The 72,089-nt window shown below is 34.7% G+C and overlaps 1 protein-coding gene across 1 annotated transcript; it reads left to right on the forward strand.

Moving 5' to 3' along the window:
- The first annotated feature begins 32,169 nt into the window (after positions 1–32,169).
- LOC110096627 (subtilisin-like protease SBT3.17) lies at positions 32,170–59,591 on the forward strand. The gene is made up of 3 exons (XM_020822662.2): positions 32,170–32,457; positions 32,625–32,722; positions 59,351–59,591. The coding sequence occupies exons 1-3, from the start codon at positions 32,255–32,257 to the stop codon at positions 59,440–59,442; spliced, it is 393 nt and encodes a 130-aa protein (XP_020678321.1). The 5' UTR covers positions 32,170–32,254; the 3' UTR covers positions 59,443–59,591.
- Positions 59,592–72,089: the final 12,498 nt, after the last annotated feature.

Below are 72,089 nucleotides of genomic sequence, written 5' to 3' on the forward strand. Positions count from 1 at the left end.
GGACCATGTAAGGGATGCTTTAGCCCATTCCTAAGGGGCCATATCTATTCCAAATAGTAGACCCCTACCCTTAGGAATATGATTCAGTCCCATATCCAAAGGGTTTTATGCCACCATCTTTCAAAATTTTCACTGGAATAGAGAATCCGAGCAGCATCTGTCCTACTTTTGAGTATGCTATTAGAATGTCGGGGTGTCAGATGCTCTACTTTCTTTCCAATTCATTAGTAGTATTTTTAGAATAGCTTTTAAATGGTGCACTGATATGTCCAACGACTCTATTAAAATCTTCAATGAACTTTAAAATCTATTCTTAAATAGATTTTTAGGAGCACAATAATGCACAATCATGGGTGATCTCATCATCGAGAAGCAAAAACTGGTAGTGTCTCTAGTTGAGTACATCTTGAGGTGGAAAAACCTCTCCGTGAAGTGTGAACCCCGGCTGCAAGAGCAACATCTAGTGGAGATTCTTCTGAAGAATATCCACAGGCTTATTACTTTTCTTCAAAATGGTTTCATTATTAAAACATTTAAGAAGCTTTTAAATAAGGCTAGTAACCTGTGGAAAGAGGCTCATAGGATACCATTCTTAAATAATCTATTTGGTAAAAAGAAGGTTGATAAGCCCATCAAGCCCTTTGAAAAGAGAGCTACAATGTTAGTAGTTGATAAGAGGAATCAGCCAGTTACTAGCCAGCCCAATATTACCCCACCATAATAAGTTCAGAGATAGCCATTCCAGGTGGCCCCTCGGCCAACTAAAGACTCTTATTTGATTCCTTTCAAGGACATTTTAGCAAAGCCTTATCCTTTCAAAAGGGAATCAGTAAGAAAGATTTTTAAAAGTCTTTTGTAAAAAACAAATTTCATATTGCTAGAGGCCAGACAGTTGGAGGATGCAAATAGGAAAGATGATCATAATTTTTCCCCTTCCACCACATGTTGGGCCACACAATTGAAGATAATATTATTTTAAAAAATAAGTTATAAGGGAACTTTAAAAAAGGTAATATTGTGATTCCAAAAGAATATTTGGTCAATCCAAAATAAGGGTCGGTCAAAGTAATTTAACGAAATCATTCTAACATTTCTCCTTCAATAAAAGATGGTTGGGATATTAATTTATCCTTGGCACTTAAAAGTTGATTAATAAATTTTTTCATCTTTCTCAACATCTACTGATGAGAGCCCAGGGTCCAATTTGGGAGGTTGACTTGGACATTGAAAGTACGAGATGCACTAAGAAGGGGGGTGAATTGATATTTTTTGAAATAAAGAACAAAGCCTAAACAAGTGTTCTAACTTTTTTTTTTTTTGTAATTTTCAAAAAATAACTTAACTAATTTAAAGAAGAAGCTAGTGATTAAAATAAGATTGAAACAACATTGATGAAATTTTAAATCACATAACAAAGTTCTAAAATAACATTCTCACAAAACAGTTATAGAAACTATAAGATATAAAAAGAAAATAAAAAAGTGGTAAATAGAAAAAGCACACTAGATGATTTATAGTGGTTTGGTCACTTGACCTACATCCACTCCTCAGAGTCCTCCACTCCGAGAATTTCACTACTCAAAAGTAATTCTCCTTCTACACCCACAGTAAGGCAGAGAAGCCTTTACACAAACTCATTTTCACCTTCCCCAGTGTGGCGGAGTACTAAATGCTATGTTACCCTCCCGATGATGTTGGTGGACCTCATTTTTCTCCATCTTGGAGAACATAGAGGACCTTTGAGGATGTTGACCTTCAAGGCTCTCCCCCAAGAAGCTCCCACAAGATTTACCCGAGTCATATAAGGAATAAGCGTACAACAAGCTTGGAGTAACATTGTGATCCCTTCACGCTCCTCCCTCACAAACTCACCTTCTACTTTCTCTCACAAGCCTTAAATGTCTTCAAGAAGCTCCCTCTCAAGAGTTCCCTTCCTTTGTCATGTTCCTCTCTCTTATTTTAAAAGCCAAAAGCATTACTTAAATATCAGGCTCCAAGAAATCCTAAGATTTTTAATTTAGTTATTTATGTTCATATAGTACGATCGTATATGATATAGTACGATTAATACAAAATAGCTTTCATCCTAGTATGTTGGAGTACGAATAGGCAACTATTCTAAACTACATCGTATAGTATGATAAAAATATCATCCAGTATGATGTGGTAAACTTCTTCTATTTGTATAGTACAAATGCTGTGACAACCAAAATTCATTTATGTTCATCGTCTAGTACAATACAACTCATATAATATAATCAGTTAAAATAGTCAGGTCGTCCGATACAATGTATACATTATTCAGTATGATTAGTTCAAAAATTAAGGGATAGTCCGATACGATCTTCGGGATGACAAAAAATAGTCTCGGTTCATCATAAAAATATAAACCTGTTCATACAAAATGATCACCAATCATTAATTAATCTTTAATTTAATTGACTAATCATGGGGGTTAATTTTAGCAAGTATTCAAATATTCATATGGTATGATGTGATTTTATAATATGATTAGTTCACAATTCAATGATTTAAAAACTTGCTTAAATTAATCTGGTTGCTAGAATTTTGGATTGCAAATGAATCATACAGTATGATTAGTTGTTAGCAAACAGCTGTTGTGCCACCGTGTTTTGTACAACACGATTTAAAATCGTATAGTATAACCTATAGGAAAATAATAATTTTATTTTATTTTAAAAGGAAACTCTTATCCTATGTGTGTGCATGGTTGCTCAATTCGCATACACTTTTTATGGCCAGACTCAAGAAATAAAGAAGAAATAAAAATAAAAAATATAAAGTTATCCTTCACATCCTATTTTACCCAATCTCAAGTCTTCTATTGAGAAGTATGTGATCTCTCTAAAAATTTAGTACTCACAGATAAGAATAACATTCAAAATATTTAATGAATTAATAAGATAATTCAATCAATACTATTTGTCATTATCAAAATCTCAGACTAGGGGTCATAGACTGCAATAATCTTCTACTTTTTTATGATGGAAAATAATATTATTGATAGGCAAGATAGTAAATAATTTTTTTTAATAGACATGAATAAACACATGAACAGGGAAAAAAATATGCATTTCATTTTAAGTTAGAAACTAAGACAAAAAAAATGATATATACTAAGACTAAGGTAGACAAACTTCTCCCCCTTTTGACATCACCAAAAAAGAGGAGTACCAAAAAAAAGCTTAAAATATATCAGACGATGACTAAGTAAAAAATGAGGATCCTGATCAGTTGGTGGTGGAGGTGACTGAAAGAAGTGATAGATGGACGTGAATTATTGATCAATTGAAGCAAACCTTTCCCCAAACCATCGCATGTCCTCCTTGTATTGTTAGTGTTGCTCTTGGATATGAGAGTCAAGTCAGGTTTCTTGTTGGTCAAGTCATTGAATGATATCTGCAGGTGCAGGTCCTCTTTGTGGAGTAGGTCTTCTTGGTAGAGTAGGCTCTCCTGTTAGAGCAGCCTCCCATTCTTCATGAAAATCTGGCTCATCATATGCCTGACTCTAATGAAATAAGATACAAAAGGAGGCATCCATATTGAAAATAGGTATATTGATGGGTTCTCCACGATAGGTTAATTGGTATTTGTGGTAAAGAATGTATCCTACGAGAAGGCCGGGGGCTAAATTGCATTTTTTGTGAGTGTTATAAAGGTGAATTTGGGTCATATTCTTGATATAGTCATTAATTAAATTTGCTTCATCAAATCTAGTATTAGAAATAACTAGATAAGTGACAACAAACAAGATTGGGTTCATGCGTATCCTATCTCCAGCTTTGGATATTATGGATACCCTAAGAACATATTGGATGAAGGAGGCATTTTGGGTTAAGGACTGGACAAGAGGTTGGTGTTGGATCAAAGAAACATTTCTAAGAACTAAATTGATGAAAGTCTAATCAAATTCATTTATTTCAAAGGAGTGGGCTCGAGTTCCTTCAATAAAAAGCTTGATATATTGAGCGAGGTCTGCTTTGGTGATTTCTTTATTTTGATGCCAAACAAAATAAGTGAGGGTTAAGTTGTTTATAATTATTCTTAGGTTGGCAAGAAACTTATAGATGAGCTCAGAATTGAATGGAAAATCTAGGATGAGAAGTAACTAGAAGGTAGTGGAAGCAAAGAGGCTCATCACCTCAAAGTTAAGGGAAGCTTGATTTAGCATGTGAGAGGGAGTGATCTTGCATGCTTTGAATTTATGGTATGCATCCTCATCCTTAGCAGACAAAAAATGATCATCATGGCGATGAAAGGAAGAGGATCTTCCCAGGATGATTTGCCCTCATTTCCTTGAGCTTGCCATTGAGTAGAAAATAGTGAAGATAAGTGGAGTGAGGAGAGGTTGTGTGAAATGAGCTTGTTTTCCCCTCATTTATAGAATTTTTGAGAGTTTGTACAGTATGATCAAGCAATTATTTCATCTGGATGATTGGTTGTTGGAAAAAGGTGGTCAAATCATACAGTATGATCGGCATATCATACATTATTATGATATGAAGAAATTATGTTCATCCCGAGGAGTCATCAGTACGTCCTTTGACGAAAAGGTTTGTACAGTACAAATGGGTGTTCGTACAGTACGAAGGGAAATAATATTATACCAATCGAGTTTAATTTGTCTCAATTCATTTGTACATGTGGATCATATAGTATGAAAGAGATATATCATACAGTACTAAGTGCAATTATATAGTACCAAATGATTTGAATGCACGGCCACATGTATCGTACAATACGAAGAGTATCGTATAGTACGATAGGCAAATTAGAAATCGAATATGGAATGTTTGTTGAACAGAGGGCTATGATCTATGTATTTTGTATATAACGTACAATATGAAGATGAATCATTCAGTATGATGGGGATAGAAAATTAGTCATTTTGGGAGTTTAGTGAGGTGAGTGTGTGACGATCAGGAAACACCTTAGATATATATATTTTTTATTTTTTTATCTTGGACAACTCATGAATGTCTATGATACCTGATTTTGTCCTTAAGGTGCTAAAGGTGTCATAGGCTAGTGGTTTTGTGAATATGTCTGCCAATTGATCTCCTGTAGCTATATGGTTCAACTCTATATATCCTTTGGCTACATGGTCTCTTATAAAGTGATATATAATGTCTATATGTTTTGTTTGGGAATGTTGAATTGGATTTTTAGATATGCAAATTACACTAGTGTTATCACATATGATTGGGATGATTCTTATGGGTAATCCAAGATCTTGAAGTTATTATCTCAACCATAGTACTTGTGCAACACAACTTCATACTGCTATATATTCTGCCTTGGCCGTGGAAAGGGATATTGAATTTTGCTTCATACTAGACCATGAAACTAAGGATTGTCCTTGAATTGATAGGCGCCAGAGGTGCTTTTCCTATCTACCTTACATCCTATAAAATTAAAATCTGAGTACCCTAAGATTTCAAAGGAGGTGTTGTGCCTAAGATACTAAATTCTTAAGTTTGGGGTGCCTATAAGATATTTAAGGATTCACTTAATCACGATCAAATGAGACTCTTTAGGGTTAGCTTGGAATATGGCACAAAGGCACAAACTAAATATTATGTTCGGTCTACTAGAAGTTAAATAGATAAGAGATCCAATTATTCCTCCATATTTTTTCTGGTCTACTAATTTTTCATTCAGGTTTTTATCTTGTTGAATCATAGAACATATGGGAGTGATCATAGCCTTAACACTGTCAATTTCATACTTTTTAAGAATATCCCTTGATTTATTTAGTTTGACTAAGGATTGTTCCATCTTCCATTTATTTTACACCAAACCCAAGAAAATAATTTAGCTCTCCCATCATACACATTTCAAATTCATTACTCATTATTTTTGAGAATTAATCACATAAGGTTTTATATGAAGATCCAAACAAATGTCATCTACATAAATCTAAATAAAGAGAATTTTATCTTTAACCCTTTGCAAAAAGTGGGTGGTATCTACACTACCCTTAACAAATCCTCTAACTAGTAAGAATGAGCTAAGTCTTTCATACCAGACTCTAGGTGCTTATTTTAACCCATATAGACCTTTTTTAACTTGAATACATGATTTAAAAATTATGAGTTTTAAAATCTGGGGGGTTGTTCAACATAAATATCCTCTTTGAATACCCCATTTAAAAAAGCAGTCTTAACATTCATTTGATATAATTTAAAACCCTTGAAGCAAGCAAAGGCTAAGATCACCCTTATGACTTCTTGTCAGGCTACTGGGGTAAAGGTTTCTTCAAAGTTTATGTCCTCAATCTGGTTATACCCCTTAACTACTAGTTTGGCCTTATTTCTTACTATGGTTCCTGAGTCATTCACTTTATTTTTAAAGACCCACTTTATTCCCACTACACTCTACTCTTTAGGTCTCTTGACTAATTCTTATACATCATTCCTAGTAAATTGGTTCAATTCTTCTTGCATTACTAGAATCCAATATTCATCTCTTAAAGCTTGATCTATACTCGTGGGTTCTATCATAGAGATAAACATAGAATGACTAACCTCCTTCCTAGTATGTGCCTAGTTCTCACACCTTTCGATGGATCTCCTAAGATTAATTCTTTAGGATGACTAGAAGAATATTTCCAATCTCTAGGCAATTCTTCTTGAGGTTCTCCCCTTTCTCCTATGGTCATAGTTTCTACTCCCTGAATAGCCTCTACATCATCTTCTTCAAATTTAGGTTTGGAGGACTAATCCAATTCATCAAAAACTACATTTGTGGACTCTTCTACTACTAGGGTTCTCTTATTGAAGATTATATAGGCCTTACCTATAGATGAATAACCTAAGAAGACACCCTCGTCAGCCTTTGGATCAAATTTTCCTAAGGGAGATTTTCTATTAATTAAGATAAAATATTTACAACCAAAGACATACAAGTGCAAAAGATTTGGTGTCTAACCCTTACGGAGTTCATAGAGTTTTTTATTCAACTTCAACCTAATGTTCACCCTATTTAAGACATAACACGTAGTGTTCACCTCTTCTGCCCAAAAATATCTATGAAGAGTGTACTAAGCTAATATTGCCCTAGCAGCTTCTACCAAGGATCTATTGTTTTTCTCGGTTGTCCCATTTTGTTAAGGGGTTATAGGGACAAAGAAGTTATGCTCTATTCCTATCTCTTGACAAAAAGAAGTCAAATATTTTATTTTGAAACTGTCCACCATGATCACTATAGATTGTTCAGATTTTGCATCCTAATTTTTAATGAATCCAAGTGGAGAAAGTTTTAAAATTCTCAAATGACTCATTCTTATGTGCTAGGAATCTTACCTAAGTGAATCTAGAGAAGTCATCTACAATTATAAATCTATATATTTTCCCACCTAGGCTAGTTATGCTAACGAGATCGAATAGGTCCATGTGAAGGATTTTTAGTGGCATAGATATATTCACATCCTTGATTGAATGAATTATTTTCCTGGTTGGCAAGCATCACGTAGATGGTCTTTGGTGAAGTCTAACTTAGGTACGTCTCTAACTAGGTTTTTTTGAGTTATATTCCTAAGTATTTTCATGCTAGCATGATATAGTCTCTTATGCTATAGCCAAGAGTCATCTATTATTATTATTATTTTTAAATATAGTGAATTTAAATTTTTAATACAGTTAAGATCTAACATGTAAATATTATTTATCCATAATTCTTCTAATATAAGTTTATCCTTTAAACTAATTAAGCATTTGTTAGAGATAAATTTTATGTCAAATTCTTTGTCACATAATTGACTAATACTTAATAAATTATGCTTTAAGCCATCAACTAATAAAATATTTTAATTAAAAAATTCTTAGAATTTATAACAATACTTGAGCCTACCAGTTTTCTAATGGTGTTGTCTCCTAAAGTCACCATGCTTCCAATCCTAGTCTCTAGTGTAATGAACTTCTTAATATCTCTAGTCATATGTCTCAAGCAGCCACTGTCCAAGTACCACATATTCTCACTAGGTCTTTCATGAGAGCAATACATACAATGTCATTCAAATGTTAGGATTTGGAAACCCAAGTGAGTTTTGGTTCCTCCTTATGCTTGCATGAATGAGATGTATGTATACTATGCTGTGATGAATGCAATTTAGGTCTCCACACTAGGTGTGTCATATGGTGAATCATGCAAACGCATGCCATAAGAGAAGCACATAACACCAGGAAATGGGTTCACTAACCTATATGGGTGGTGATGCCTCTTCTTAAAGTTGTGTGATGCATGAAATGCTGGGGGTTTGCTTATTTGGGCTAATGGGGATGATGGTTTATCATTTTCAAATATTATGAGTTTTGCTTTTAATGCTTTATTTTCATATTCATAAGCTTCCACTCCCACTTTTAGCCGATGTTCATTATTATATATTTCCCATACATGTTCATCTAATTTCTTAAACTCTTTTTCTACTTCAATATGCAATGTCTTCAAAGAATAGTGCATTAGATAATTCAATGTGCTTCTTATTTAATGCATCAAACTCATTAAGAAGGGACATGTGATCTCTATCTAAATCAGAATGTTCTTTAACTAAATTAGCATGCTCAATTTGTAAAATACTAAATTCAGCGTTAAGACTAGCATGCATTTTCTTTAACTTTTTAAACGAATCATGAATTTTTTTAAAATAACCAACAAATCTTCATATGAAAGTTGGCATACATCGTCTTGATCCGATTGATCAAAATTATTATTAGCTATTAGACACAAATTTGTTACCACCTCCTCTGCTTCTTCTTCTAATGATTCTGAGGTAGAGTCGGCCCAAAATGCCTGTTGTGTCTTCAGCTTCCCTTTCTTATATTTTGGCTCCTCCTCGCCCTTTTCCTTAGTTGGATGGATCTTTATATTGGGTCAATCAACTCAAAGGTGACATAGTTTTTTGCACTCAAAGCAAATTATGTCAAATGAAACTTTAGTATTCTTTAAGCTTTTACATATGTTCTAGTTGTTTTGATGACATCTTTATTTTCTTTTCATAAAACTCTTAAATTATCGGGTCAGCAAGGCTATATCATTATCTTCCTCTACTGCAGAACTTTCACATTATTAGTCATTTGCTTTTAGCCACCATTCAGTCCTTCTTTTCTTCTGCATCATTTTGCCTTTAACTCACTCCTTGCTCATAAGCATTGAGTGACCCAAGCAAATTGTCAATTGAATAAATGTTTAAATCTTTGAACTCAGTAATTGTAGTGATTTTAGCATCATAAGAACTAGGTAAGCATCCCTTAAATTTTATTGACTTTTTTAGAATTAGAAATCTCTCTACCAAGTGCATGCAAGGATGTCACAATCTGAATGAACCTAGTGTACATGTCATATATAGTTTTGCTAGGTTTCATGTGGACGAGTTCGTAATCATGCAATAAAATATTTAACCTAGACTGTTCAACCTCACTATTTCCTTCATACGTGATACACAATCTATCCCATATCTTTTTACTTGTAGTACAGGTGGACACTCTCATACAGTCTTCTGATTTTAATACACAAAAGAAATAATTCAAGCACCTTGCATTTAATTGCGCTATATCCCTATCATCATTGCTCCATTCACTAAATGCTATTTGAGTTTTAACGTCATTTAAAAGTTTAAATCACTACAAAAAATAATGGCTATTAGGGCACCTTAAAGTGTCATAACATGTATCTATAAGGGCACATGATATATTGGGGCATCAAATAATAGTGTCACATAGGTGACCGTTGGCATAGGGATCAGGGCTGAAAGTTCATTAGGGATGTTAGGCCCTATGAACTGGCCCAAACTAACCAAGAGGGGAGGTGAATTGGTAAAAAAGATTCTTTAAACAAAGAAATAAAATCACAAATCAAATCACCACAAAGAAAGTGCGGAAGAAAAATAAATGCGGAAGCGATAATAAGAAAATAACACACCGGATTTATAGTGGTTCGGTCAAACCTTGACCTATGTCCACTCCTTGGAGGCACCCTCCAAGTATTGCACTAAAATAAGTGTCTCTCCTTTAGCCCCCACAGCTAGGCGGAGACACCCTTACAAAATCACTTCCACTTTCCCCGGTGCGGCGGAGTCGCCGGGTCCTTTGACACCAAAGAGATCTTCTTCTTTGGTGAACTTACCTCGAGACAAGCCTTGAATCCGATGGTACTAAGGTGCGAGTTCGCCGGAGCAATCGTGTGGATCCCCCACCACACTCCCTTGAGTTCCTCCCCCTCACAGGATCTTCTCCCTCTCAAACTCCACCCTTTTCTCTCTCCCTTTCAAGCTCTCTCTTCAAGTTTCCCCCATAAGAATGAAGCTACAATGGCTGCCAAAGATACTTACAAAGTGCCTTATCATAGCTTAAATAGAAGAGCTAAAAATGAGCTCATTAATGCAAGTTGCTGACATTATCGTCCAGGACGATAGGCATATCATCATGGCCGATTAGTTCAAATATGAGAAAAATCGTCCTGAATATCGCCCTGAAATGAAGCTGAACGATGTCTAATCGTCCCGGACGATCTTTCGATCGGCCTGGACGAAATCCCCATTAATTGCTTTCCAAAATTGCCTGAGAAATTTTGGAAAAATTGACCTGGATCGGCCAGGATGATATTTTATAATCCAGGCCGATATACCAGGACGATATCCAAAAATAAGATTTTCCTAAGTAGATATGGCGGAAGATTCTTGCTGAATTGAGCCGATCGTCCTGGCCGATAAAAATCATCCAGGATGATGTGTTTTGCATAAAGACGTCTGCTTTAATGAGGATGCCCTAATTAGGGTTTCTACTTTTGTCAGATCGTCCAGGATGCTATAAATATCGTCTCGGACGATGTTACCAAAAATAAAAATCTTTTAGGGCACAACAAAAAATCTTCCAAGTTATAAATCATCAGATGCCACACCAAATACAACAGACTCAAGAAAGGAAAAAGATTACAAACTAACACAGACCTAGTCTACCCAATCTTGAGCTGGTTCCAAATTGTAGTTTGATCGTGTGGACCTGAAACATTAGCACATAAGACAATCATTGAGAAATAAAGAATGTTTGCTATCATCAAAATCATAAACCATAGATCCGCAACAAGGGCATCTTTGTGTGCCCTAAAAACATAACTTTCTTGACAAATAATTTTTGATGGCATAGTCTCTTTAACGATACCTATACGGTGTCCTAATAAACAACCTTTCCTAACACCTTCATATGATGGAATTTGTGAATAAATATAACAAATATTAAGTGTCATAATAGGTTAGCTTTCCTAACACATTTATTTGATGGAACATGTTTAATAATAAGGCACATTTAAGTTGCCCTAAGATATATGATTTCCTAACACTTAAATTCAATGAAAATTTTTTAATAAAATGACATTATTATGTGCCTCAATATACGCAATATGCAATATATATTACATTCAATTATCAATTACATATGCTAACTCATAATATTTCAATTGCAAATAATTAATCTCCAATCAAATTTCTAAAAATCTGAAGTACATATGCGAGCTTACATAAGATATTTTTCTTCAAATAAAAAATTTATTTCATAAATTTAAAATTACAAGAATTTTCCACCTTAAATATAACAGAATTTCTATTACAATCTTAATATCTATACATAATCAATCTATTACAATAAATGCCTTCACAAAATAATACACAAAATCCAAAAATAAAGCTCTTATCATGAGGGCAATTTCTTCACACAATATCAGCCAAGTATTGGGATCTCTGTTTCCAGACTTCAATGACATCCACTTCAGCCTACATGTGAAAAAACAATTTGGAATATGAAATCATGATGTCATGAATATGAGTAAGTTGATTGCTTATATCTTATTAATGCTGGACATTTGCAAGAGGAATGTCAATTAAGGCACCAGTACATATACTTAAAAATTTCAAAGATCAAAATCATCTTTTAATATAATTAAGGACCATTTTAACTTTTCATAAAGAATCAATAAATCATTTTGTTCTTTTCTTCTACCCTTTTGACTGTGGTTCACATTACAAGACTTAAATACTTATCCTTTTTTTTTTCAGGAACTATCTATTCACCAAACTTGTAAAAATATCATATTGATCAGTAGTTAATAGAACCTCTTTTTAAAATTTCATTTTACCTTCATATTTACTCAATCAAACTTATCCAATCACATCAGTTCATTTCACCTTTTGAAAATGCAAATAGAAAGCCATCTTACAGGATCTACTGAGAGTCGTAAGCCATCACCGAGCCAGGCTCGCAACACCAATTTGCATAGTTTACAAAATATACGTCAACACCACCCTCGACAACATCCCTTATGCAGAAACCATCCTCACTCGCACTGCTGCAACCGACCGTCCATCCCTTATACTAGAGCCTGCTTCAAGAATCAACGGGGACAAAAAGACTAATAAGCCTCATCTAATAGGGCAACCAAGTGAAGATCATACAATGAAGGCCTCCATGAAGCCTTCATTTGAAGATAACATTGTACTTGGTGTAGCACTTGAAGACTCGAGGAGAATGCTGGCTATTGAGGAAGTGAAGGAGCAGTTATCTAGTACTGTGGATGGACGGGAAGTTTTAATAATAAGTTTTAATAATAAGCCATAAATCTAAAGGAACAACATAACTAGCTATTGATCACAACCATAGATTTAAACGAACTAACTATATTAAAATTATTGCCAGTTCACAGAAAGGAGAATAAAAGAAAGCTAAAATTAATCCAAAAGCCATCATTTTGCGACCAAACAATCGAAAGATTTGGTTGGATATTAAATCCTACTCAAATAAAGATTTATCAAATTCCGCTTTCAGGAATCCTAAATTCAACCAAACCAACATTTACTATAAAATTCAAGTAGACCATCAAAATTTCTACCTCATCAGACGTCTGCTAAGAGGTAAGGATAGCTTAATTTAACGATATTCAAAGCCAAGGTTCTATCAATTTCATTCAAATAAAAGCTCATAAACATACAAAAGGAAATAATAAAACATAAGTAAAGCAAATAATAAAATATAAGTAAATTGACTCTAATAGAATTCGCCTTTAAAACCTTGATGAGTATTTCCATGAATCACCCTGAGACTATAGTATATCAATGTACCAATAGTTATAAAGACAGGTGAGGGAGGATCTATGGACATTGCTTCTGTAACAGTTAAAGTAATCTTGTCCCCACATGTTATAGTTATGGCTCAGGTAACTTGGTTGTAACAATCTCAAACATGATCCAAAATAGTTCCTCTGTTAGATTATTTTGGATCAGATTTGAGCACTCAAGGAAGTAAATTTTAGACATTAGATTGCCTAGGACGAAAATGCCCAACCCCTTGTGTTAGTTGTTAAAGTAGAGAAAATTTGGTGTTGCAGAGACCATCATGCAACAGTTGTACAATTAGAGAAAAATCTTGATCTCCAAACATCAAGAAATTGAGATACACAGACATTAGAAATAGCTACACTATTTCTCAAATTATATAATCACTTTCCTTGTGTTGATTCAATTAACTAATAAAGGGCTTAATAATATCTTGTAGCACAATAGAAGTAAGAAAAGAGAAAGGGTGTTGATAGAAGAGATCCAAAGAGGTAAAGAGAGGATGAATAAAAAAAATAAGAGAAAGAAAAGATGATGAGATATAGTAGGAAATCTCAATATTTTAAGTTCATTCATTCTACTTCATACAACTATAAGAGCAATTTTGAACAAATTTAAAACTACCAAATGGTTAACCTACAATTTATTTATGTTTGCTCATTGTAATTAAAAATAGTTATTTCATTAAACAAACCAGCCCACTTGGCTTTATTTGGTGTTGGTGAGGCCATTCAGAACAGAGCTGATGTATTAGACAACATTGCCTTGAATGTTGTACTTAACGCCCAGTTCTTGTTCCAAATTGGTATTTTTTTCTATAGTTCTAGAACTATCAAGTCTCACATAAAATCATTTTTATTTATAGATGTTTTTATACAAATTTCATTGAAAGAGTATTTTTCGTTCATCATTCCCAAACAAATAGCCACGACACAACAATAATGACAAAAACATCAATATCAACACTGAGCATAGAAAATATTGCAGAAATTCACATTTTGTCATGAATGTATTTTAAATATATAGACTTGCTGATATCAAAACAGAAAAAAAAAATTTATGCAATGTTGAACTAAAATCAGCAAGGAAGAAATTCACATTTTGCCATGAATGAATTTCTCAAGTAGCATGAAGCAACAAATTGAACAAGAAAATGAAGAGAACTAAAATCAAACTAGCCTCCAGGATAAACTTCAAGATCAGCGAAAAATGTACCTCTTTCAGAGTCGGCTTTCCGTCAAAATCGTTCAGAAATTGCAAGAATGTAAAGAACCCTAAAAATCAAAAGAGGAAAGAAGAAAGTTTTTTTGAATGGTAGATAGTGGCCATTCGACATTGAATGATTAATGTTAGTACTTAAAAGATCTTACTTGATGTAGTTGTGGCGATTGTCGATATAGTGCAAGGATGAACGAGAATTAGCAATTGAATACAAAGAACCTAAAGAACCCTAGAAATCAAAAGAGGAAAGAAGAATTTTTTTTTTATTCGTAAAAATTGTCCATTTAACATTCGAAGGATTGACACCGGTGTTAAAGCATATTACCTGATGCGGTGGACACGCTTGTGATGTCGCGGTAGCGATCAACAAAGAGATCGAACACGTATAGGGCATAGGGTTTAGGAAAGAAGCGAAAAGTTGAATAAGAGAAAGATCAATGAAGAAGAAGAAGCGGAGTCGCGGAAACCATAACTTATCGCACGATGTTTTCCCAGCGCGCAAAATCCTCTGTTAATTAGCGCGAAAAAAGATCATGCCCTAATAATTACTTGTTATGTCACTTTTATTTAAGTGCCTTAATATATATACCTTTAAAAGTAACTTTTTTTGTTGTGCTAGATCTGTTATCTTTCTATGTTTTTTAGACTAGCTAAATTTTAAACTATCTTAGTTATGATTATAAAAAATTTTCACACCCTCACTAGTCTTATGAATCTAGGAGAAAACAAAAGCGGCACACAAATGCCAAAAAACTAGGAAAAGCATGTAATTCTATACGCAATCATATCAACACATCAAATATAAATTAATTAATTACTAAATGTCCATAGGTAAATTGTCTTTCTTATTACAAACTAGGGTCTTGTAGCAAGTAAAGTGTTAGTGCACCACTGACAACAACTCATATTCTAAACCTAATAGAGATGCAAGTGGTTTTGAGTGGGATACTCTTTTTCTTCAAGTCTTTAGTATTGTTCTTCTTTAGGCTCCTTGGATTCTTCATAGTAAGTTACGCAAATGGATAAGAGGGCTCTTCCTTTAAGGGGAAGGCCACTCTTTCCTCTTTAGGTAAGGAAGAAGTGATCCAAATTTGGATCTCTAAATAGAAATGGGCTACTCCCCTAAGGGGTGGCCTTTTCTCTTTGGACTCCAACCTTTGGATCTGTGTATCCCAACTCAAAACTCCACTTTCACAACACTTAACTTTTGCACAAATTATATTTTTATAAAAATTAAAATTCTAGACTCTCTTACAGGGATATCCTAAGCAGTTAATAAATTAAAAATATATTCCCAAGCAATTATATATAAGCAAATAAATAAATAAACACACTGGCCATACTCTTTTTTATTACTTGGGGGCTTAGCAGCTGAAGCACCTGTGCAATCATATTTATAATTGATTTTGTTTAGCCCCCTTTTTATTGTACTGCATGAGCGTGGCCGCCTGTAAAAAACTATGTGAATATCCAGATCGTTCCTATCCTAAGAGTAATCTAGTCGCCAAACACATCAATCATCTACAGAGTCTAGTAAAAGTAAGCAAACACATTAAGTATATTCATCCACGCCATACAGTAAAATCATGAAAAATCCAGCAAACAGTAGAAAAGTAAACATTAGCCTAACCTAGATCTAGAGCTGGTTGTCTTAACAAACCATCTAAAGTGTGTGTAGAAGGTCATGTGGCTGGGATAGATCCTAAGCTGGGTAGTTAATTAAAGTTATCTAATGTTCTGAGTTTATTAAGGCTTAAGGGGAGGTTTAAATTGGAGTTTAAATATTAATATATTAAGAATTTTATTTTAATACATTTTAAAGATTAAATAATTACTACCTTTGTTTCACACTAAGGCCGTGAAGTTTATTTCACCTTCCTTGAGGTTAAGCTAATAGCCTCGTAGGCCTGGGTTACCCAGTAGTAATTGGGGTTGATTAAGTTAATAAAGTTGGTTGTAATTAAGAGATAAATTATTATTAAAAAGAATTGGTTACTAATTTTAAAAGATTGGTTGAGCATTTTAATAATCAAGTTAGAAAATTCTAGAGTTTTAATGAAAAAAAAACATTACTAGGAATTATCTAAGTGTATTAACTAAGGGGTTAAAAGTTGATTTTTAAAATTAAAGTGAATTCTATAAGTTTCTGATTTTTAATAAATACTAGATCTTACTATGAGTTGTTAGATAGTTAGCACACTCAATTTATAGTTTTCTACAAAAGTTATGATTTTTAGAAGTTTGAGCCTAAATTTGAACTAAGGTTGACCTAATTGTTGACTTTTTTACTTTGAGCAAATTTTGGAGGTTTAAAATTTTTAAAAAATACTAGATTTTAATTAGAGTCATTAGCCTTTAAATTTTATTGATTTGAATTTTCTATAATTAGTTATGAATTTTAGAAATTTGGGTAATTATTGGAATTATTTAATAGTTGTAATTAAGGGCCATTTTAATGATTTGAACCCAAATAAGTCCTAAACTCCTTTAAATCTACTCCAAAAATTAAAAATGATATAAGGAGAGATCAGCAAGTGTTTAAAGTTTTTTTTGGGATTTTTAATGATTTTAAATTAATTAATATTAATTAAATTTTGATTTTGGTTAAAATTAAATTAAGGTGGATTTTAATATTAAATTAAAAGGGTTTTAATTATCATTGATTAAGGGTTGAATTATGGTTGATTAGAAATATTTTGGGTAAATTTTAGAATTAACAAGAATTTTTGGTGAATTAATTAGGCTCTAGGTCATTTCTAAGAGGGAGATTTTTTTGGCTCCTAATTGGTAGACCAAATGGGCACCAAATCTAGTGAAATTTAGACCATGAGATAACCTGATCTCAGGGCCTAAACACACCAGATTTGAGCCCAAATAGATTTCTCTAAGGTGGCTAACCAAGCCACATAAGGTTGATCAACCTAATCAACCATTGAAATTAACATTAGTGTGGGTTAAGGGTTGATTTGATCAACCATGGTTGACTTGATCAACCTAATCAAATCATAGTTCGAGTTTAGGTCAAATAAATTCAATTAAGTGTTTTGAGAAAAATAGAGGTGGTCCCATGCATTGGCAAGGTCTTTTGTAGTAAAATTAACATTTGAACCCTTAAGGGGAATTTTGGTCAACCTTGGTTGACTTGGTTAATCAGGTCAAACCAAGACTTGACTTTGGGTCCAATGAATCTCAAATAGTATTTAGGATCCATTGGGATAGTTTTTGGAGATTAGTATGGGAAGACCATGTTGAATTTTGGGGAAAAGACCAAAGACCCCTTAAAGGGTTGGTCATTTGATACCCTGGTCAACCCTGACTCAAGCTGGGTCCAATAAAGTGTAGGTTATTGGTCAAAAAGTCATAACAAAGGTCATGGATGTGGTTGCAAGGTTTGGAAGGGATCCCAAGGTCAAATTCTAATGAATGGCATGTCTAGTGCACATGCTATAAATATTTGAAGGTTTTGTAGCCTTTAAAAAAATATTTAGTTTCTATGGCTAGGGACCTTAGAATGGGTTCAAATTTGGACGGTTGACCATAGAGACATTCCAAATCAACATGCAATTAATAGATCATGAATTAAATGGCATTTTACTAAGTCTTTAGGTGATAAAAAGTCACCCATAATAAGGTTCAAGACTTAGACTTTTGGCTTTGGATTTGGGCTCAGGAATCTTGGAATTGAGATGGATCTTAAACTTGATTGATTAGACTGGATCTTTTGTATCAAACTCAATCATATGAATGATTGAGAGTGATTGAATAGGATTAAAACTTAATTGAAAATTGATCTAGAACTTGGAACCAGGAATTGAACTTGATTTTGGGCTAGATTTGATCAGTGATCTGGCATGGGGATTGAATTGAGGAGTGGAAATACATTCGATTAGAATTGGATCTTAACTTTGACCTGCATGGTTGAGAGGTAGATATTTTCCAATCATTAGGTCACCAAAAAGAAACCCAACTAGGTCCTAGTGACCTCACACAAAAAAGAGATCAACAACCTTATCTTGGACAATCTATAAGCTCAACCCTTCTTCTCGTGTTCAAAACCACTAGGAAGATCAAGGTATATTATTAACCCTAGATATTCATTTAAGTATCAAAATGAAGCTTTTATTCTTGCATTAAAGAGCTTGAAAAATAATTCCCCATCATTTTGTTAGCCACACTCTACTCTGTCTAAGTTTTTCATGATATTTAATGTATAGGTTTGAATGCTTAATGCTAAGAGTGAGCCAAGGGTTTTTGGCTGCCTCATGTAGAAGGGAAAAATATTAGGTCCGGTCACTGCGTAGAGATACATTTGGACACCAATAAAATATTGATATGTAGAATGCACACGTATTTGCAAAATTTTAAGTCAAGTGCGTAAAAAGCGCTGGTAAAGCGCAAGTAAAGCATAGGTAAAGTACATGTAAAGCATAATCAAACCGCAGTTAAGAAGTGAAATTAAAGTGCATGTAAAGTGTAGTCAAAGCATAGTTAAATCATAGTAAAAAATCGTAGTCCACGTGGCAAGTTTTAATTGAATGTCTAGATTTAATTTTAGGTTCAATTACCGGACCTAATAATTTTCCCATGTGGAAGACAAACTCTCCATCGTTCAACCATTTTATTTGATATGGATGTCGAGATTAAGTCATGTTCTTGCTATATTTGAACGCCCCGAACACTCATTACAGCAGATCAAATCGAGATCGTTCATCCCGCATGATCAATGGCTTCAATTTTATGCTAATGTAGATAAGTAAAATAATGCATAAAATAAAGATCATTCATTCCAAATCCTGCGGAATCAATGGCTTCAATTTGATATTGACTTGGTTATGTGAAAGGCGAGTTAGATCTCAACTGTCGGGTTCAAACCGTGTGAGATCAATAGTCGGATTTGAAACTAACGTGGACAAGTAAATACTAGATTGAATTCAGACTATTAAGCCTAGATCACGTGGAATTAATGGCCTAGATTTGAATCTAATGTGTTTAAGTAGATGAAAGAGCTTGTGCATATTTGCTGCATGGCCTAATCCTTATCGCCGTGTGGAAAGTGTTTGTATAGTCAGCGCCTCCACAAAGTGCTCAAAAATTTAAAAAAATTATAGAAATTTCATTTGTTAATCGATTTTGGAGTTTTAGGGCTCTATGGATTCATAAAAATGTTTATTTTATTTTAAAAATAAAATCAAACTATTTCAATGCATGTTTGAATAGTTATTTAAGTTTTATAGAAAAAAATATTTTTATTTTATTTAAATATTTATATATTATTTTGACTTGAACTTTGATAGAGGTATTCTAGGGCCTGCCTCTTACCTTCTCTAAATTTTTGAAGGTCTTTTGATGCAAGCTCAAGCTATCCATGAATTTTTAAGGATATTGATCATAGTCTAGCCTCAATCTTTGGAAATCCATGACCAACCCAATTTAAATCCAATAACTACATACTAGGGCTCTATGGAATCACTGAGTGATCTTCTTTCATTTCCAAATAGGCTTGAGTTTTAACCATGCATTCTTTAGTAGATTTTGATCCCCAATGTTATTACAATATCTGTGTTATACTCTTTAATTATGCATGTTTATGACCCTAGATTGGGTGGAGTGTTTCTTGAGGATATTCCCTACATCATCCAGCACTCTCAACCTAAGTAGATATATATCCTTTAATTGGTTGAATTTAGAAACTTGTAGATCATCCTATGGCCTACTAGCTTTGATAATTCATTATGCTCACTCCATAGAGTATTAGACATTCATATTGCATGGTATGGCTGGATGTATATATATTGAGGGTTAGAAAGATAACGATTTTGATACTACACAACCTAGAGACACCTAAGGATAAAAAACTAAGGACTAGACTTAGGATTTTAAAGAAATTATAAAAAATTAATCATGCATTTAATATGAACAAAACTTGGGGATCTTATACATAGTAACTAGAGTAGAAGTCCATTGGTTTTAAATAGCCACTCAATCAAAATTTAATTTACCCTTAATTATGTCTATAACATTAAAAATTTATATTAATTAAAATTAAATAGAAAAATTCTAATAATATGTCATAATTTTCATGATTAAGTTTCTAACCAAAAAATATTAAATACCCCATTAGATGACCATTAATTTAATTTTAATTTAATTTCTAAGGAAAATTTATAGTTAATTAAATTAATTAATTAAAAATATTTGAAAATTTCAAATATTTCTAAAAGCTTGGAGACATCCCCTTAGGTCATTTCTGACCTTTTGGGGTGATTCCAAGAAGTTCGGGATTGATTTGGATTAAAATCTAAAAAAAAATCCTCTTAATTACGCAATTTAAAAAAAATGTAAAAATACCTGAACTTTAAAAAATCACTAGTAATTATAGAAAAATCCAATTTAAGGAGGCCTAGTTCCTTGAGCTTGGTGGCACAACGCCACAAACCGGTTGATGAAAAATTTAAATTAATCTAATCATTGAAATTTGTAACTAATCTAATTAATTAAAAAATTATGGGTCTTTTAATCTCTAACTAATTAAATTCATTTAACCAATTAACTTTAAAAATGCATTCTAAAAAAGCCTTAATACATTAATATTTGAACTCTAACCAAAATTTTCCTTTTAACCTTTAACAAACTTGAACATTATACAACCTTAATAAATCACACATTCTAGGATATATCCCAGCCACACGACCTTCAACATAAAATTTAGATGGTTTGCTAGGACAACTAACTCTAGTTTAGGCTAGATTGGTGTTTATTTTTGCTACCGTGTGCTGAGTTTTTTTAGTTTTTCTTTCATGATTTAATTGAAAATTTATTAATGTGTTTTGTTTATTTTTTACTACACTGTGAATTGATGTGAGGGATGATAGTTTACCCTTAGGTTAGGATCGTTCTAGTTGCTCACTAAGTTTTTATTAGGTAGCCACACTCGTGTAGGGCAATAAAAAGGGGGCTAAATTAAAAATTATTATAATTTGTACAGGTGCTTCAGCTGCTTAGCCCCCCAATAAACAAGAGTGTAGTCAAGTGTGTTTACTTATATATATAATTTGATTATTAAATGCTTAAGATAATCCTGCAGAAGAGTCTAGATTTTTGCTTTTATATTAATATAATTTCCTTAAAGTTAAGCATTATGAAAGTTGGTCTTTGAGTTGGGATATAGGTATCCAAGATTGGATTACAAAGAGGAAAGGATACCACTCAGGGGGATAGTTATTTTCCATTTGGAAGCCCAATTCCGTATTAATTCAATACCCAAAGGTGTCAAGAATAACCTCTCCATCATGGGGAAGAGTTTTCTTTCTTATTTGGGTATTCAGGCATGACGAATGTAAGGGGCTGAAGAGGAGAAGATCAAGAAATTGAAGATAGAGAGTATCCCACTCAAAGTCACTTGCATATATCCTAGGATTAGAATCTGGGTTTGTTGTTAGTGGTGCCTGACCACTTTTAATTTTTATAAATATGGGTTGTAATCAATGTGGCATTTACCAACAAAAATTACTTTAAATAATTAATTTAATTAATTGATGTATTTGATTTGACTTGATTGTGTATAGGATTTTGACTATTTTTCCTAGTTTTTTTGGCAATTTTTATGTCTACTTTTATTTTAGTCTGGATACTTAGAGGATCATGAGGGTATGCTAAAACCCTTTTTCACTAAAATCAAATAAAAACATATAGTTCACATAGAAACTCTAATGATCTAAGAAGTAAGTTCGAGACCACCGAGAGTCTACATAATCATATTAATTACTTCTCTTTCTAATTAGGCACCTCCCCCATCTGCGAGTCCTGGCAGATCACCTAGCCTTTAAGGGTGTAGATCTGTCAAGGGTATGTTATGTAATCTCTTGAGAAAATATTTTCAAGCCTTTTTAAAACTACTATATATTCATTTTATGCATTCAATTGAGTCGTTCAATGTGCATTGCATTAGAAATTAATTAAAAATGAGTCTAAAATTTTAATTGCATTCGTGTCAAGTATTCTCACTCTACATAAAGTCAAGGGACCAATTATGATCCGCTCTAGACATCGATCGTAATTCTCAAAAACTTTAATAATAATGTCCCTACTACTCTATTTGAAAGACCAGACTCATGAATTTTAAATCAACTAGGTGGTTAGCTGGCTCTCCAATCCAAGCTAGGGCAAGTCCAAGTTTTTTTGTACTACATTAGCTAGGTTCAGATAACTATATTGTAATGTCCAAATTTAGATTAAAGATCTGGGGTAAATTCTGAATCATATAACCCCAAACCTCTGATAATATAATTCAAAATTTCTAAAAAATTACTCAACTCAAATTAAAGATTTCCTCAATCCAAAATTTAAAGCTCAACACTTAACTTAGGTTGGGACACTTCTAAATTATTTCAGAATTCTAAAGTGTCTCCTACCACTTTTTTGTTGACTTCAAAAGTAAGTGTTTAAAATTTAATTCAATCCCTTTTAAAACTTCAAATTCACCTCCTTTGACATCACTCATAGAAAATCTCCAAATAAAATTTATGTCGTTATTTATAATGATCGTTATCATCACAATTGAATGATTGCTAATAGATAATATCTTCTTTCTTTGGGGAGGTATATCAAGTATTAGTATAAATTTGAATATGAAAGTAACTATCATTTCTCTTGATTATATTAGTTGGATATTTGACTGAACTTCATTTAGATACTCCGGAGTCATATGTGGTTCAACCTTGAATTAGGTTACGACATTCAACAGAAAATCCACAATTTGGGGTCTAAACCCATTAGGAGATTTTATTTTTGCCTTTCGATGTGGCATATTATCACTAATGGTCTATTTGATTTTAGAATTAAAATTTAAATTCGATTCTCAAATTTCCCAATAAAATTTTATTTTTATTTTGGACTTGCAAGGCAAATCCTCTTTCCAAACACCAACAAATAGAGTGTCTTAATAATGTTCGAATTTGGTGATATTGAGCTCATTTGATTCTTCTCGTCAAGCCGCTCGATTAGAATATAAGTATGCCACATTTGGAAATCATTTGACTGTCCAATTTATAGTTTGAATCTTCTAAATGTGCTTCAGGTCCTTGATTTGGACCCATATAGGGTTAAATTAGATTGAATTTGGTGTCATAGAGTTTGTATTTTTGAGACATTCAGTTTGATTTTAAGTTTACTAAAATTAAAATTTGAATGGTCCCAAATTTACTTTTGGAACTTTCTAATTCAGCTTTTCTTTGAGATCCATGCTCGATCAAGATAATTTTTTGATGATATATTTATATATAATCATTATTTATTACATCATATGATTTGACCCTGGTTGAACCATCGAATCACTAATATCTCCTTCTTCTGGTTCATTGTCCGGCCTAGTTTTGAAAGCCTTGGAAAAAATTGATTAAAACTATCTTGAACTGGCAGTCGGGTTACTGTACCAAAAAATTGGTGCCGATCTTAAAAAAATTGGGCAATTAAAATATGATACAATTTGAGTTGTTAATTTTAGATCAAATGATCTATAAGAGAAATTAATAATATAAAAAAACTAAAATTTCCTCTTCCCTTCATGTTATTTTGTTCACCTGGCTAGTTATTATCTTCATCTCCATCTCCGTTTGTAAATTCGATGCACCTATGAGGGCTACCACCATGATGAAGGCACCTCCCCAATGCAAGTAGTCTTCTTCACTAGCATCACACTCCCTTCTCTTGTGTCCTTCGATCAACATCGATCTCATCATGGGATTTAAGTTGGAACCCACAATTTTTAGGTATTATTTTTTCTATAATGAATGTTATTTATTTTATATATAATTATTTTTATATGAGCAATAAAGTCTTATTAACTTATCTTAATTTATTTGATCCTCTTGAAAAGTTATTTGCAAAAAAATGAAGAAATCCTAATTTTTTACATGATTTTTTTTTTGAAAAAATGAAATGGTTTTTTTTTAAAATGTAAATGAAGTGTTTTTGCCTTCTAACTACTCTGATAGAAGTTAATGAACATAGCTTTAAATGGTAGATACAGTAGTCCATATAACACCACCAAATTTAGTAGCTAGACAATGTTTGTTACTTCATTTAACTGGAGCCATTAACCCGCCTCCTCCTTTGACCTGCTGCAAATATGTTCAGGAGAACATGTAGCGAGTGTAATAGCCTCCCTGGACCAATATCAGCTAGCTTGCAGATGCATACAACAATCTCCATGAATATTGAGGGACATGAAATGAATGCAAATACCAGCAAACAACAATAACAAGTTTATTATGCATACAATGACTCACCTATGGACAATGTAAGTAGAATAATAGAGGATGCAATGTCTCGCTTACAAGAAATTGTAGGAAGCTCATCTTACACACAACATACTATCTAGAAGAAAGGACTAATAGCACGTATTGAATACAAGCTCTAATAAGCTATTATAGAAGTCATATCATGAACACATTCAATGTAGCTTCCTCGTAGATGGCAGTAGGAGGTTGGTACACACCTACAAGTAGTGATAGTAGAACAATAAAGAATATAGTAGCTTATTCACAAGAAATTGTAGGAAACTTGCCTTACACACTACATACTATCCAAAAAAAAACATAAGAGATATGATAAATGCAAGAACCTACAAGCAATGGTAGAAGATTCACACTAAACATGATGCAATAACTAATGAATCTGAAATTCTTAGTAATTAATGATAAGCAACATTAAACAAAGCTTATAATGCATAATAGCTCGCTCACGCGGAACAATAAAGGACCTATTGCACAATGCTACGATCCACCTATAAGTAAAGCAGGGAATTAGTAATAAAAAAATTGTGGGCCACTGATAGGCTGAGGTAGTAAATTTGTGGTGCCACACTGTCACACAAAATAAATTAGCTTATTTGCAAGCGATAGGTAGGAGGTCCCTGGTGCACCACACAACTCATTTGTAGGCTGAAGTATATTCCCATAAGCTTAATTTTGAGGAAAGTATATGATCGCATGGAACCCGGAAAGCACATTGTATGCATACACTTAACATCTAAGGATGCTTCATTGGTCAAGAAATAAACTTTAGTTTAAGCCCGATCCTTCTATGTGAATAGATAGGAGTCTAAAAGCCTTGAACTATCGAACAAATATATAGCCGTAATGTTTACTGAGATATTTATTTTATATGTTAATATTAGGCCTCCATGGTATATAATGAATAAAACTCACTAATAAAGAAGTAAAGTCGACGATGAACCTGATCCTTTATCGACAAGTTAATAAAGTTGATAAGATTCGACCAACAAAATAGAATTACCCATAAAAATCCTGATAATGGTAATATTGATAGAAAATCTCAATCGGAGGGGACTAAATCATTTAAAATGCCTCCAAATTATAATAAAATACACTTAATGATGTCAATAATTAAAATAAAAAAAAATCATCAAAATGCCTAAAAGCAAAAAAATGCCCTGCCACCCTTTACAATAATTTATCGAGGTGGATAAATCTAAAAATCACTTTAGCTCACAAAGAGCAAATATATGATCAAAATTATTACTAAAATTCATTCCCAATCCGTCTCCTACTAGTTAAGACATGGCATGTGTCCTCTAACTGGTGGTTTTGCCGTCAAATGATGTCATAAGTAAACGATTATGATCGGGACCATCTGATCGGGTGGTTGATAAGCGTAAATAGTGTATTATTTTTTGTGTTATACATTTAGTGAAAATATATTATTTTAGTTATGTTGTGTAGGAAAAATATCAAAAAGGGCACATAATTCTAAGTATGACCTAGTGCCGTGAAGTAGGAAAAATTAACGCCATAGTGCCATAATATTAACATTGTGGCACCAACTTCTCTATTGGATAGTGCTACGGTGTCAAAATGATCAGCTTTGAAATGTCATGCTCTTTATCCTCCAATGCCACAATGTCATAATCTATAACCTACGCCAAAATTGCCCTTCCAACACCATAATGTTTGAAAGTCAGCAGCGCTATGGCATAGCAGTTGTAACTTCCCAATGATTAGGGGTGTAAACGAGTCGAGTCGAGTCGAGTATTTGCCTTATCAAGCCTGGCTCGTTTAGTCCTTAATGAGCTCGAGCTCGAGCTCGAGCTCGAGATCGAGCTCGATTAGTAGGCTTGAGCTCGACTCGTTTAGAAAATATCAAGCTCGAGCTCGACTCGAAAGCTCGAGCTCGTTTGAAAAGCTCGAGCTCGAGATCGAGCTCGTTTGAGAATTACCAACGCATGTGATGGGTATTATTATATATATAATTAATATTATAAATATAATAAATATAATTATATATATAATTATATCGAGTAGCTTGATAAGCTTTCGAGTCGAGTCAGGCAGAGCTTGAACTTGAGCTCGTTAAGCATTCGAGCTCGATTGTAGGCTCGAGCTCGAGCTCGAAGCTCGATAAGCTCGGCTCGCGAGCTCGTTAACGAGTCGAGTTAGAGCCGGCTCACGAGCCGGCTCGGCTCACTTACATCCCTGCCAATGATACAACCTGTTAGTGAAATGATGCAATTGCTCACTAAGTAACTGATCCACATCAGCAAGCACGACGATGGATCCAAAATAGTAGTGCAATAGTGTTAGTTCATTTGTTAGGCATAATGGTGTCTACTTTTTAAGCGTCGTAGTGCTAGTTTCCTATTTTATATTTTCTTAAAAATAATCATTGTGTTATGTTTTTAGGAGAGTTTAACCACTTGAATAATTTCGATACAATTCAGAGCGCTTCTATGAATTTCCCAAAGGGTGATAATTAAGAGAATTTAGGGAAGTACTTGATACCATCATTAGAGTATTTGGCTTGTGTTTATGGAAGTAATTCGGTAAGTAAAAATGAGTGTAGAGGAGATCCTTTGAACCATTTTGGTGATAATAATCTCTTGTATTTTTTTTTCTATCATGCTATGAATGAAAATGAGTTTGCTTAAAGTTGGTCCATGTCTAGCTAATTCTTTAGTTTTAAATTGATGATATAAATATTATATGTAATATTGATGTGTTCTCTTATTATTTAAATGATTAAAATGATATTTTTAATATCACCATATCTTAATTTCATGCACATAATGATCATATATGTAGTTAAAATTAGGTGTAATATGAAGCCTCGATAGAGAAAAGCAGGCTTAGTAGGAATATTGAATTAGTGTGCAACATACCTAGGCATAGGGTATGAAATGTGTTAAATTCTTAAGGAGATGATACAACTATAGAAACTCAATGGACATCCTTTATCCCTAAAGCTTGATAGAGATTTAAGGATGTATATGCTTTAAATAACATCACAACTAATGAGATTTATTAGAAAAAATATGTTATATAATGTTATTTATATTTATTAATATAAACCATTTTATCTATATATCATATTCATTATCTTTATTTAATTTTATTAAAGTGATTGAATCTACACAATAAACATTTTTATTTAAGTATGATAACTTTACAATTAGTGTAAATAATAGTAGTTAATTGCTGAAAAGCATACTTTCTCATAGGTTTAACAAGAGTCTATTACTTTATTATTGGATTTGGCACATATACTTGCATATATTAAGTGAGGTTGTTAAAATTTTTATATCAAAGAAAAATCAAAGCATTATTATATATTAATATATACTTAAATCATTTTAAAATTTAAAAGGTTACTCCACAAATCCCATTAGTGATTTTTTTATCAAATGGCATCATTAAATTATGGTCATGGTCACAGCTCGTATGTTCCCTAATGGAGTTAAATCATCGAGCAATGAATCAATATGATATGACCAATATGGCACAAAACCCTTTATTAATTATGGTGGATTCATATTTATCCCCTTAGATAAATATTTATCCCAAGTCTGTAAGGTACACTTAGATGAAGCAAACCATGGCTCCTAACAAGGATTCTTCTATCAGGTTGGCTCAATCATCTTCTCTAACTAAGTAAACTAAGGATCATGATGGTTAAATTTCCAAATACCAAATCATGCTGCTACTATACACTGGCTACTATGTACATATTTGATGAATATTCTGAATCTAAAGTTCTTTCTCACTATCGGGAGGGGTAATTAATTATAGGGGATCACGCCTATTGGAAACCTCAACTTATATCATAAAGTTCTCACAAAATTATGGGAAAATTCTATACGTAATGTCTTATTCAAAATCCAATCTGTCTTTTTAAAAATTTGCCTCCAAACTTAAATTTTAAAACTCACATCTAAGACCCAAAAAAAGAGAAAATAGGCCACAGAGAGGCCAGGGCAAAAATTTTTTGAGCCCACAATACTGTATCTTAGGTTGCAGCTTTATATATAGGCCCATAAGTGTTCTATTTAAGTGCACTAATTTATATTCACTTACACTCCTTCCCTAATTGAACTAATGCCTCATGATCTTTACTATCCATTTCCACTACAAGACTTTTTAGCTTCTTGAATAGATCTTTTAATTCAATATCTTTTTTTTTAAGGATTCATATGATTTTGAGAATTCATTGTGATTTTTATTTAATGCATCAAATTCATGTAATAAAAATATATGCTCCTTGTCTATTGTGATATATTCAACTTTGAAAGTTGAATGCTCATTAATTAAACTATCATCCTCTTGTTTCAAAGTTAGAAATTGCTTTTTCAATATATTATGCTGCTTTTTAGCTTCCTATATGAATCATGAATTTACTCAAAAAAAAAAAAAAATTATAGGTAAGATCACATACCTCATCTTATTCGGAGTTCATAAGTAAATCATTTTTAATTAAAAATAAATTTATTGTGTCCTCTTCCAGTTTTTATTCTGATGAATCTAAGGCTAAGTTCGCCTAGAGAATGTTTTGAATTTTTTATTTTCTTCTTTTTATAATAGACTCATCATCACCCTTTTCCATTATAGGGTGGCTCTTAATATTCGCGCATTCAGACCTCATATGTCTAGGCTTACTACACTCATAATAAATTGTGTTAGAAGAAAGCTTATTACTTTTACCATTCTTACCTTTGCTCCTATCAAGGTGATGCTTGGGCTTATACTTTTGCTCTATGAATATCCTGAATTTACTTATTATTAAAGTTATTTTCTTGCTCCCATAAGCTCCTGAGTCGAAGTGATCTATACCATTAGCTTTCAGAGCCACGATCTTTCATTTATATCATTGCCTATATCGAGTAATCTTTTGCTCATAAGCAATAAGAAAGCCCAATAAATTGTTAAAAAAGTATATATTTAGATCTTTGGATTTAGAAATAGTAGTGAATTTAGCATCAAAATTATCAATAAACAATGCAATATCTTATTAACCTTTTTAGAATTTGATAGTTCCCTTCCTAAAGCATACAGAGTTGTCACTATTTGTAAATCTAGTTTACATGTCAGATATATTTTGCTAGGTTTCATGTAAAAGAGTTTATATGCATGCAAACTTACATTCAAACATAATTATTTCACTTCATTTATACCTTCATATATAATACACAACTTATTCCAAATATCCTTTCTAGTGGTACATGTTGATACATATATATAGTCATCATATTTAAAGGCATAAAAAAATAATTCAAATATTTTGCACTGAGATGAGCCAAATCCCTATCTTCCATACTCCATTCAATAAATGAGATTTCTACATTAATACCATTAATAATGAAAAAAGAAGTATCATGACCAGTTTGTATCATATGCTACATTCTAAAGTCAATCTATCATAAAAATATATACATACAAAATTTCTAAAGTAAAATGAAGTGTTTGAATCCCTTTCACCTTCCCTAATATGGTGGAGTATTCAAATCCCTTTCACCTTTCCCATTGCAATAGAGTAGTCAAATCCCTTTCACCAACACAGTGAGACCGAGTAGCTGTCACTAACCTAGTGCAACAAAGTAGCCAAATCTCTTTCACCATCCTGCTGCGACAAAGTAGCCAAATCCCTTTCACTAACCTTGTATGGTGGTGTAGATTAATCCCTTTCACCAACCTGGTATAGTGGAGTTGAAGAATCCCTTTTACCAACTTGGTGTGGTTGAGTAGCAAAATCTCTTTCCCCAACCCAGTGCAATAGATTAGCTGGATCCTTTGTCACTAAAAGGGTCTTTTTCCCAAAGCTTTCCCCAAGATAAATCTTAATGCATGGAGGAATGCAAGTATATGTTCGTCGGAGAAACCATGTTAAAACACCTTTCTCACACTCCCTTGCACTCACAAGGCTCCTCTCTCACAAACTTCACCCTTTTCTCTCACTAACTTAAAGTTCTCTCTTCAACACTTTCTCATAGAAGACATAATCCAATGACTGCTAAAAGAGTCTCTCTAATGAAATAAGAGATGATTAAATGTAGGTTTCAAGATAACCCAAAAATTTAATTTAGCAATTTTTATTTGTATAATATGACTTATTAATACTGTATAATGAATAGTATTCTATATGAACAGTTAAAAATCTTTCACTGATCATCCAGTATAGTCATAGGGTTGTATAGTATGAATAGGACAATTGAATCATCAAACACCTAAACGGCAAAAAACTATATCTATAGATCATTTATTATTGTCTGAATCATACCATATGACTTTAATAATTAATTGTCTCAGATTCAATTGCTTAATCACATGGACTAAATATGTAACATTTTAATTACATTGTATAGTATGATTCAGATCATTTTGTATGAATTTATCAAAATTTAGAAATCAAAATATTGCCTAATTTTAATTAGCAATGGAGGTCTCCTAATTTTAACTGATTGTCCTGTACAATTTAGTTTATACAATATGATTAATTTATTCCTTAATTTCAAATTTATTTTAGATAAATAATCTTTTTAATAAATTTTTTATTACATAGATCATAAAGTACGATCTTTAGAAAAATAAAAATATTTAATCTCATTCCTCTCGTGTGTGTGTATAATTGCTAAGCAAACATACACTTTTTTACACTGATTGAGTAAAAAAACAAAAAAGTGCAGACTCTTGCATAAATCAAACATATACTATCCACATTGCGTCATGATTCTTTGATCATACTTTGTGCATGCAGAACCTGAAATATTAGCATATATAGAAAGGACATGCAATAATAAAACATAGGATAATTTAAATAAAATTCAATAATATTTATTATCATCAAAACCTAAACTCGGGCTCCCAGATTACAACAAATCATGATCTTGGACTTTTTGAAGCTAGGGTGATGAGATCAACATTTTGAAAATAAAATCAACGCATTTTTATTGCATGTTTCGGGAGTTATTTGCATTTGAAGAACAATTATTTTTTAGTTTTTACTATCTTATCCAACAGAAAGAATAATGTTAAATAAACTTTTTAAATATTTTTATATTTAATTTTAAAATAAATTTCGACTAATTTTTTTCTTGAATTGGATTTGATTTTATTGTAAACCATAAATATCATTTTATTTAATATGTTCAAACGATAATTAACTTAGGAAAACAAAATATCTCTATTTTTTATTCATTTAATCTAAGATAAATGTGATAGAATTTCTTACATTAAATTAATAATTTTTTTTGCATAAAATTCAAGAAAATAAAAAAATAATTAAAGAAGTTTTGGAAAAAAATTAAAATCATATGACGTTAGGGTTCAATTCGCTGCCCATGTTAGGATTAGCCCTTAAAGAATTCAGGGGCTATTTAATTGGCTTTTCTTTTCCTATAATAATCTTTGGTCAATATACTGGGTAGACGTGCTCTGTATTTTTTATAATAATAATAATAAGAAGGTTAACCAAATCCGAAATTTATCCCGCAACAGGTACGTGCGAAGAAAACTTTGCTTAGCCAGCAAGGTAAGAGAACTTCTCTCCCAAGTTCTCCCACGTTGCAATTATCCACCGTATTAAAAGAAGAGGCCGGCTGTTCTTCGATAGCTGTACAAAACTGCTTTGATGCGCTTATTATTCTTCGTCTCTGTGTTCCTACTGATCGCACAGATTTCTTTCCTGATGGCGGAGGAATCGAACAAGTCTGCCGGTGGTTCCATTCCCGGCTCAGGCGAGGATGCTGCCGTCCACATCGTCTATGTCGATCGTCCGGGGGAGGAGGAGCCAGAGGCTTTCCACATTCGCACCCTTGCCTCCGTCGTTGGAGGGTTAGGGCTTCTTCTTCGTCTCCTTCGATTTGTCTCACACACGAACTCTCTCTAATAGCGTTAGCATTAGGAATTTTGATTGTCTTGTCTCACACACGCACTCTCTCTAATAGCGTTAGCATTAGGAATTTTGATTTTGTGGGCTAAAAGATTCTTTGCCTCTACAGCGAGGACGCGGCAAAGGATGCGCTTATCTACCACTATAAGCACGCAGCGAGCGGGTTCTCTGCTAAGTTGACCCCTCAGCAGGTTGCTGAGTTGTCTCGTAAGTTACACTTTATGCTATTCACTAATGGATACAGGGAGCTGTGAGGTCATCATTTTGATTCAGTCATTATTGAAAGCTGATTATTTCCTTGTTATTTACTTGTTTGATAACTAACCTCTTTGGACATCAAAATTGTTGATTTTGTAGTTTGCTTTTTGATTGCCTTTCAGTTAAAATAAATGATTTTAATTATTTCTGTTAGACATGTTCAGTAGTTTAATCTTTTATTAGGGCATTTTAGTTTTCCACCTGATTGCAGCTACTAGTTGTGGTGATGTTTCTAAAATTTTTTACTTCTGTTTAATGAATTGATTTTAATTAAAAAACCATGTATGGTTTGACTATAATTTATTGCATAGGATATTTTCTGCTTTGTTATTTTTGGGAATATGATCCCGAGTTTTTGTTGGGAGTGTGATCCCGATTTTTTGTTGTGAATATGATCCCATGTTTTTGTTGGGAATATGATCCCAATTAATTATACAGTAGAACATGCAAAAGTAAGCATATGAAAATGATTAATAGTATTACATTTACAAAGTCCATAACGTGATTTCAACATTGAAATTATAATAACTAATGAAAATTATATGATAGAAACAAGTGTATAAGCGAAGACCAATGTTTTCAAAGCACAAAGGGCAGTGGGATGCATAAGAGTTCTTTTTTTTTTCTTCAATGCACCAAACACAAATCAAAACGGTGCTTTTTTTAACTATAATGCTCATAATTAATATAGAACTATAAATATAATGATACGTTCATTAACAATTATAAAACAATGAATGTTTAATAGATTCTTTAAATTTTAATATATGATAGAAAAAAAAATGATGTACATGCCTAACTTGTAGAGAAACTTAAAAAGTGAACCATTAAATTAAAATTTTAACTATTTTTATTGTACATTGGAATTAACAAACAAAATTTTTTTTTTTGGGACATTTAGGCCATTTTAGGCAAACTCACACACACAACGCATACACATAGACTCGAACCCTGGACCTCTTAGTTGGAAGCCTAAGCTCTCAACCAATAGGCCAAGGAGAGTTGTGTATCAATTTTAAGTTTAAGACTAGCATAGAAATATGGTGTAAAAAAATCAAGATTGCATAATTCATATCAAATGTTAAATTTTAATGTAGAAAGTTTCAAGTTTTATGAAGCAAACTACATAAAATTTAGTAGTCTCATCTTCTCTTACACATAATCTTTTTATCCTTTAAATAGAAATTCATCTTTAAAATCTTCTTCTACTCTTTCTTGTGAGTTAATGCTATCTTCTCTTTCTTGAACAATAAAAGTGATTGCAGGTCCGGATGAACTAGCCCTCATTATGGATGAACTCTCCATAATTTTTAACCTACTAAATAACAAAACATCTTTGATCAACTTCTCCAAACACCTCTTCAACTTGTCTCAAGTTGTATGGTCAATTTTAAGTACTTTAATTAATAAAGAAAATCAAAATTATATAAAAACTTCAATTGATCATAGAGATTTCTTATCTCTACTGTGGATGGCAAATTCAGTTGCATATAGTTCACTAATATGATTATAAATAGAGAGTTCTTGATTTATGATTTATCTCATTTGTGTCTCCCACCAATCGACCAATAATTGCATATTAGCCTTTCATCAATTAATCTTTCTAGTTATGTTGTAAACTTATTTTTTTAATTAAGCTCTAGATTAAGATATTATCTATCTTGAGGCAATGGTTACTATACAATCCTAATTAAGATTTTGTTAGGTGTCTTCACTAGTTTCAATTGGGTCGCTACAAGAACACTCCTTAGGAGTAGATACCTTCAAAGATTTCCCCTAGCTATTAGAGGAACTCACCCAAGAAGAAGGCATCACTCACTCACAACCACTTAGAGCTCACCCTATATTGTGCAACCAAAAGGTTCCTCACCAAACAAGGGGATTATCACTCATCTCAGTGAAGCTCTTATCCTTTAAGCCTGTTGAGCCCGTTGAACTCACTCACAGGAAAGCATCTATCATAGTGAATCCTCGCTCATTCATGCATGCTAAGCTTATGAACTCATCATCTCCACCCATATATCTGCTCACCTTCATCAACATGGCAACACTGAGCCTCTTATTCACTCACTGCTATCACTAGGTGACTCTTTGGATATGTGTTTACCCCCTCTTAAGCTCACTCGATGAAAGACAGCTCACTGGATCATTGATTTTGCCTTCCCAAGGCCAATTAGAAGATGTCACGTGTCCTAGATTAATGTGTAACATTATACGTGTATTTTTGTGTAGCACATATTTTTGCCTTCTGCATTGCCTTTCCTGTACCATCCAAAATCCTATAAATATGAGGTGATGAGGAACGGTAAAAGGTGTTTTTTTTTTGGATTCTCAGACTCTTATCTATTTTGAGATCGCGGGTTCTGAATATTCTTACACTCACTGCTGACCACATCCGTGAGGAGAATAACTCATCAGCTAGGCCAGCTAGGAGGGTGGAACTAGAGCTAACCAATGCACTTTCAAGGCCAATTAACGAGGCTAAGCCACCTCTTAAATTTAAAGCGCTTCACTTGGAGTCATATTGAGGAAAGATTGACCCCACTGATCATTTAACTACTTTCGGGTCCATGACCTTCTTGATAAACATAGACAATGCCCTTATGTATCGTTGCTTCATCACGACACTTAAGGAATCAACGCTAGATGGTTCAATCGCCTATGAATATGAGTGGTCACCACCTTATTCTCTATGTTCAAGCGGATGTTCGTGATGCAATTCGCTAGCTTGAGACCCCAGAAGAGCTTGCAAGTCCACCTAATGATGAAGCAAGAGCCTAGGGAATTATTGAAGAACATTAGAATGAGATTCTAAAGAGAGATGCTAGATATCAAGGACCTAGAGTCTGTAGTCTCCCAGACTGCCTTGACCTAAAGACTAAGGGAAGGTTCTTTCAGATACACGCTCATCCTATAGCGGTCAAGGATTCTTGCCAAATTATTGGAGCTGGCCAATAGTCATGTGCATGCTAAAGAATACAACTGGGTAGTTGAATCCTCTATAGCTACCCACCACCATGAAGTCGCCCCCAAGCGAGAGCCATATCGAGAAAGAGAAAGAACAAACTTGCCCTAGAGATAAGAAAGACAAGAGGTAGGACCCACCACAGGATCGTTGACATCCTGACCATTAGAGGGCGCCAGTGCAACAACCACCATTAAGGATAGCAGGGCCACTAGCACCGAGGGCCGAAGAACCTCTTTGGGCCACTCGACTTTTTTATGAGGTCGCCCATCAATCTCCCGCTTGCCCCACATACACTCTGTTGAGAGTGTCGATGGTGAGCTTGTGGAGGTTATCTAACACAATGAGTTTTTTAAATGTCTACCATCGATGAAAGCCATTGCCAACACCCTCGATACCTCTAGGTATTGTGCCTTCCACAAAGATCATAAACATCATTTTTAAATTTGTCTTTAATAAAATGAATATGCTCACTTCCCAGCTCACCCCCATTGCAGGACACACATTTATTGCTTCTCTGGTGAGCATTGCGACATACGAGTACTCATTCTACCAATTACCCGGGGTGAGGGCGAGCAGCAGTATACCGTGATGGCTGACTTCATCATAGTTGACGCCCTGACGACCCTTAATATTATATTTGGCAGGCCTCTACTAAATACCTTTAGGGCTATTGTATCTATATACCACGTCGTGATATAAGTTTTGGTAGGAGGAAAAGAGATCAAGGTGAGAGGCTCCCTAACCTAGTCACCACTTACTACTTGAGAGCGGCTGACAAAGTGGCAAACACTACGGAGGAGGTCTTCCAACTAGATGTGGAGTGGGGGCTAGGCTTTAAGTCCTTGAAGAAGTCTAAGAGGTGCCCGTTGTGGAGGGCTAACATGAAAGAACCCTTAGATTCAACACTTCTTTTTGCGATGAATACCGAGGTGGGCTTATTTAGGCACTTCGAGATAACCTCAATGTATTCGCATCAGCGAAGGTATCAGTTTCCACCAACTCAATATGAGAATAGTTGTTCGCCCCATCAAATAGAATATAAGGAAAATGACTTCATTTTTTGCTGAGGCCATAAGAGAAGAAGTAGAGAAGCTTGTGGCGGACAACTTTAATTTCTGAGGGAAGTCTAGCACCTAGATTGGATCTCCAATATATTAATGTTGAATAAAGCAATGGGTAAGTGGAGGATATATGTGGACTTCACTAGCTTGAATTGGGCATGCCCTAAAGATGGTGATTGCCTAGAATTGATGCTTTGGTTGACACGACAGTGGGTTACTCAGTGATGGGTTTATCATCAGATCAAAATGCATCAAAGCGATTCGGGTGCTAGGGATGCAAGCGAATCAAGCCGATCCGAGTATGTGAGTGTTCATGTTTGAGTTCATTTATTATCAGCTTGTTCAAGTTTGGTTTGTGTTTGATTCAAGCTTTATTGTTTGTGTTCATGTTTGTTCGTTTAAATTAATGTGTTTTCATGTTTTGTTCATGTTCGATTACTTTAGTGTTTATCGAGCTTTAAACAAACAAGCTTTGATGAGCTATAAATGAGCTCTACTTTTAGATGTTCATTAACTTAACAAACGAGCTTTATCGAGTCTCCTAACAAACAATTATATCGAGCATGTTCGTGAACATATTTAATGAATTTTTTAAAATATCAAACAAGTACGTTCATGAACTCATCTAATGATTATTCTTGAGCTATCAAATAAGCAAGTTCATGAACATATATAACTTATTTTTTCAAGCTACTAAATGAGCTCGTTCACAAACAAGTGATCTATGATTTATCTTATATTTATTCATGAAAATTTTAAACAAACAATCTAGCAAATATGGACAAATGTGAAATGTCACTTTTTCATGAACAAATTCATTCTATTGAAGATATAAAATTCAATGAAATTATAATAAAATCAGTTGATTATGTAAAATGAAATTAAGATTAATTTTTATGAATATATTTTCAAATGAAACTTATCTGTTTCATTTCTCTCCAATTGGTGTAATAGCTGAAAGATTATCTTCTGCGTTCATAGAATGGTTATGTTAGCATATATTATAATATTTAATTCCTTTAAACTTTATTATTTAACAATAATTATTTAGTTATAATAAATATAAAATATTTATATTATATATATATATATATCAATTTTATAATAAAAAATAATTGATTTTTTTCGAGGTTATTCAAGAGTTCTAAATCGAACATGAATTGTGCTTTTATCGAGCTTCTTATCGAGCTTAATGTCTAGCTTGTTCACGAGCTACAAATGATGTTATTCATGAACATAAATGAATTGAGCACATTAGTGTTCAATCTTGTTTATTTAAGGATCGAGTATTTAAAATATTGTTCAAGTTTATTTGTTTAGTTCATTGAACGAGCACAAATAAGTTGTAATTGAACTGAGCAACGAGTAGCTCGTTGAACGGTTGGTTCGCTTGCAGCCCTATTGGCGACTGTGAAAAGATAGCCTTCATCATGGTTGAGGGCTTATACTGTTACAAAATCATGCCTTTTGGATTAAAGAACATAGGAGCAACTTACTAGAGGATGATAGATAAGGCCTTTAAAGGTTAGAAAGGGAGTAATATTGAAGTTCATGTGAACAATCTCCTTGTGAAAAGAAAGACACCTAGTTAGCATATCATAGACTTGAAGGAAACCTTTGCTATGATGAAAAGGTACAACATGCCACTAAACCCACAAAAATGTATTTTTGGTGTAGGTTCTAGGAAAGTTCTAGGTTTCCTCCTTATGCTTGAACGTTTTAAGTTCAATCTCAGCAAAGCGAGGGCCATCCATGAAAAGTTTAGCAAAATATCCCATCCACTTTTGTTGAATATCATCTTCTAAGAAAAGTATTTTTTGATCTTCATCCTTAATACACTTCACTTGAACTAAATCCTTACTACTATCTCTTTGTTTGGCTAACTTATACATATATCTTTCCCCCTCCTTAGTATCTAATATATTACATAAATCATTAAAAGCTAAGCTCTTTGCATCGCAAATAGCTTTCTTAGATTCCTTACGAGCATCTTTATAGTTTTCCCAATTATCAAAATTTTTACATCTAAATTAATTTTTATAGCAAAACTTCTTATTTTTTATCTTTTCTTGCACATTTGAATTCCACCACCAACTATTTTTACTATTAGGAGCTTTTTTCTTCGAAACTTCAAGCATATCTTTTGTAATATTCTTAATATCACTAGCCACTTTTTCCCACATAATATTAGCATGCTCATGCACAGACAGAATTTTAAGATCTAAAATCTTACTTTCAAAAATACTTTTGTTAATATTTTTTAGATGCCCCCATCTAATCCTAGAAAATTATCTTACTTTATTTTTTAATTTTTGTCAATTTATCTTAAAGTCCAAAACTAGTAATCGATGTTGGGTACATAAATTTTCACTCGGAATAACTTTACAATCTTTTTGCAATTTAAACGATCTAATTTTCTTATTATAAAATAATCAATATGTGTTTTACTATATCCATTTTTATAAGTTATAAGTTGCTCATCTATTTTCTTAAATAAGGTATTAGCTATTAAGAAATCATACACAACAACAACAACAACATCAAGCCTTTATCCCACTACGTGGGGTCGGCTACATGAATCCTTTTTCTCCATTGTGTCCTATTAAAAGTCAAATTCTCGTTTAAATCTAATAAAGAAAGGTCATTCCTAATATTTTCTAACCAAGACTTTTTAGGTCTACCCTTACCTTTCTTAACATAAGTCAAATCTAATACCTCTACTCTCCTAACCAGGTCATCGGAAGGCCGCCGTTTTATGTGACCAAACCATCTAAGGCGACTCTCTCTAATCTTATCTTCTATTGGAGCTACTCCAACCTTTTCATGTATATGCTCATTTCGTATCCTATCTCTAAGGGTGAAGACACTCATCCGCCTGAGCATCCTCATCTTTGCCACACTTAACTTAGTATTATGCTTCTACCCTATTAAGAAATCATAAAGCTAAGAAAAAATCTAATATAGTCTTATCATTTTCATTTGTCGTTCCAAACCAATGGCCATCATAGATGTTTTTAAAATCTACGTCTCTACCAACATATCTATTTAAATCTTTTCCAATAAAAACTCTTTCTTTAAGAAGTATCTTTTGTATTAATTCTCTTAAATCAATCCAAATTTTTAATTTTGAACTCATATCCAAACCTACTTGAGGAGCATAAGTACTTATAATATTAACAATCTTAGCATCAATAACAATCTTTAAAGTTATAATTCTATCTCCAATTCAGTTAATTTTAATAACATTATCTTTCAAATTCTTATCTATAATCACACCTACACCATTTCTAGTATGACTCATACTATAATACCATAGTTTATATCCTAAACCACTAATCTCCTTAGCTTTCTCTCAAACTCATTTAGTTTCCTGAATGCACAGAATATTTATTTTCCTATGAATCATAATATCTATTAATTTCATTAATTTTCCTGTAAGGGAGCCTATATTCTAAGTTCATATCCTAATTTTAGTTTCATAGACTAGCTTCTTTGCCCACATCTATCCTTGATGCGTGACCCCTTGCTTATTTAACGCTGCACCGGGTGTCGATATAACGGCCCTTGCATAGTTGTCACTGTATTCAGGCCATATAGCGCGTCATTTCCACAGGACGAGCTAGCATTAACACAATTTTTTAAAGAATTCATGCCATGAGTATTCAAAAAATTTTACACTGGTTGTCAACTATCTAACGCAACCCTCCTCTTTTCTCATTCAGGACTTGGGACCTGGCAACGACAGTGCTAACAAATTTACATACCTATAAAATAAAAAAAATTACACAATATGTAAAGTGGCATGTAATTATTATATGAAATATAATTGAAATCCAAATATTACAAAAGAAAAAATGACATAAAATGCCTATAAATAATAAATTATATGAAATATAATTGAAATTCAAATATTACAAAAAATATAAAAATATATTAATTGCATAAACGTATCATATAATACAAAGTTTAGCTCTAAATTTCTTCTTTCTTTGTTTCTTACTCATCTACATTTAATTACCAAAGAAAGTTGAAATTATTGGTGACAATTCAAAAATCATGTGCTGTCATTTCTAAGGGGAATTTTATTTGAGTCATTTTCATAATAAATTTGGTCTCTCCCATGACTCATCTTATAGGGTCTAATACATCCCAATATGTTGCTTCTTTACCTATTTCACTCATTTTCCTCTTTCATAAATGTTTGTCATCAACATAAAGTTAAGAGCAATACTCAAATTTTTAGAGATGGTGGTGATGTGCGGATTTCAAGTGATCCTCGGAAGCGGCTACGACGGCGGTGACTACGAAGAAGGCGGTGGACTGGAGGTCGAGGTAGTTGAGAGGAAGTTGTTGCGTCTTGGGAATGCAAGAAGGCATGATTTTTTTTGGGGCTTTTGTATAGGATTTAGCTAAGTTAAAAAATAAAACATGCATAAATAAAGCAAGGCGTATGCCTCATGCCAATAAGGTGGACCTTAGCCAAGATGTGGCGTAAGCCTCATAAAAAAGGTCGAGGCATAAGCCTCGAAGCATTTTTTACTGGAATTATGCTAAGGCGAGCCTCATATTGCTCAATTTTAAACAATGGTAACAGCTAGATCAATGGCGAGTACAAATTAAGAGATGAACTATTGTTAAAGTATTCGTTCAAGGTCATGGTACAGGTAGATATCAACAAGCTTGAATATTTTTGAATTTCTCATATCCCAAGGGATTGAAATCAACACTGTCGATCTCCTCTCCAAGCTAGGGAATCCTAATGGGAGACCAACCTCTAGGATCACAATTCCAGCCATTGAGGAAGGAGAAATCATGCAGATCGATGAGAGCAATTCTCCAAGCTCGGTTGACCACTACAGTGAGTACTTGAAAACTAGAATCGTCAATGCTAGGGTCGAAAACTTAAGGTGGTTCAAAATTAAAGCGGTATACTACCTACTCTTGGGAGGTGAGTCATTCAAAATATAAGCAATTTCACTCAATTTGTTGGATCAAGAAACGGAGGCAATACTAAAGAAAGCCTACTCTGGTGAGTGCGAGAACCATTTCGATGGAAGGTCACTCGCCCACCAGATTCGTAGAGGGATATTTTTGGCTATGTAAGAAAGGATGCTTAGGAACTCTCTAAGAAGTGCCTACAATGTCAGAGATTGGCCTCGATGCAACTTTAGCCCTCTTATAAACTGTAGTCTATAAGTAGCACTTGGCCATTCACAGTTTGGTGAATGTATTTGTTGGGAACCTTTTATTTGCCCATGAGACAAAGAAAATTTGTATTAGTAAATGATTGGCTAATTCACCACGGGCACGTGGATAGAGGCTATGGTGCTTGCCCGAACAACTTCTGCCATCGTAAGGAACTTAGATTGTCATCATTTGCTGACATATTATCCTCTTCACCATCATCATAGATAATGGGCCACGATTCATAGACCAAAGCCTAAATGAGTTTTATAACTCACATGGTATTCGTTTGAACTTCACCTCAGTCCACCATCCTCAGACATTGGCCAGCTAGAAGCCACCAATAAACTCATCCTCAACTTTCTCAAGAAGAAAGTAGAAGTTTCAAAGGTAAGTGGGTTGAAGCGCTCCCCTCAGGATTCTAAGCATTGAGGATAACCTCTTCTTTAGTGACCAGGCGGATGCCCTATCCTATTCACTTTCCCATGGTGCTGAGGCTATGTTACTGGTTGAACTCAATATACAAAGCCAACGGGTGATAGTTGTTGTTAGCGGTGGAGACATAGGATCCAGTGAGCGAGAGAAAACCAAGTAAGAAGGATTGCAGACGACGATTGGCTTACTAATGGAGCTTAGAATAGTGGCCACATTAAGGAAGAAAGAAATAAAAAGAAGGATGACCAAGTATTATAACTTGCATAATAGATAGAAATTTTCTAACTTGGCGAGCTTGTCTTAAAGAAGGTAGATGCAGTTGCTTGACAAACTTGCAAGTACCTGAGAGGGTCTATATATCAAGTTACAAGCTGGCCATTCGCCTGTCGGCTGTAAACACATAATGGTAAGGAACTGCCTAGAACATGGAGCGTTGACGACCTCAAAATCAGCTATCCATAGAAGGTAAGTGGTGGGAAAAATTTATGTCACCACGCAGATTTTGATTTCTCCTATTTTGTAATCGAATACTGCATTGAGAATAAAGTACGGTCTCGAGAGGCCCACACAATATTCTATAATGGATTCAATATCAGAATAGGGTTTTGAAAATTGATATTTCTATAATCAAACATAATTCAAAGAATAACACATCATCTCAAAAGATGAACATGAAATTCTATAGAATATGTTTAAAGATAGAAATACGTTTTTGAAAAAGTTTATTCATTCTTTTATTTAGATATGGCAAGAAGAATATTATATCATCTTAAAAGACGAACATAGCATTCTTCAAAATATCCAAAAGCGAGAATGAGTTTTATAAAATTCATCATTTCTAAAATTGAATATAACAAGTATAATATTATATTATCTGAAAAGATAATAATAACATTCTACAAGTCTATTTAAAATTAGAAATGAGGTTTTAAAAATATCTACGTTCCCAAAGATTCTTCCCTTGTTTTATACGAATAAAACAAGGTTTATTTTAGTCTAGGGTTCTCAAATCCCTATAGAGGCCAGCCCCTATAGTTAATTACATCCTAGGAGGGATACTCCTAAGAAAACTCTCGATTAAAGCAGTGATTTCATACCCTTCTGAGTACAAAGTAAAAGACAAGGAAACAGAAATAAGAATTTTTCAAGGAGAAAGCTCAATGTTGAACATTTATTAGCGGGTCAAAGGAAGAAAAGTAGGAGATGTCAATAGCGTATATTTTATCTTTCCAAAATCGCACTTTTCAAATTTCGTGCATTTCACACACACATTATTTCCACAATCAATATTGATTGAAAGCACACGTACACTTTTCACCTTTCAACACAAATACTTTGTCACTTTCCAAACAACTCATGAAGCCCTCAAACATAAAGCATATGATCTCTTTAACAACTTTATGAGCCTCAAGAACATACGCATATAGTTATTAACATTAGGCCATTTGATCACTTTGATAAGAGAATGGTAATTATAGAATATAAAGAGACCATAATAACTTGCTTCAATTCACTGTTGAGATTTCATTGAAGAGAAAAATAAAATAAAATAAAATATTCACTAACTGATTATGAAAACTAACTATTAGTGAAGTTTAAGCAAATGATTCAAGAAATCCTCTCAAACTTTGTAAAGATTGAGTAAACTATCAATAAGAGTTTAGTATTTTGTTTCTCATTATTTCTTTGCTATAAAAAAAAAAAGACAATCCAAAAATTCTCAAGGATAACAAAATCTAGGTTAAGAGTAGATGATCCATATGCATCTTGTAAACATAACAAAAATTTGATCCATAAAGACTCATTTCAAAGAAAAGAAAACATAGATTCAACAGGTTATACCCTTGATCAAACACAAGTAAATACTTTCATTCTTATTCTAACGGAAAGTAGAGATATGAAATCTAGTTGACGATACTTTGCTAGAAACGGGTTTTATAACCATTCATGATTCCAACTAATAATTGTCCATGAAATTTTGGTATGAGAGTCAAGAATTGCATCCGAATAATGAAGAAGAAGATAGATGATACCTTGCAAATGACAGGAATACCAACAGTTAAGGTTGCTGTCTACATGAGCAAAGGGAGGAAGAGATTTCCGTTTTACTTCCTTAGGTTCAATCGGCCAAAAAAAAAAATGTGCGCAGGGCTGGTTAGGGCGCTCGGTTTACTCTTCCTTGGAGCCAATTGGGGATGGCGTTTGCGAATTGGGAAAGAGCAGTTGGGTTTCGTGCGACTGGAGTGAGGCTTCCTGCGAACTAGAGTGAGAGTCGGTACTGGTTGGTTTCACGAACTGGAGCGATGGGATTGAGAAGGATTTCGGGATTGTAGAGAGGAGCGAATGGATCAATGCCTAACTGCCTTGGGGCTTCTCACGCGAACTGGAGGAGGCCGACTGGATCGTTTTGCGAACTGCAGGGAGAGGGGAGTTGGGGTTCGGTTTTGGCTTCACGAACTAAGAGCACACCTGGGAGCTTCGTTCTATGCCAATATCAGAGGAGGCAGGCTTGGGCGGTTTTGCTCTGTCCGTGTGAATCCAAAGGGAGAGAGGGTGACGGGTTGAGGGCTTCTCACGATCCAGAGAGCGTGAGTATGAGGAGACAGGCTGTGTGAGTTCGGACCTGGGATCAAGAAGGATCAAGAGGGATGGATCGGTTCTACTGCAGAGAGGGAAATCGGAGGTCTCCTACGAACAGAGAAGAGATGGGCGGGGGAGCTTCTGTGCGAACTGGGAAGCGTGACTTGGATGGGCTGTGCGAACTGTAAGAAAGAGGGAAACCGTGGGAAGTTAGAGAGATAGTGAGAGTGGCGTTCGGTTTTGTGTGTGTGAGTGGAGAGGAGTTGTGAGATGGGTTTGGATGGTTTGGACCGGCACAATCAAATTCAAAACTATTTCTTAATTCAAAATCAATGGGTAGGATTAAATCACATCTTAAAATAAATTTAGGAGTTAGTTATAATTCAAATTGATTTAGAATATTATTAAAAAAAATAATTTATAATTTAAAATACATGTTCTGAGTTAATTTTAAAATAGAAATAATTCTGAAATATTAATTTTATCTCATTTATAACAATTTGAATTTGATTGAGTCGAGGCGAATTGATTTAGGTCGATTTAAAAGTTCGAGTCCGTGCTACGTCATTAGATATCCACCTAAGGGAAATCCTGTGGGTGGTGTCTATTCTAGGCTACGAAAACCTAGGTGCTAGAATCGATTCCGGGGAATTTGACATCGAATAAAGAGGTCAACAGTAAGCCCTCCTTATACCTTCACTTGTACTGTTTAAGAAAAAAACATTAAAAGTTTGAACTCTCTTTCATTTTTGCATGAGCGGGTGCTTCGTGTATGGAATAATAATCTTTTCGAAAAAAATGCTTGAGGAATTTGCACTATTTTATAAAACTTTGCGTAGGAAGGACTCGCTCTTGCATGACAAGTCTCGCCCAATACTCGTCGAAGTCAGGGCATCGAGCTTGAGCATGCGAGCATCCTCTAATTGACTGAATGAACTCCTAGTAAAATTTTAGGGTAGAAACACACCAAACTCTAAATACACGGCTCCATAATAAGAGAATGAAACCAACTATGGTTGGAACCAATCGAGTTCCCCTCTAGGACTATGTTAGTGAGCGAGCTACTCCCTATAGAGGCAAAGGGACCTACAGACTAGTTAAAACCCCCAGGTGAAAGAAAGTTGCCTCGCGATCAAGGTTAAATCATTATTCTTAGCCAAGTAAATAGAGTGAGTCATGTTTTACTAAGCTAACCCACCTCAAAAGAGGAAGAAGAAGAATGAAAAAAAAAATAATGACAATGAAAATAATGGGAATAGAAAATTCAATAAGTATTCACTCTTCCTCACATATATGCTCATATCGTGCAGACTCGTCGCAAAGGAGAAGTCGCCACTGAAGTGAGCTACCAATATGAAATTCGACATACCAAGCTCTTAGGATGAGGAACAAAATTGTCAAGGTCGCACCATCCACAAACAAGTCAGGTAAATGCTCTTCTATACTTCATTAGAACATGTGATAAAAAATGAGAAATAGTCAGTAAAAATAAGTTATGATAAAACATAACTCTTTTTATTAAATTCTTCGTTCCAAAGATTAACACTTACAGTCGCAACTGAGGTATCATAACAAAGACAAAAAAAAAAAAAATCAAGTGAGCGTGTACGAGTTAAGAACCTGGCACTCACCCATCATAAGTCTTGTTCTCCCATTATGTCAGCCGAGTCCTATAAAATAGAAGTGCTCGAGTTGCATAGGATGTGAGATCGAAGTGAACCTATGTCCCATTGAGAATGTTCCACTTCATCCTGCTAAATCGCTTACAATAGAAGAAGAGAAAGTACTCTCAAAGGGCTCGCATTGCCTTTCAAATGAATCACTTGATGAGTGGAAAAAGAGAGAACAATCTTGCCTCTCACCACCACAAGCATACTCGCCAAGTGAGCTAAGAATTCACCCCTCGCGGTAAAGGAAGCCACTGCGAGAGGGAGAATAAAAAGCTCGACACAAGAACCACTAAGGGTGGGGTAGCCGCTTCTAGCTAGCTCATCAAATAGTTTGACCAATTGCCTCTCACGTTGATTACTCCTTTCCCCAAAATCATTATAAATTGTGATGATCCGTTTTCCTCCTTTTTTGGTGCTTGTTGCTGGAGGAAACTTCTGCTAATGTTCGTCACTCGCCATCACAAGGATGACCTTAAAACTTAATTGCCCGCAACAGAATCTTTTAGAGAAACCACACTCCAGCATTTGAAGCCTTGACAAATGAAGTTGTATGAATCCTTAGCAAATGCCCTCCTCTTTATAGGAGCATGAGAAAACAACCCCTTAACTCCCATTAATGACAGTCAACAACTTTCCTGATCGCATAGTAAAGGTTGATGGTCGATGAATTCGCGCAAAGCATACAACCGTTAGGGTGCTGCGATACTTGTAGCCTCTCAAGACACGATCATCGAAGTTATAGTTATGATCAATACTTAATTGAACCGCCATCATCCACGCAATAATAAATGGGTCCATGGTTTAAAATTGCGCAATATGAGGCTCACCTTGAGGCCCGCCTTTGACAATTCAAGTAAAAACGCCTCCATGCTTACCCCTCGAGTTTTTTTTTTATGAGGCTTGCGCCTCAACTTGGTTGAGGCCCGCCTCGCCTCACTGGCATGTGGCTTACGCCTCACGCTATATATATTAAAACTTACATAAATCTTGAAGTGAATGCCCGACATTGGACTCTATAGAAAAGGAGGAAGGGGAGAGAATAGTTCACAATAATGATGATTCAAATGAAGAACCCCTTAGTGATGACAATGCTGATGACTTATGAGTTCTTATGTGATATGTCATTGATATTTATTTTTGGAAATTGGAATTATATGTTAATGAAAAGAATACTGGGATTTGGGAAAGATAGAATTTTGAGTTGAACTATATTTCATGTTGTCTTATTATTGAGATATTTTGATTTCACTTCATATCTTATGCTTTTTTTATGTTTTATATTATTCACTCATTAGTATATAAAAATTTATCATTTTATATTTACGCAATTTTTTGATTTTGAGGCATACGCCTCAAAACGCTTTGAGGCTTACGCCTCGCCTCACGAATTAAAAACGCATCAATACCCGAATACGCAATTTTAAACATTGAATGGGTCAAATAATTGTCAACAAATGAGGAACGCGCATCAGCTCGCTTGATCCAATATTTGATAACAATTGTCAGAACATAAGGTGGTCACTAAAGCATGCCTAGCCAATAGACTGGCCCCTCCATTTTGTAATAAGATCCATAACTGAGTAGCGTTGGAGTCCCATATGAGCGGTGGTGAGCCTTAAGTGTTACAGCACTATAGGCAATGGCAGAGCCTTAGCGAACAACTCTATAGGGTGAATCCCTCCTTTTGCTTCAAGATTTTCGATTGAGTAGTGCTTGAGTCCCTTATAACCGATGAGTGTTGATGGTTACCCCCATGAAAACCATGCAACTAGTGTAAGGTGCGGCCCACAAAAGGCGACTTTGCACATATACAAGGAGTTCGCTTTCCATAGAGTCGTAGCCAACTCAACGATCGAGGGAAACCATCGGCTACAGATAACAGGCCAAAGGTCTTGAAATCCTTGCTATTCCTAAAGGCAATGGAAGGAGCCTTAGCGAACAACCCTATAGGGTTACTCCCTCCTTTTGCTTCAAGATTTGCAATTGAGTAGTGCGTGATTCCCATATAGTCGGTGAGTGTTGGTGGTTACCCTTGTGAAGACCATGCATCTGGCATAAGGCATGGCCCACGAAAGGCGACTCTGCACATATGCGAGGAGCTTGCTTTCCACAGAGTGATGGCCAACTCAATGATCAACAAAGGTCTTGAAATACTTGCTATTTCCTCCCCCATCCATGGCAAGCCTTAACACCAACTCGACAAATCCAGGCACGCAAAGATAATTTAAATAGCATAAGGTATTATTATTTTGTATTTCTTCCACGACAGAGAAAAAGCATGTCTTCTTAGAAAAAAAGTGAGTTTCCACAATCATTCTCATCGCTCAACACGCGAGTTCAAGACTTGGAAAATTGCATGATGGAAATGAAACCAACGAGCAAGTAAGAGTAACAATCTTTTCATTATAACAAAAAATAATCGTGCATGATGGGCATGTTTTACCAATAATACTCACACCGTCACTCTTATCGTCATAACTAAAATTATCATAGAACCATGAAGGGTCCTTATAGGGAAGTGAGATCTTACCCTTGGACACGAGCTTACGCAAGATGAATTTGATGCGTTGGTTGAAATGCTCTCCATCATAAAGTAGGCTTGCTTCCAAGAACATATTGACCTCGTCCAGCTTCACAGTCAGCTCAACGACTTCCGCCTTGACATTCTCTTTGGCCTCCAATACCAACTGTGCATGTACATTGGTTGAATCTAATTAAAACTTATGCTGCTCTTTAGCTTTGGCGAGTTCATCCTCTAATGCACTCACGCTCTTTGCTAATTGCTAATTCCATATTCTCCTTCTTCTTAACTTACAAATGCCTTTGGACGTCCTTATGTACCCTCGCCAAGGACTCGACTCACCTCGCCTGTTGAATTTAGCGACGAGCTAGAAAATACATGTTCCGCCAAGCCTGTCCCAATGCATTCATAGCTGAAAAACTGGCCTCTCATAATTGAGGTCCCTAAGGAACAACTCTTACTCTTTATCAAAAAGAATCTGCCCTGGTCATAACACCACCTGGGCACTTGCTCCACTTATTCCTCTTAGTCGCCTTCCTCCCTCCGCCTAATCATTTCCAGTTGAATTCATCTCACCCTCACTTGGCATGTAGTCTTCTGACTCTGAAGAAGATGGAGAGAGCTCGAAAAGTTTCTTACGCTTGCTAATTGCAACAACGGTCTTCTTCTTTTCAAGTCTTGTCGCCATTGCCTCATCAGTAGTAACCTCCTTCACAATGGGAGGTCAATGCTCCTTGCCAGCTTGAGGCATCTTGATCATCGGTTCCTTGGAGCTTTCCCCAACCATAGAAGACTTCTTTACCTTCTTGTGAGGGGGACCCTTGGTCCTCGTGACCACAATAGGCAAGGTTTAGCAAACCACACTCTAGACGACCACGAACATGGCCTTCTAGTCACACATCTTAATTCATGAGGCTCACTTCATGATAGTGGACGAGAACTGCATAAAATTGCCTTTGAATGCCTTTGCTATGAAGACATTCCTGAACAAGTTCAACAACCATTAAAGCCCACACTCACGGAGGTATGAAGTAAAGGAGATGATTGACGCCATAGATTTTGAAAATAGCTAGACAGGGCAAGGAAAATACATGCAAATAAATCCTTTTACAATCTAAGAAGCTTGTTACCACAAAGCATCCCAAGTACATGATCACTTGTCATAGCCAGTGGCAGGCCACATATTCGCTTCAGGTACTTAAGTAGGTACTTACTGCTAGCTTCAAATATTCTTAACTTTGTTTGCTAACCAAGTCCCACTTGGTCCTCATGGGCCCCATGACGTCCTTCATCGTTGCAATTTGGGTTTAAGGCAACCATCTCCTTCAGCTCACGCTCCTTTCTTCACAACTCAATAATCTTCGTGCAAACAACTTTATCTTTTAGGATGGTCGACTTACTGATGCCCTAGAGATTCATCTTCTTCTTAGTCTCACAGCAACCTTCAGGGTGATTGGTTCTGCGGGGGGTGGGCTTTAGCCTTTGACCCCCTTTATTGCTCATCCACTTGCATTTCAGTCGGCACCAACAAAGCAAGGATTAGAGTCACCACTTCGTTGGCATCACCCTGATCTACAACAACAACCTCAAAGCCTCCTTGTTCTAGAACAACATCTCTGACAGTGCCTAGATCTACACTAACTTCCCCCTCATCATTGATAACCATGATCTCATCCAAAGGAGAAAGTCGAAGCTTGATACCATGAAGTACTTCAACATTTGACCTAGCGGTAGTCGACACCTCTGTCAAAACCAAACCCACAGGGAATCGACATTGGAGGATCTCGTGGTATATTCCCCCAATGGTACTTGAAGGTCACTCATTGTTTCAAAGCCTCTATCTCTTGTTCATTTGGTAGACACTGCAACAGCTCGCTCGAGGATATACAGACTATTCACGCTCTCATAGTCGATACCCTCCTTCCTAGCAAAGCAAGTCTTAAATGATTATACTAGTTTTTTTTTTGCACTTAGTTGCCATAAGATCTTGCAAACTTGTGTTGGGCAGGGTAAGTTCTCCAAACTCGCGATGGGGGACTTGCCTCGATGGTCGGAGGTTCAGGGACTCCACGACCTCCATGGTAGCGTCTAACCCTGCCAAAATGTTTAAGACATCTACAACATGCACATTGCCACAATAAGCTCCTTCACTAGTGGTTGCCTCCATAACCTTGATCCTTGCTATCTTCACTAGTGGGGCAACAAACTCCAAATATTTAGTTTGTTGTTGGACCTCTTCCACATTCGCCTCCTTCCTAGGCAAAGTTCAAGATGCCTCGGAAGCATTTCGTTGGGATAAGTCGTTCGTTCTTCGTGGTTGGCGACCCTCCTGGATGCCATCTCACACTTGTGAATCATTGCCAAGAGATCCATTCCGCAAAAGTATTGCCAGTTTAGTAAACTACAAGGAACAAAAAATAGTCTTTCGAGGCGCGAAAGCTGTAATTTATTGAAAAGCCCTGCATGGAGATGACACCATGATGATTTCAGCATCACAAAATTAACTTAGTTTTTTAGATTATAGTAAAAAAAGGGAAGTAAATTTATATTTATTTCTCTATTTGCGATAGGTAACTACTGTCAATATTATTCACTTGCCCTTCTCGTAGCTCGTCTTTCAAAGAGCTGTGGGCTCCGAAAATTCGGCCCCGGCCTCCCCGCCGCTTTTCTTTCTATTCGGCGCGGGAGTTTTAACTGATAAGTTCCGAGGTAAATTTTGGAAGGTAGATGGGTTTGTAGATAAGATAATACCCAGAAATTTTGCCCTCATTTTGTGAGGACTTTATGATATGAGTTTTGGTTTCCTATAGGCGCAAGCCCCTATAGTTAATTACCCCTCTCAATCATGAGAGAGAACTTTCGATTAAGGCTAGTCATCAAACGGATACGTAGAAATGTGTTATATGGCATATAGTAGCAGCATGGATTTGGATTTAGAAATTATGTCTGAATTTGAGTATTTGGAAAATTTGGAAATTTTGGAGATTGAAAAATTTGATATTTAAAATAGAAACTTCACCATCTTGCACTTAAAGCGGATGGTGGGGGAATGGATGATAGACCCGATCAAGATCCCATGGTTCTGTCGTCCCGGGCCATCGTGGTCCCTGGTCTACTTAGTCAAAGGAGGTAGTCGACCCAATCTGACAGAAGGATCCTTGTCGGCAGCCATGGGTTGCTTCGTCCAAGGGGACCTTGTAGACCTGAGTTGGATATTTGCCTAAGGGGAAAAATTTGAATCCACCTTAGTTAACAGAGGGCTTTGTGCCCTATCGATCATATCCTATTGATTCATATCTCAAGGATTTGATGCCATTAAGGAGCGTAACGGTGCTGGCCATAACTGGTATTTCGTGGTGCTATTTGACGACAAAACCACTCGGTTCAGAGGGCTCCGGGTCATAACCATTTATCCTGCGGTGCCATTTGGCGGCAAACCGCCTGTCAGAGGACACGTACCACGTCCTTACTGGCAGGAGACTGTTTGAGAATGGATCCTAGTAATATTTTCGACTAGGCATTTGGCTCTTTGTAAGCTAAAGTAGTTTTAAATTTGTCCACCCCGGGAAACTGTTGTGGAGGGTGGATGGATTTTGCTTTAAGTGTTGATGGATAGATTTCAGATTTTAAATATTTTTGGAATTTTGGGATTTCTGGAATTTTGGATTTTCGTGGGTATTTGGGTGGAGCTTTGAATATTTGAAATGAACTTTAGGTATTTGAGAGACATTTGAAAATATTTGGGAACCCCTCCGGTTGAGATCTGCATTCAACACGGCCATCAGCGGGGTGTTTGGGGTCATTTCTCTTTTATTGATTGAATCTTGTCAACTCTATCAAATTATTGATAGTGTCGGATTTCGTAAGCTTTATGCCCTTGATAGTCAATTCTCATTGTTATAGGCCTTGAAGGCCTAATATAAATGTATTAAGACAAATATGATGGTCGCCACAACTGTATATTTGTTTGTTGGTTCGAACCCTATCGACTTCTATTGTCCCATATAGAAGGATCGGTTTCGAACTTGAATTCACTTATCAACCCGCGCAGCATCCCTAGACGTCACGTGTGTATTTAATACGCTCGCCAGGGCCCATGCAGGTTTGGGGGCATTTTATGATTAAACCCTGTCGACTCTTACTTTCTTAGAAGGATCGGGTTCATATTTAATAACCCGCGCAGCATCCCTAGACGTCACGTGTGTATCAATAACACGCTCGCTGGGGCCCATGCGGGTTGAGATTGTATTTTTCCCTTTAGTGTACCTATGTGTATACAGATTACAGTGCATGTGCAGGGGTATTTAGAAATACTTGTAGACGCCTTCTGTCTGTTTGTACAGAGGTTGTAGATCCGGTGGCGTGGCGTAGTAGCTTCTGAATAGAGTTGTTCGCTGCTTCGTACAGGTAGACTGTCGTGCACTACTCGTTGCTTTCTGCAGGTGGATCGTAGTGCACTAACTAATCTCCTGTCTTGGGTTGTAGAAGCTCATTGGAACTTGTATTTTTTTATGCATTCTGCTGTGATTTTTGGTCTTTATAATACAGCCGCTACTGCTGGAGGTAGATGTATTCATCCTTAGACTGAAGTTGACTACAGGATACTGCATTTACTGTAGTCTTTATGCATCTACCCATGGACGGATGTTGTAAATACATTCGTATTCGTAGAGGACTCATATGTATTGCAGATCTTCTATATTTGCTCGCAAACCATATGTTGAATGTATCACGGGCCTCCTGTAATGGACCGTAGGCACTTGCACTTGTTGTATATCAAATTTTCTTCGCTTGTAGGAGACAGATGCATCTACTTACCACTGCCTAATTATAAATTGTATTAGTATCTTAACACTTGTGGCAGACTCCTTGTATCCTTCTTGTAGATGACATGTTGTGTGCACAGCAGGTCTTCTACAAACTTTCGTAGGCATTTGCATTTGTTATACGTCCGCTTCTGCATTAGAGAACTAGTGTATTTGACCCATGTTGAATTGTTGTTGATGATGTGTTCTGCTTGTGAACATCTCATATTGCATATTAACTGTTATGATTTGTTGAGGTTCAGTGCATTTCTCTGATAATTATTCATCATACCCACGTATGTACATTACTATGCATATGACACATCTTCCATCATTGCTAGTAAGAGTTCACATCCTCTACGATCTTCTATCTCATTCATGTAGAAAATTTGTCACACTGGTGATGTGTTCACCAACACTACTTGTAGATAAGATCGTTGTATGAATGAAGAGTTTTACATGTTAACTTGTAGGAGCTTGTTGTATACTTTGCCGGTGTGTTACCCTTGTTTGTACCTCTTGTATGTTGAATTGTTGTTAATAGTGGAGACTTCGCTACATTCATATATAAATCTTTTTATGAATATCCCCATTGTAACTCTTTGCTCATCAAGTTCATATCACTTGCTCTTATGAGTGAGATATAAGGATTCTATTCACCATAGGTCATTGCTTGTAATTGTTTGTTGATGATAAGAAAGTTAAGCTTGTAGCTCTTTGTTCAAGTCCCAAACAATATGACTCAGTTCCAGCTCAAATCATATTATTTGCATTCAAGCAAGGTTTCTCATTCCTCAGATCAAGTTCAGGTCCAAGTTCTATTCATTGATGTTTGTTTGGATGCTCAAGATTATTGGTTAACACTTTTATATTTCAATGTGATCATTACTTCGATTTTTCAAAACATGTTCGTTCGAGTCCACTTTCACAAGTCCTTACTTGAGTTCAAGCATCAAACTCAAGTTCTATGTCCCCTGTAGTTCTATGAGTTCAATCAAGTCCAAGCCTTATTGGCTTAATGCTCAAATCAGGTTCTTGCTTGAGTCCAGTCCAATTTCATTTTACTTGGGTTTAATTCTTTATTAAGTCATTTAGATTTTGTTCAAAAGTCCAGGTGTAAGTCCTTCGTTGTTCTTTTGAGTTCAAACAGGTCCGAGTATAGTGGCATATTCACCCGAAATTTCGGCAGCCTCCCGGCATCTCCCCCGTTTAGGGGAAAACTACGAAAAATTGGGCCTCCCGCCACGCTAGAGAAAAGCGTGTACAGTAGGTGCCCTCTTGCGAGGACACCGCGGCCGTGTAAAATCTTTGCCCCCACCACGCCAGAGAAAGGCATGTATGGGTCTTCGGTACCTGTTGCAAGAAAAGCAGTTTTTCCCCGCAAGCGGGTACTTATGAATATTCCGGTCTCGCCGTAGGTGTCGCACCGGGCTCCCATCCCACCACGCTAGAGAAAAGCGTGTATAGGCGGTTTTCCGGTCCGACACGAACGTTGAGGTAAGAGGGCATTTTATTTATTATTATTATTTTTTATCATTAGTTATGATTAATTATTAATAATAGTAATTAATTAGAATTAATTATAACTATATTTAATTAATTATAATTAATACGCAATTAATTAAAAATTAATTATAATTAAATCATAATTAAACTAAATTAATTATGATAAGATCATAATTAATTATAATTAACAATAATTAATTATAATTAAAATTAATTAAAAATTAATCATATTAGAAATAATTAAACATAATTAAATTTAATTAATAACTAATAATGATTAATTATAATTAACAACAATATTTAAGTAATTAAAATTAATTTATGATTAATTGATTGATAATTATAATTTAAATTAATTAAGCATGATTAACCGTAATTAATCATGTTTAACAAATGTTAATTATAATTAAGATAGTTAATCAGAAATTAAATTTAATTAACTATCATTAAGTTAAAATCAAAACTAATTCATTATAATTTCAAATAAATAAATAAATAAATAATAATAATAATAAAGAAAATCCCTCCCCTCTCTTTTTCTGTTTCACGGGATCAGGCCGAAGAAGCGCGAGGGGGGGGGGCTTCCTTCACGGTCAGAGAGCTCCTGCTCTCGGCTCCGATCAAAATGTTGTAACTTCCGATCAAAATGCCGTGTCTCCTGGTCCAACAGGAAGGAGACGTCGTGGAGGGGAGATAGGGCACGGCTTGGTGAGCTCTTGCGAACTGGAGAGGAGGAGATGGACAGAGACGGAGGAGCTTGACGAGGCTCAGAGTGGAGAAATCGGCTTCAGGTATGTGGATCGGTCTCTCTCTCTCTTTCTCTCTCGGCTTGGGGTCGGTAAAGGCAGAGGAGGAGATGGGGAGCTGGGGTGTGGAGATGACGGGATTTGGTCGGAGAGGAAGACGGGGTCTGCGAGTAGCGAATGGGAGAGAGCAGCAGCCGAAGGTCTCATTTGCTTCGGTATTTAACGACGCTCACATGAGCGGGATCGAGGCGCTGTAGGATCGCGAAATTCCTGGGAAGCGATCGTGAATGGCGCCGAATCAGCGTAACCTCGGTAGGATTCGTGGACCCGATGGTTTTGAGGTATGTATGCGGGAATTTGGTTTTAGTTTTCTTCTCTCTTTTGCTCTTTGGGTATAACATGGAGGTCAACAAGAGCCGAGTAAATGGACACCCGTAATTGCCTTCTCAGATATCTTTACAAGTAGCAATCAGGTCGCTCAAGAACACTCCTCACCAGTAGATCCCTTCAAAGACTCGCCTTGACTATTATATGAACCCACCCAAGTGGAGGGCGATATTTAGGAGCTCGTCCTATACTAGGCGACTGAAGGTTCTTTTCCAAATAACTGAATCATCAATCATATAGTCAAGGTAATGCCCCAATGAAGAGGAAAAAAGAAACTGAGGAGAGTGAGGGTTTGGTCCCCTCAATTGACCATGATTGAGGTCTTGTCTCCTTCGGGGACCTCACATTGTTAATTGCGGGGTTCCTTTTCTTTGCCTCTTTTCATTTTATTGTATCTTGTCTGGCTTTCTTTGTCTGGTTGTTTTCCCACCTGTTTTTGGTGTTGGGGAAGCGTAGGTGCTTTTTGGTTTTGACTGCTTGTACTCTCTTGTACTCCTTTTTTGTCTTAATGAAATTTCTATAATTTAAAAAAAAATATCTTAGTCAAGCTCTTATCCTTTAAGCCCATCTAGCCCGCCAAATTCATTCACATGAAAACATCTATCGCAGTGATCCCTCATTCAGTTGCAACTCATTTCAGGCTCAAGAAGTCATCATCTCCGCCTATACCTCTGCTTGCCTTCATCAATAAGGAGACACCAATACTCTTATGTCACTCAACACAATGACAAGGCGACTCTCCAGGTACATATCGGCCCCCTCTTGAGCTCATTCTATAGCAGACAGATCATCGTATCCTTCCTATGGCCAATTAGGAGGCACCATGTGCCCTAGATTAGCATATATTGTTGTACAAGAACTTATGTATAGCCCATATTTTTGGCTTCTTATGTGTGGCATTTTCTATAGCCTCCAAAATCTTATAAATTTAAGGTGATGAGGAACAATGAAAAGATACTTTTTTGGGGTTTTAGACTGACTTTTTGTAGATATTAGGCTCTGAATATTCTTGCACTCTTGATTGAGATAGTGAAGATTTTGTTAATCTATTCTCCTGCATTCTCTATTCTTCATCCTCACTCACATGTTCCTTAGCGCGTCGGGCGGATTTGCCCGTAAATTCTAGTATCATCCACTAGACAAATTTGGATTCAACAGTTACCGTACTTCATAACTCCACTTTTATCAATGTTACAAACGCCTCTTATTTCTTTTTTATTTCTTCCAAATGCACCTTTAATTGCATCTTTCACTCTATACATTCCATCATAAATTTAACTCATATCTAACCTCTTTTCAACATCTACTAAACATTATTTATGGGCATGTAACTTGCAAAACATAGCTCATACCACTCTAAAATCTTGTCTTGAGAATAATCTCTTCTACTTTCATTCTTTTGTAATCAATATTGAATCTTGATTTGTTCCAATCTTTGTATATAAACAAACAGCTTAAAATATTTTTTTTGTACGTATGCTTGCAAGCATGAGAAGAGAAGTAGCAAAATGAGTGATGCTTAGTCTTCTAATTCTACTTGTATATTTTCTCATCCTGTTTAGAATGAGTCCATGATTATATCTATCTATCTATCTATCTATCTATAGATATGTGTGTGTATATGTATAAGTGGTCACTCTTGCCAGCGACGATCATAGAGTTCAAACTCTCCATGGAAGATCAAACCATATGTATTTATGTATGTTTGCCTTTCTTGAAGATCAAACCAAGGGTATAATCCTATCGCATAAATCTCTGATCAAACTACAAGAAATATACACCTTTGAAGTCTATGACCATGAATTTATTGGTTGAACTCATTCCTATGTTAGTCACTTGCAGGTAAGGAAGTTACCTCTCGCGCACAGAGACTCATCTCTCATTTCTAGGTATGGTGCAACCCTAGCATGAATTGACTGATTTGACTGATGTCTCTGCCCTCTCCTGGATTTTTTGACTTCTTAAATTTGAATCCCATCCCGTGTTGTCGCTTGCCGGAATATGTAGATCTACTTGCAGCTCTGGCATTCGTTTTGCTTCAACATTAATCTTGCCTCACAAATTGTGATTGTCGCTAAGTTCCTTCTTCCTGCCCTAACATTCAGTTCATCTTATTTCTTTTTCTACTCAGGTATTTTTGCTAAATGCTGATGGATCCAAGTATTTACTCTTCGAAGTCAACTATAATTTAGTTTTTATTATTTGTTTGTTCTGTTCTTGTCAAATTAGAAATTTTTTAACATTGATGATTTTAATATTATATTTTAAGCTTTCTCAACAAACAAGTTATATATATAGACAGAAGAGAAAGAGAAATTATTGGTGTTGGTTTTAATATTAATGATAAGGTATAGATTTTTCGTATTATTTTTGGGCAATGTTTATATTTGTGTTTATTTATTCCTAGTTAGAAAAGTAGAGGTATTAGATTTAATTTATGTTAAGAATAGATCTAAAAAAATTTGATTAGAAAATATTAGAAATGACATTTCTTATTAGATTTAAATGAGAATTTGACTATTGATTTATCTTTTATGCTATATGGTTACTGGACTGTCTTATTTGCATGGGACGGCAGTTTACCTTGTATATAATCCTTTTAGCATGCTCTTTATTATTTATTTTCAAATTTCAAATTAATGAGACTATGATGAAAGAAGTTTTATCATCGGTTGAAGCTTATTTCTGACGTAACCTGGAATCTGATCATGCAGAGAAACCAGAGGTTCTTCAGGTTGTGCCCAGCCGGACCATGCAACTCCATTCTGGTACTGGCGCCGAAGTTCATCGCCAGGGTGCAGTGTGAGTCGTCTGGGAGATAGATATGAGTGTAATGATGCTATGGTGGAGCACTTTGAATAAGTTCAATGTACTGTTATTTGAAATTTCAGTCTGCTTATTATAATTATCCTTGTCTTGATACTAAATATAATGGATGCCTTAGTTACTTGACTATTCCGGAGCATGCGATTATTTGCAGGTTAGTAGGGTTAATTGAGTTAGGTTGTCCATGAGTTTGATGGGCTAACCAGGCTTGGCCTTTAAATTAGTAACTCAAAGAATATTATTAAATCGTCTAAACTATAATTACCCATTAAGCAATTTATAATCGTTATGCATAGCGCTTGCCTCACATTCTGAACTTGCATGTTAATCACAGGTGTTAGTATGGTAGAGGTTAATGTGTGGATTGAATGTGTTGGGATGGGAGCTTTTTATGGCAATTGTTTAGCTTTAATCTTTTTATTTTTAAACTTAGAAGAATAAATATTTTATTTATTCTGTTCACATTTAATAAATCTAATTATTCAAATTAAAAATTAAATTATTATTTTATTTCATACATAAAATTATATTTTTACAATCCTATTTTATTTTCTCCCAAAATGGAGAAATTATTCTGTGTGGAATCCGGTCATAAAGATGTGTTCAGTTGCTTACGTGGAAAGGGTTAAATAGTCAATTGAATTGCGTAAAGCCAACGATACCCTGACCCGTCTTCCTCCAGCTCGACCCGGGAGATAACGTTAAATTTAGGTTGGCGTTTCTTTTTTTTTTTTCAGAATTTAAGGTGCGAATCACCACAATATATAATGCTTAGAGTCAAAATTTTCGCAGAAAAAATGTCGATGAAGATGGAGATTGATCTGGAGGATATTGATTTTTATGAGCAGACAATATTTTCGTAGGTCTCGGAGGAAGCCGATAATCTGGAGAATGTTGATGTTCAGGAAACAAGCGTACATGAAGCAGAACACCTAAAACTAGTGCGACTAGACAAAAAATTCAGCTTATCGGTAAAGTTCGTCTTCTTCCAAGTTTTCTTTATAGCAATGTTGCAATTAAATCTCTTTACATAGTCATTTTTTTGATGTAATTATTTTGGGGTACAAAGATTTTTGATGTATTTATTGTGTTTAACATAGATGCGTATTTTTATCAAATTGATTTTAAAAGAAGAAGAAGACTCGATGTTCCCTTCTTTTAAAGTATTATTGAGCTAGGGTACAATTAACAAATTTGTAGTTCGATTTACTTATTGCAAAGTTTTGTTGCATATTAATTGCGTATGTATTGCTTATCTGTTTGATATAGATTGAGTATTATCTGTGTATTGATTTGGTATACAGTGCGCATCAATTGTGCATATGTTGGGTTTTTATTGCGTATTGGTTGCGTATTAATTTGCTTAATTACTGCTTATTGGTTGTGTATGTGTTGCGTATTGGGTGCGCATTGGATAATTTATTTATTGCGTATTTATCAGGATGTTTATGTTAATGAGAAAGAGGCATACGAGGCTTATCGTACTTATGGATATAATCTTGGTTTTAGTGTTCGTAAGGATCATCACAGTTATTGGCCAAATTCCAGAAATTTAAAATCCAAGGACTTTGTTTGTTCAAAAGCTGGTTTCAAGAAGTTGCCTGATCTTAATATCTAAAGGAAATATCGAAGATCAGATACCCGGACTGGTTGTCCAGCTATGATTAGGTTTACAGTGGATGAAGCTGGATATTGGAAGGTGAAAAAATTTATTGAAAATCACAATCATGATTTGCCTAGGCCAGAAGACCAGCATCTTCTTAGATCATGCAGGAATATGTGTGATAAAAAAGCTTATGTTCTTAAGGTAATGACAGATGCTGGGATAAGAACCATTGATGCATTTTCTTTCATTGCTGATGAAGTTGGTGGTGTCGAAAATATTGGATTCACAAGGAGGGATGCGTACAACTTTATTCAAAAAATAAAAAGAGCAAAGATTGAACTTAGGGACACTAATACTTTGATTGAGTTATTTAAAGAACGTCAACTTAATGATAACATGTTCTCTTGGGATGTCCAGAAAGATGAATTTGATAGATTGTTAAATTTTTTTTGGGTTGATGAGATTGGTAAGATAGATTATGATTGATTTGGTGATGTGGTAATTTTTGATACAAGTTATAGGCTTAATAAGTATAATTTGGTATGCGCACCATTTGTCGGGGTTAACAATCATTGGCAAAACATTTTGCTTGGGGTGACCTTCTTGTCCAAAGAGACGATTGAATCATTTATGTGGGTGTTTACAACTTTTGTTCGAATGATGGGTGATAAACAACCAAAAACAATATATACAGATCAAGAATACGCAATGGCTAGGGCCATAGAAGTTGCACTACCCCAAAGTCGCCATAGATTATGCCAATGGCATATCCGTAAAAAGGTTCCATCAAAAGTATCATGCTACAATACTAACAACAAAGTCAAAGGCCTCTTCAATAAGTGTTTGAGCAGATGTGACTCTGAGGAGGAGTTTGAAAATGCATGGGCTGAATTGATCATACAAGGGAACCTCCAAGATCATGTTTGGTTGCAGGATCTTTATAGGATAAGGAATAAGTGGTCAATAGCCTTCAATAAGGATTGTTTTAGCATGGACATTCTATCCACACAACGTAGCGAGTCTACTAATAATATGTGTTATGACATTTCTAAGCCCACAAGTTCTATAACTGATTGCTTTTTGGGTTTAGAGAAGGTGATGAGGAATTGGCGTCGGAATGAACAGGATGAGGATTATAGATGCAGCCAGTCTGAAATAGAACCTGTAATAAAAAATTGCTCAATATTAAAACAAGCTACTCAATTTTATTCAAAGAAAATATATTCATTTTTTGAACAAAATTTTTTACAAGGTGTTGGTGTAATGAGTGTAGAGCTTGAGTCTAGTGATTCTTCAAAATTTTTTTGTCTATTACACAGAGAAAAAGGATCACTCTCAACAATGCAAAAAATTGTAACATTCAATACTCCTACAGAAAGTTTGAAACGATGGGTTTATTGTGTTCTCACTGCATAATAGTTTTGAGGCAAATGGATATTGGGAAAATTTCCGAGAAGTACCTACTGTTGCGATGGTCAGCACGAGCTCGACAAGATATATATTCTAGTCTCAATTTGAAAGAAAATTCTCAGAATAGCTCTGAAGCTAGTAGCGGATTCATATTCATAAATTATATCAGCAGGTTTGCATATCAAATGAGCACACGAGCGCAGCTGAATGAGGGTAGTGAAGAATTCTTATTGGCTTCGATGAAGGATACATCTGTAAACTAGATTTGGTTGTCTTTGGAAAGAGAAAGACATACAAGTCTACATAGGGTGGTAGTGTACAACTGAAAGACCCTCTAAAGCGTAGACCTAAGGGCATAAGCAATGCTAGACTAAAAAGCCACTGGGAAAAGAAGCCAAAGAGTATTATTTTATTTTCTAACTAATTTGATTTATTGTCTATTGTGACATATTGTTAATAATTTTTTTTAACAGGGAGCCCACCAGTGAAGAAATACACAATAAAAATTGAGACTCCTTCAAGCATGCCCGAATGCTTAACGGAGGATTTCATAAATTTTGTACACTCCAAGCAACCATCAGCTCAACAGTGTAATTTCACAAGCATTCCCGAATGCTTCACTGAGGACTTCATAAATTTTGTATAGTCCAGTCATCCATCTCCAACTAAGCAGTACAATTTGACAAGCATGCCCAAATGGTTAACGGAGGACTTCATATCACAAGCATGCCCGTCTAGTCAGGCATCAGTACAGCAGTTCACAAGCATGCTCGAGTGCATGACCGATGATTTCATAGCCGGGGAATCGTCCAGTCAGCCATAAGTAAAGCGAGCAAAGCATTCTAATTTCACAAGCATACCCAAATGCTTCACTCAGGAACACATAAAAGGTGCACGTTCAAAGAAGCCATCAGCAATGTACCTCAAGTTGATGATGGATATCATTAAATCAGAAAATTCTATGAAATAAGAATATTTGTATTGATTAGCGTATGGCCTGCGTATACAATGCGTACTTGATGCGTATACAAAGCGTATACAGAGCGTATTTATTATTTTTCATGAATAATATGTCTCATTGAGAATTTTTTTATAATAATTTTATGATGATGGTAAAATGAGTTTTTGCATGATTCATAGTGATTCATAGTGAAGGATTGCATCGAATCAATTAAATTTGAATTAAATAAAATTTTTTAAGTAGAAAACAATTACTGTGATGTGCATATGGATGGCGTCTCATGTGCGTACGGTATGCGTATATACGGCATATAGGGTGCGTACTTTTCAAACCCTTAGAAGTCCCTCTTAATCCTTAGGATTGAAGGTTCTTTGGTGAGAAACCCAATGTTCAACGCTTCAAGACTCTTTTATTCATGAGACGAAGCATTCCAAACAACTTTGATTCTCCATATACTCTAATGAATGCTAAACCAGTGAAGCATAACACCCACAATCTAGAACCATCACTTGTGTATCACAAGGATGTACACAAATAATATGTCTCATTGAGAAAATTTTTATAATAATTTTATGACGATGGTAAAATGAATTTTTGCATGATTCATAGCGAAGGATTGCATCGAATCAGTTAAATTCGAATTAAATAAATTTTTTAAAGTAGAAAACAATTACTGTGATGTGCGTATGGATGGCGTCTCATGTGCGTACGGTATGCGTATATACGGCGTATAGGGTGCGTACTTTGCAAACCCTTAGAAGTCCCTCTTAATCCCAAGGATTGAAAGTTCTTTGGTGAGAAACCCGATGTTCAACGCTTCAAGACTCTTTTATTCACGAGACGAAGCATTCCAAATAACTTTTATAACCTATTATTTTTTTAAGAATTATTAGTTGCATATGGATGACATATTATGTGAGTACGGTATGTGTATATACGACGTATAAGGTGCGTAAATTTGCAAAACATTATGAAATCATTCATAGTTACAAGGAATAGAGGATCATCGATCCTAAATATACAGATAATTTATATTTTATGAATAGATAATTTACATATATCAGTTATTTACACAAAAATAAAATATAAAAAGTTCATTTCAATGAAGCACAAAATAATCCGTAGGCAAATTCTGCCCTATACATTGGCATTTTTTTCTGCCAATCTTTACTCTCTCTCCACTTGGAGTTCTTTTGTCGAATAATGTTTTCCATGTATTTGCAAACAAATATTTCGCAATCTGTATTGTTGGACTAAGTTGGTGCATTCTTGATTGTCTTGAAACTCCATTTGTTGATATTATCATCAAAAGCTTCTTTGCAATCCCTATATAAGCTTGCAATCTGAACAATATATGTAATAGAATTTAGTTCACTAAAAAATAATTTCAAAATTTTCTAGCAATATAAGTTTACAATCAAACTCACAATCTTTATAGCAACACTTCTATGCAGAGGGTTGGGTACAGAATCGTAAAATTCTCACTTTTTTTGATTTCGATAACCAACCAGAAGGGTCCAGTGCGAACCGTCAATAATTGGATTAATTATAATGTTGCATGAATGAACAGAACTATAGTTTACGTGTTCGATGAACAATTTTGAACTTTCATCCTTCACCTTGTAATACTGCAAGAATTAGATATAAGAATAAAATAGTCGAAATATTTAATTATATATAAAATAAACTAGTATACTAACCCAATACATTGGTGAGATGTATAGATATTTATGATACTTTTATGGTGAAATTTTAGACTTTTCAGTTAATAAAATGGCAAAGGAATCAACATGATCATTGTCAAGGTATCTGTCGGATAATATTTCGTCTATCCCCCGTCATGAAATTATAACGTTCCCAGCTTGAAATACTGCATTGCTACTGAAATCATTAAACAAAAAATACGCATTAGGTACACATATAAAACACATTTCCTACGCAATCACTACGCACAAAGTACGCAATCCATACGCACACAATACACAAATAAAATACCTTTCCTACGCTGTCAGTACGAACAAATTACACAATCCATACTCACACAATACGCAAATAAAATACATGTCAAGATATTTCTTTATGTTCTCCCTGATAAAAAGTTCCTTCTCTGGACTCAACATCTCTAAGCCTTTGAAGTTCATTGTAGGACTAGCAGGGTAACCCTTTACTATAACATTATCAACTTCGATTACTTTTTTTGTTTGCGGAACTTTTTTGGCAGGTTCTTTTTTTGAGGTTCTTGGGTAGGTTTTTTTTGTGATGGAACAATTAGGGTGGCAGGTTCTTTTTTTGAGGTTCTTGGGTAGGTTTTTTTTGTGATGGAACAATTAGGGCTGTTTCAACTTGGGAAGGAACAATTTGGGTTAGTTCTTCTTGGGGATGTTCTTTTTGGGATGGTTCTACTGGGGGATGTTCTTTTAAGGATTCAACAATTTGATTTGGTTCTTCTACTGGAGGAGGTTCTTTGGCAGATTCTTCTTTGGCAGGTGATGGGATGGTTCTACTGGGTGAGGTGCTTTGGGGGATGGAACTTTCTGTGATGGATCTTCTTGGGCAGGTTCTTTTTGGGCTTCTTGGGGGTGGTGTACCCTTTTTTGCTTCTTGGTTTTCTTTGGGATTAATTTTCTTTCTAATTTTATATTTTGTAAACCCTTTCAGTAGCCTGGGCCATCTCTTGGACAGCAGCCTTGGTCATCTCAACATCATTGATTTTCTCTTGGGTGTTGGTCTTTGTGTGTTCAGATGATATCTGAATATTCTTCATTGTATGGGGAATGAATGATGATGAGGAGGGAGCAGCTTGCTGAACAGCATTAAGATTGCCTTAAACAATATAATTTTGGAGCTTGTTATCAATAATATCAACTCTTCTCAAAATTTGCTCAAAATTCTTGTTCAGCCTAGCTTCAAGTTCTTGGAAGAGATTTTTGCAGGTATCCTGGATAAGTTTATTTATTTTCTCTTCCAGAAGAGTTGATTGCGGTTGGTGGGGAGATTTGGGTTCTGGTTTCTTGGGAGATTGGGGGGGAGATTTGGGTTCGGGTTGCTGAGGAGATTGGGGGGGAGATCATGTTCAGGTGTGTTGAAACGAATGGGAGAATGAGGTCTTGATGGATATTTCTTGTTTCCCAGAAGATTAGCTTCTTCAGGGGTAACTCCTTGGAGGTCAACGAAAATATGTGAAAAATTAATTTGTAAGCAAATTTGTCATCAAATAATTTCATTATTGCGTATCTATACGCATTATGTACGCAATACATATGCGAAACATACGTAATAAATACGCAAAACATACGCAAAATATACGCATTCCATACACAATATGTAAGCAATATGTAAGCAATATTTTCACAATATATACCTATTTTCTCTTTAAATTAACAAATAATTTAGTTGTTTTCTCAGTATTATATACTATGTCATCAGCCCATCGAAGGAAACGGGACCTTCTCTTAGGTTACTTCGGGTAATGAATGGAAGTGAGATCTAGGAACCAAACCTGCATAAAATAAATGTAAATTTTAGCAAATCAATCAATCAATTTAAATGTTAAATTAGAATTGTTTTAGCACTCACAATTAGCAGAGGCACAAAACCATTAATGTACCATGCTAGCTTGTTGTTTGAGATCTTTATAGAAACATTATTAAATTCTTCTACCAGGCATTCCCAAATCAACCATGCCTAGTTGATTGATGAAAAATCATCAACATTATTTGATATTTTTTTTAAAAACCTTGGAACTTTGAAGTTGCTTTGTTGGAAAAATAAATTAGAACATAAATACATAATAAAAGTTTTCAACATTGTCTATGGGGCGCTTTCTCTAGTCAACTCAAACATTTCAGCCTTTATATCCTTGGAAGTGATGGTTGAAGTGGGCAAGGTAAGCCATGTAATCACCTTACCTTTGTTAGGAAGACTAGTTAGGAGGGTCACTTCTTCAGCTGTGAAAGGTAAAACATGACCCTCTATAATAAAACTTTGCTTTTGAACATTCCACATTGTCATGAGTTGGTAAATCAAAGGGGCGTTCTGCTCGAATCCAGGAAATTTAAGAAATTGGTAGATATTAAGGTTCTTTAATTTTTCTTCAATTTATGGAGGAATTATCTCGGAGAACGTAACACAGAATGTTCTAAACATGGAAACATAGCAGCGATACGATATAGAACGGACGCAAATCTATGTAAATTAAGAAAATAAAATTAATTACGCATATAAAACGCAATCTATACGCAAACAATACACATATTATATGCATAGTATACACATAATATACGCAGACCATACGCATACGGTATACAAAGAGTACAAAAAATAACAAACAGAAATCAATAATTATTTACGCTAATTGTTTTTCTTTATTGGAAGTTTATTTTTATGATTTAAGATCCAAAGGATTTATTACAAAATGTTAGGGTTTGAGTCTTCAACATATACACGGAGAATAAGCAAAATATACACATAATATACACATAATATACAAAGAATATACGCAGAAAGAACGTAAAAGGTGAGATAAATATAATCTTTTATCGTTATTGTTCTCGGAATTATTATTTTTTTATTTCTTCGAAAAAATACGTATTGAATACGAAAGAAATACGTAGTAAATTATATGTCAATGTAAGAATTTATACCTTTTTCTTTGCTGGTGAATCCTTTCCCTCCTCCATTTGAGCAGAATAGATTGCTGGATGTTTTTGAGAAGAAATTTTTGCAGAAACAGAAACCTTGAGAGAACTGGAGCGAATGGCCGAAACGTGAAAATGTAAAAATTTTCCGCATTTTTCATCTTTTTACTGTTAAATTCGATGGGCGGGCGGGTGTCTCGTCGTCTGCAGTAAATGGGTCGGGTCTTAACTTTCCACGTAAGCGCAACACGCGTAATGTTTTTATTGGCAACCGAACACATCTTTGTGATCGGATTCCACACAGACTAATTTCTCCCCAAAAAGAGATTGGTTTTACCTTTTGCCTATATTGCTCATATTGTGACATCCTTAACTAACGTGGACTTTTTAGGAGAGATGAATTAATTTATTTTTCTTATATTTTTTTTCTCCACTCTATTGTACTACTTGCTATTTATATGAGAACTATGAAGACGGGTTACCTTCTGAGGCTGGAATAATTATTACATCCTCCGACCGGACGCAGAGGAACGTCCGGTCGGAGGCCAAATCCCGCCAAAAAATGAGTTGTACCGAGCAATACCAAACAATAACGAGGAATACCATCATTTGAAGACCCAATACCGAGTTATACCGAGCTAAACCGAGAAATACCGAGTTATACAAAAGTTATACCGAGGTTTTCCTAGAAAAAACTCGGTACAACTCGGTATTTCTCAGTACAGCTCGGTATAACACGGTATTGGTCTTCAAAGAGCGGTATTCCTCATTAATATCAAATAATACCTAGTTGTACCAAGCAAATACCGAGTTTTTTGGCGGGATTTTTCCTCCAACCGGACGTTCCTCTACGTCCTTACACCGGACGAAATAAAAGTTCGGCTGGCTGGTTTGCTGGCCACTATGGGTTTGAAGCAAGTCTTTGACCTGGGACAAAGCGACAGGTTCACTTATTTTTTTCAGTACAACATTTTAAAAGACCTTACTTAGCTTCTCTTTCTAATTTTGTAATATGGAGCAGAAAGAGTAACTTCTAACTCAAAAATATTCTAATTAAAATTTAATTATAATTAATTTAAACTTTTTAAAATTCGTTGGATATAGACATAATGTTTAGGTAATTAGTTAATTTTATGTTGCAACCATTTTAAAATAACTATTAAAATTTTAAATTTATTCTAATGAAATTCTCATTAGAATATTCTGGATACTTTTTCATTCCTATCCTCTCCCAAATAAAATTAATTGAAACTTTAATACTTTTTTATTTGCTTGCAAATGAAATTAATATTTAAACAATAATACATTTTCTCTTCAATTTTCTTGGCAAATCTTTGCAAGGTTTTGAAGGGTTTTCCCTACGAATACGCTTCGAGGAGGAAAATTATCATTTAGCGCTCAATATGACTTCGGCCTCTTTCCTAGTTCTAGAGATTCATTTTCGACTGATTGCAAAGAATAAGTAACTTAAACAACAACAACACCAATAATAATAATAATAATAATAATAATAATAATAAATGCATGAATAATTAAACAAGATTGAAAGATAAATTAAACTCACAACAGGCTAAATATAGAATAAATTAAAAATTAGAAACATTCATGATCTCAAATAAAATTTAGAAATTAAATTTTAGTCAAGCTTAATTGATATATAATAATTAAATCATAAAAAAATCACTTAACTATTAAATTTTTTATAATTAACCAATTTAATGAACTAAAATCAGAATTGCAACTCTAACCATTTTTTTAATAACTTCAACATTCAAAATCAATCATAAAAGAGATCCTAAATCACAAAAACACTAGAACTTAAATTCGAATTGAAATCCTATTGCCCTTCAACAAACAAAATTTAAATGTTATAGAACTTCAAGTACTAACTAGCTCATGACATAGCCAAACTATCTAACCTGCCACATATACTTAGAACGGTTTGTTAAGACACCAACTCTAGCTTTAGGTTAAGTCGATATTATTTTCTAAATGTTTTCTGAGTTGTAAATAACTTGCATGTGAACGAGTGCTGGTTGTTTGATTTGCTTGATAGATTTCTATGATGCCTATGTTCCGATGCTAGCTTTGGTGATTTGTGATGTGTGTTTATATTTTCTTAGGATAGGAATGCTTTGTATGTTTATTGCTAATCAGATTTTAAGTAGGTGGTTAAGCATATGCAGTTCTATTAGGAGGGGGGGGGGGGGGGTTAAAATTAATTTTGGGTTCAAATTAATTATGATTTAAAGGCTAATCAAATCTTTTACAGGTGCACGGGCTACTTAGTCCCCTAATTATTAAAAGTGTGGCCAAGTTTACAGATTTCTCAAAGATGAGCAAGTGATAATGTGATGTGATTTGAGATGATTGTTATATAAACTATTTTTTCATACTAACCCTACGAAGAGTTTAGAGTCATTTTAATTTCATTTTCAAATGTAATTCAAATAAGGGTTATGAAAGTCTTAAAAAAATTGGTTTATTTGTTGAAGGATAAAGGAACCAAAAGCAAAGAAATATCTTTCATACCTAAGAGATTTCTTTCTTTTGAATGTGTTTCTAAAAGATAACTGGTGATAGAAGACTTGAAGACTAATAAATAAACCAGTATATCTTTGTAAAAAAAAAGACTTGCATCATACATAGGTTTAGAAATTCATGTTATTGTTGGTGGAGCCTAGTTACAGTAAGTTACTTACTGTAGAACATGAGTTATATTATGTGGCACTTCCTTCATGGAATTTGGTCTGTATTCTATAATTTGATTAATTTTTTATATTATTGGTGCTGTAAAAAGTGTGCTTTTTCAGGATTCTTTCTTTCATGTACATGTGCCTGAATTTCATATAGGCTCTTAGGAATAAAAAGATTTTTCTACTCATTATTAAAAATAAAATATAGGAATAAATAATACAAAAAGACAAACATTTTAAGAAAGGAAACTGGAGATCATTTAGGGTTGCATACATATTAAAGCATTTTTTCTATCACAACTTTAGACACTTCCTTGCTTGAGAATATAGTTCAGATAATTTGATCTATGAGGATGAGATGTTGAACTTGGGAAAGCCTAGTCTTCTAAAAACTTATTTTTTAAACTTTTTTTTTTTATTATTTCAAGCTTTCATGATTTATGGTCCTTTAATTAGCATGCCTTGTATTAGAAATAAATTAAAATTTAAAATTTTATTGCATTATTTTAAATTATATATTTGCCATTTAAAGGTCAAATTTTAAAGTTTACAAATTTATAATTATTGAACCATGGTTTATGTTGTTAATTAAATAATCCCTACATATTTAAAATCTTCTAAATTTGCAAGCTATTTTGGAATGTGAACTAAGTCCAAATATTTAAGTCTAAATGCTTCTGAAGCTAACACATGCGCCAACATGCAAACAATAGATTCAGGTCATAAATAAAAATGATAGTAGTATAAACGGAGTAGTTTTTATAAGGCCCAAAGGTCAAAAGAGCGTCAAAGATTATTATATGGTTATAGAACCTAGAGCTCTCTAAGTTTTAGAATACTTATCATACTAGAGCTAGTGTCTGGTGGTATCCAACTGTAGCACCTTCATTTGGAGAAAATGGAAATGATTGAGCTCCACGAGGCTATTATCTAAGGTTTCGTCATTGTTCCTCATAAATAACATGAAGAAATCATATTTTGAGTAATTTTTTCTTTCATACGCTTGTAATTATGTTGATTAGTACATATTTGAATACCTAATGATTGATAGATTTAACGTCATGACCTATGTAAGTTTCAAGCCGAAGAAGATTGAAGAACAAATCTATATTGATGTACAAAATTTATCAAATTGCATGCAAATTTAAGTTGGCGAGTATTTTAATTTAGATGCGATTCAACGTATATAAATTTCAGTAAGATAAAATTTTATAAACGAATAACTTCAGATTGTATATCAAATGTTATATTAAATTTTATAAGATTTCCTTACATTAAAAAGTAAGTTTCTAAGTAATTAAATACTAATAAATGGAA

Source organism: Dendrobium catenatum, unplaced genomic scaffold (assembly GCF_001605985.2).
Source record: "Dendrobium catenatum unplaced genomic scaffold, ASM160598v2 fragScaff_scaffold_989, whole genome shotgun sequence".
Classification (NCBI taxonomy): domain Eukaryota; kingdom Viridiplantae; phylum Streptophyta; class Magnoliopsida; order Asparagales; family Orchidaceae; genus Dendrobium; species Dendrobium catenatum.

What these genes read in the sequence shown, in the direction of transcription:
- LOC110096627 (XM_020822662.2), top strand. Translation starts at nt 32,255, where the DNA reads ATGCGCTTATTATTCTTCGTCTCTGTGTTCCTACTGATCGCACAGATT. An exon ending in CTTGCCTCCGTCGTTGGAGG is followed by an intron (nt 32,458 to 32,624) that starts GTTAGGGCTTCT and finishes TTGCCTCTACAG; the next exon opens with CGAGGACGCGGCAAAGGATG. An exon ending in GCAGGTTGCTGAGTTGTCTC is followed by an intron (nt 32,723 to 59,350) that starts GTAAGTTACACT and finishes CTGATCATGCAG; the next exon opens with AGAAACCAGAGGTTCTTCAG.